The 56,205-nt window shown below is 40.7% G+C and overlaps 2 protein-coding genes across 2 annotated transcripts; one reads left to right on the top strand and one right to left on the bottom strand.

Moving 5' to 3' along the window:
* The first annotated feature begins 15,582 nt into the window (after window positions 1-15,582).
* On the top strand, window positions 15,583-20,891 carry TTR (transthyretin). Its single transcript, XM_060775217.2, has 4 exons — window positions 15,583-15,703; window positions 17,336-17,475; window positions 19,912-20,047; window positions 20,621-20,891. Exons 1-4 carry the CDS (start codon window positions 15,629-15,631, stop codon window positions 20,726-20,728), a joined length of 459 nt encoding a protein of 152 aa, XP_060631200.2. The 5' UTR covers window positions 15,583-15,628; the 3' UTR covers window positions 20,729-20,891.
* A 2,204-nt stretch (window positions 20,892-23,095) lies between these two features.
* On the bottom strand, window positions 23,096-50,589 carry B4GALT6 (beta-1,4-galactosyltransferase 6). The gene is made up of 9 exons (XM_060775218.2): window positions 50,048-50,589; window positions 42,983-43,099; window positions 42,315-42,428; window positions 40,932-41,056; window positions 39,197-39,313; window positions 38,875-39,062; window positions 37,272-37,394; window positions 30,242-30,343; window positions 23,096-28,069 (listed from the first exon to the last, which is right to left on the bottom strand). Exons 1-9 carry the CDS (start codon window positions 50,160-50,162, stop codon window positions 27,922-27,924), a joined length of 1,149 nt encoding a protein of 382 aa, XP_060631201.2. The 5' UTR covers window positions 50,163-50,589; the 3' UTR covers window positions 23,096-27,921.
* Window positions 50,590-56,205: the final 5,616 nt, after the last annotated feature.

Raw genomic sequence — 56,205 nt, 5'->3', positions numbered from 1 at the left:
AAAATTGCAAGACCTGAGTTGATCACACAATATTTTTTCTCAATCTGCACCCACAGTTGTGCTCATAATGGTGCTCATTATAGGGATATTACCTCAGTGTGGAAAGATCTGTGGTGTCTGCTAATTACCACTACAAGATGGAGCCTCGTTATCCTAAGGTGGAATGCTTAGCTGTTCAGGTTAGTGTCTGATTTTTTTTAGGGACTACCCTGCCTTGCTATGAACCTATCTAGATGTTAAGCTATTCAGCAGAGGCCCTCTTGAGCATAACATTACCTGCAAAGGCCCCTTAATGGATGCATGAAAGGGCTTCCTTTCATGTTGCTGCCAGATTGTCGAATGCAGATGGCTCAGGATTAGTAATTTCTTCAAAGTGGCCTCTTGAACTCTTCTGATGTTTATCAGGGTTCTTCCAATAATAAATCAATATAGAAGGAGACATGAGGGCACACTCACATATGAGATACACCCTCTTATTTCTTCTAAACAGCCACATCATCATCTTCTCCCATTCCTCTGCAGAAATAAGGAGCAGGATCCCCTGGGCCCTTCCACACAACTCTATATCACAGAATATCAAGGTAGAAAATCCCACAATATGTGCTTTGAACTGGGTTACCTGAGTCCATACTCAGATAATGTGGGTTTTTCTGCCTCGATAGTCTGGGATATAGGACTATGTGAAAGGGCCACCAGTTAGGGTAGGGCCTTAAAGTTGCTGAAGGAAGGCTTTGAGGGAGTATAAAAGACTCGAGATTAGTGTGTGTGTGTGTGTGTGCACATGTGCCTTCAAGTCATCTGACAGATATAGTGGATATATTGATTTTATGTCAGGTATATATTGGATATCAATATACTTTTTCCAATAGTGATACACTACTGCAGTTAAATATGTACAATGTAATATAGATAATGTGTCCTTGTGTCATGATATGAATGTGATCAGTGGTTACCCTTTTCTGGCTGAATGTATTATGTGAGTATGTGTGTGTATGTGTGTCCCTTCAAGTCACCTATCAACTTATGGTGACCATGAATTTCATAGGGTTTTCTTAGGCAAGGGATACTAAAAAAAGTGGTTTTTCCAGTTCTTTCCTCTGAAATAGAGCCTTCAGTCTCTGAAATAACTTGGTGGTCTCTTCCATCCAAGTATTAACTAGGACTAACCACAATTAGTTTTCAAGATCAAGTAGGGTCCCCATACTTCATTCAAGCAGAGGCATGCGGATGTATAAGCCACACTTAATACACATACATTTGTAACAGAATGCTTCCCAATAAGTACAAACATAAGTTCCTGGATGTTTTCACTTCTGCCTCTAATAAGCAACTATGGTAAGCAGTTAGGAGTGGGGGGGTTACCCTGTGGAATCAGCATAGAAAAGTTTAAAACCTCTCTGTCCACCTTTGGGTAATGCTCTCACCATCATTTCAATTTGGTTTAGTTTAAGTTCCATTGATTTCAGTTCATACACATTACGTGAGACTAATTCTGGATCCAACCCAATAGGAATAAAAAATGCAAGGGTTGCTGAACTACAGGGAGCCTGCATGGTTCTCATTCCTACATTAAGCAAGCAAGACTCTACCTACTTGAGGACTGCATCCCAACTCCACTGTGCAGTGCCCTTCCTTAATTTGACTCCATTCATGTTACACTTACTTATTTTAATTCTACATTACTGGTTGCTCCACCTATACATACTTTGGTCTCAAATGACCAAGAGTCATCAGGAATCACAGGATACCAGCCAGCCCCATTGTACCAGCCAGTGTTGCTTAGCTCTTGTGCTGCGATTAAGAGGAGCAGAACATTTTACCACATTTTCCCATAAAATTGGATGAATGTAAATTAGATAAAGTCATGTAGCAAACCTATGCCATCAATCTCACTTCCTCAACATGCAAACTATCATTCTTATGCTGTGCCACTAGATGGCATAATTATCACATTTGGGGAGATAAATATTGACTGCTTGAGGGAGACTTGCATGCCTGTGATGTTGCAGAGGAGTGGGAATCATAGCAAGCTCCAGATAATGTTGGAATGCAACTCCTAGTATGCTTTGCCATTGCTTTAAGTTTACCAATTGGAAAGGTTTGCTGGGCCACATAAGTTTCAACAGCAGTTTGCTGAATTGAATTAAATGTAGGGAATATAGCTTTTGAAAGGGGAATTGAACAGGATAGATGCAAAGCAGACATGCTAGATTTTGTTACAGCAACCTTTGGCAGCAAGACTAAACTGCTGGCCCATTGTAAAAGCAGATAATCAAAGTAAACACTTCAAGCAAGTGAGAAATTGCCTTCTAACCCTTGGCCAGCAGGGAAAATATCTGCCTAGACTGGATTTGGTGTGGACGAGGTTAAAGGGCATCTGATTAGCACCCACCTCCTCCTATTTCCTGAGATGGACAGACACAAGCCTTATCTAGATGTGGTGTCATTCATTGGCATTCCAACATTTGAAGCAATACAGAGAATGCTGATGTGGACTTGTGTTTGAAGAATCCTGAAAAGGGCCTTTCTGTTAGCTCAGATAACAAATGTACATTTTTTTCCTTCATATATTCACAATTTGTGTGCATCCTCTCTGTATTTTTGAATTCTATATCCATGATTTTCACACACAAACCAAAAATTCCAGAAAAAAAAAACCTTGAGTCTGTCATTTGATATAAGGGATATCATTTTGCTACACGATTGTATGTAATGGAATTTGAGCGTACATGGATTTTTATTTGTTTATTTATTTATTTGCAGTCTTTCTTTCCAACATTTCTCAGCCCGAAGGCAACTCAAGGTGGCTTACAATTTGGCAGCAATTCGATGCCACAACTGTCATGGATAATAGGGCTGGGCGGTTTCGTTTCATTAATTCGTAATTAGTTAAAAATTCGTTAATTTTTTAATAACGAAGCGATAACGAACCATTCTGGAGCAACTTAAAAACGAAACGAATTTTTAAATACGTTTTGTAAATGCTTCGTATTTCGTTATGTATTCGTTTCGTTATTGGTTTGAGGTCGTTTCGTTATTATTTCCGCATGTCTGGGGCAAGTTTTATAGTTGTTTTTTGTTTAATTAGTGAAAAAAAATTATAATATCACACCAACAGTCAACAACAGAGGGAGAGGGAAGCTTCAGAAGTTTTTTTAGCGTATTGCGTGATCGCGGCCGCCATTAACGAATCGATTCGTTATTGTTTCGTTATTGTTTTGTAATTTTTTTACCATTTACGAAATTTCGTAAATATCGAACTTTTTTTAAGGAAAATTTTGTAATTATTTTAAATAATGAAACGCAAAAAAACCCAAAAAACGAATCGATTTTAGAAACAAATTTTTCCGTTGTTACCCAGGTCTAATAGATAACATTAAAACATTTAACATAACATAATAAAAACCCATATAAAATCCATATAAAAAGCATTAAAAACATCTAATCACCAATGTCTTCCAGTTAAACTAATTTTCCATTAGCATCATCTAAGCCATTCCATATTCACTCTTCCATAGTATCATACTTACGCTGTATTAACAAAAAGCTTGTTCGAAGAGCCAGGTCTTTACTTTTTTCCAGAAGGTCAGGAGGAAGGGGGCCGATCTAATATCCCTGGGGATGGAGTTCCACAGCCGAGGGGCCACCACTGAGAAGGTCCTGTCAAAAGCGCCTGTGAAGAAGGCGGGATCGAGAGCAGGGCCTCCCCAGATGATCTTAAGGGATTCTAAACTCAAACCCCAGTACATCTCAAAACTCCCCTGTATCATATGATCACTGGGTGGTAGACAATAAAAACAATAAAATTATTTTAACCCTGTTGAAATTGTTTCATCAGTTAAACAATTTAACTGATGAAAACAAGATCATATAAATGCAATTAAAATAGTCTCATTGCTTTTTTCTACCATATAGCACAAGGATTCCACTTATATGATTCACAGTGTATAGTTTCACTTTAACATTCATGGCAGCATTCTGTAGCATCCCAAGATTTTGTGAATTCTCACACTGGGTTCTAGTGCCCCACTTGGCTACAACTGACAAAATTCTAAAGGATGCAACTACAGTAAAAATGGAATGGCAATGTGTAACTGTGTGGCATCTAAAAAAGCCAATGAGATTTGCACAATGCATAAATAAGAGTATAGTATCTAGATCCAAGGAAGTCATACTACCCCTCTATTCTGCCTTGGTCAGACCACACCTAGAATACTGTGTCCAGTTCTGGGCATCACAATTTAAGGGAGATGTTGACAAACTGGAATGTGTCCAGAGAGGGCGACTAAAATGATCAAGGGTCTGGAGAACAAGCCCTATGAGGAGTGGCCTGAAGAGCTGAGCATGTTTATCCTGCAAAAGAGAAGGCTGAGAGGAGATACAATGGCCATGTATAAATATGTGAGGGGAAATCATAGTGAGGAGGGAGCTAACTTGTTTTCTGGTGCCCTGGAGACTAGGACAGGGAACAATAGCTTCAAACTACAGGAAAGGAGATTCCACCTGAACATTAGGAAGAACTTCCTAACTGTGAGAGCTGTTCAGCAGTGGAACTCTCTGCCCCAGAGTGTGGTGGAGGGGGCTCCTTCTTTGGCGGCTTTTAAGCAGAGGGGTGTTTTGAATGCGATTTTCCTGCTTCTTGGAAGGGGGTTGGACTGGATGGTCTCTTCCAATTCTATGATCATCATCTGTTATTTAACAGTATTTAACATTTAATCTGTTAAGACAAATAACATTTAATTTATTAAGGCAAAATATTCAAGTTCTGGGAGGAATATTGCTTCTCAGGTAACAAAATGGCTTAGGCCAGTCTTGTTCACAAGCAGAATGAAAAGCATCTACTGGATATTGTCATTTGTTATTGTGTGTCTTCAAATAATTTCTGATTGATGTGTATCCTGAGGCAAACCTATCACAGAGTTTTGTTTTGTTTTGTTTTGGGGTTTTTTGGCAAAATTTATTCAGAAGAAGTTTGCCATAAGTTTCCTCTGAGGGCAAGCGCACATAACTTGCCCAAGCTCACCCAATGGATTTCATTGTTGAGAAAGGATTTTGTCAGGGCTCAGGTCCTGAATGAGGATGAGGAAGAAAGGGGCTTTCTTCCAACAGACAAACTCAGAACCATGGCTGAGCAGTTACCAGTCAGGATGTGTGTGCCCCTAGTACTATTCAGAAGGAGCCGGGCCTTTCTGAGTCAGAACAGGATCAGATTGAAGAGCAGGAATTAATTTGCCCTGCTAAGGCTGGATTCCATACAGGTATGGAGGTCAAGTAGACTGGCACAGAGGAAGGCTACACAACTGTAAAGGCTTGCCACTGACAGCATAAATAACGCATGCTGGTGATAGCCTGGTGCTGGAAGCAATCGTTGTTATATGGAGAGCTTCAACCGGTAATCTTGTAAACCTCATATCATGAACCTTGGACTTTGTGGGTTGGACCTTTGGTGAGCATCTCTTCCTATGAACCCACCAGGGACTTGAGATTGTCAGTGGAGGCCCTTCTCTCGATCCCACCTGCTTCACAAGCACGTCTGGCGGGGACGAAAGATAGGGCCTTCTCTGTGGTTACCCCTTCGGGCTGATTGGGTGGGGTAGAAATAGCGTAGATAAATAATAAATAAATTGACTTTTGGAACGAAACATTGGGACTATCCCTTTACATGGAATAAGTACTGTTATGACTTGGAACTACCTATGTCTATGCTTGCTAAAAAAATGGCTGTAACCTTCTGACAGATTTAAACTCTGGTTTCCACAGTCGTAATGCAATGTTCAAACCACTATACTACACTGGGACCTAATAGCAAGAGGCATATTCCAAAGGTTTACTGTGTCTGTTTTTGCAAGAAAAATGAGAGACAAGATAATTTCAAAACTTAACTGGGTTTTGTATCATAAGCTTTTGCGAACTTACCATATTCATGAGATGCACAAAGTACTCTATTCGGCTGACATACATTTGTATATGTACTTGTGTGCATGACACACACACACTGCATTTGTTACCTGTAGCTCCCATCCAATTCTGGTGCAACATTTTAAGAAATATCATCAGCTGATGCTTAAAATCCATATTCAGTTCACAACTGTGTAAGCAGAGTTATGCATTCCTTGATGGTGTGTGACTAGTCATTGGTGTCACTGAGATTGCGGAAACAACAAACACTTTTGAATATACAAAGAGAGTTGTACAATGTTGGTCCTTCATGAAAGGGGTGGTATAATGCAAACACTGCTTAACTACACAAGTGTAAATGTAGAGTACACAAGAGTAATGTGAGATCTCACCTTATATTTATCCAGGTGATGCTAGAATACTTTTGCATAGCACTCCAAAATATTTATAGGGCTCCTACATAGGTGGGAACAGGAACATTTCACTTCTCCACTACACATGGCACTTAACCCAAGGCCAATCCAAAGTAACAATACTTCAGAATAGCAGTGAGGAAAGGATGGAGTCCAGATCATCCAATAGGTTCAAAACTGATTTGGTCCCATTGGACTGTCATCCTACCTTGGCCATCACTGGCATCTTTGCTGACATAAGCAAAGGCATCAATGTGACCAGGAAAAAAGGGGAGAAATCCCCCTTTCTGTCCCCTTTTCTGCCTTGGATTGTGGTGGAAGCTCCTTCCTTGGAAACTCTTAAACAGAGGCTGGATGGCCATCTATCAGAGATAGTTTGATTGTGCTTTTCCTGCATGGCAAGAGGTTGGACTAGATGACCCATGTGGTTTCTTCCAACTCAATGATTCTATGACTTCTCATAACATGGTTTAAAAATTGGATTACCCAGTTTCCCCTGTTTTTACAGATTGGAAAGTCCCAAAGACTTCAAAGGATGATGGGCTTTCCTTCAATGTTCATTTTGAAGCAGAAGTTGAATATCCACTTTCTGCATCAAGCAGGCAGTTGGTTAATATTTAAAAAGGAAAAAATGGAAACATTGAAACAATCCATTGAAATCTGGTGTGAATGCAATATTAGCTCTCAGGATTTTTTTTTCTTTCCAGTTTTATTTTAACTTGAACCACAAATTTCAAGGGAGAAATCTACATCTTTGGGAGAAATCAACCGCCACATATTTTGAAGGCTTCAGAGACAACTTTTTTAAGTTCCCCGTGGCTAATTTGTAGAATACACTCCTTTTAACACACATCCTAGTATCAGTCTTTTCTTTGTGTTAAGTTGGTTTAACTGGCCTCCAAACTCTCTTTTATCACTATGGGAATAGATAGAACAGAAGTTCTTTTATAGAGTTAGGTTAAGAGGCCAAACAATCCAGGAAATATGTGTGTTAAATTACTTATTGGCAGAGGCCAGATTTATTTATTTATTTCATGTCAATAGCATTGCGTACATAAGTATAAAACTGATAAAAATAGAAGGAGCACAAGCGGCTAAATAATTTTTGACCAAAACCAGACAAAAGAAACCACATTGTCTGTAGCTTTAAACAATTCTTCCTCTATACATGATGCAGGGCATTGTGGACACACATACAGGTGTGGGGTTGTTTGTTCTGTTCCACAGTCGCACAAGGTGGAGGATTCTTTTAGGTAGTTCCATTTTGCCACGTTGTCTTTTGATCTGCTCGCTCCACTTCTGAGTCTGTTCAGGGATTTCTAAGTTGCCCATTCTTGGTTTGCCTCTGGAGGAAGACCCTTGTTGAGGAGGGGGGCATCCAATTGGGATTTCCTGGTTTAGCTGCCCAAAGGTATACTCTTGCTGTTGCTGGACAAACATTAAGAGGAGTGATCAGATGTAAACAAGACTTACTCAAAAGAATAAAAAATCAGAATGGATGTGACCTACTCCAAAGTGTTGATGACAAGATAGACAGCACCCATAAATTGTTTAAGAATTAAAATTACTTTGTATTGTCAGGTAGCCAAACTCAACCCCTTCAGTTCAAGCATGATGCACTCTTCAAATCACAGAGTTATAGAACTATGACTAAAATATCCATATATTTGCCTTTTATGGAGGGATATTTAGAATTCCCAGCAATAGAGCTTTAGTGCCACATCAACTACAACAGTCCACAATTTCATAAGATGCTGGCATGGCAGTTATGGCAGAATCATAGTGTTATCATTGGTAGTGTGAAAGACACCTTAGCAAACATGCAGACATGCAAATAAGGTTGATCTCAATACCATCATACATGGGAGTCTCCTTCTGAAGTTGATTTGACTCTGTGTAATATTTCATACGTCCAGCAAAGTGGCCTCTGGATCATTAAATCTTATCAATACATCTTAAAGCCAAAGTATGTATGTATGTTTATTGGTTGGTACCACAAAGACTCTTACATGACTTGATAAATCTGAACCAAACGTAGCACATATACCCTTCAATATCCAACTTAAAATAATTGTGGGGTTGCAGTATATAGATAGAAAGATATTCTCAGAGGGAAAGATGAAAAATGGAAAAAGGCTAGATTATCATCAGGGAGCCACTCTAGAAGGTACTCAAAGGGCCAGAGCATTGCTGTGGGAACATTGTGAGGGATGTCTCTTCCAAAGGTCAGCAAACATGAAAGTGAGGTGAAGAAATAGGCAGCGGTGCCTCTAACATTCAGGCATCATTGGGTATATATTCTAGTACTAATGACTCAAACATATACTTTGGAGGACATTAGAATTTCCACTCTTGGGCAGGGAGCAAGCGTGGCTGAACAGTGGTGGCAACAGGGTGGGATGCTAGGCCTTTCTTCTATTTTTTTTTTCAAAAATGAAAAGTAAAGGCATTTAAGGCAATCATTCAGTAGGCAATGAATAGAAAAATGAAGCTGGCTGCCAAAAATTTAAATCTATCCCAGTGGAAAAGTATGAGCTTTATACAGTATTAGAAAGAGGGAACAGCTAAACAGCAAATGAAATTTATAATTACACAAAGGCACTGACTGCCAAACTAATTCAATTTGTGATCTGTTAATCTTCTTTGGCTGGCACTTAGCAACAGACTTGCACATGGAAGCCAGCAAGCTGCCTACTCTCTGCAAAGGAGCCAATTATTAGCAGACAGGGTTCACCACATTGAGAGCCAGTCCACACATTGTGCCATCCCACCTCAATGCTCATTGCTATAGGCTGTAATAGTGCTGAACATTACACAGGATCACAAGGAACTGCCTTGTACTGAATCAGAGTATTGGTCCATTGAATTTCACACCAGAAATTCTGACTTGAGAGAAGATCTCAAGGGATTCAAGTGTAATTCTTTTGCACGCTGCCTTGGTGGCCTCCATCCAAGAAGTAGTCAGGGTCAAAGTCAGAAAATGGTATGTTCAGAGTAGTATCATATGTGATCAGAACCTGCCCTTTCCTTATAAACAGATGGAGTGAGACAACCATCTCAGGAGACAGAGGCTGAGATAAATAGCAATTACTCTTTCTTGGAAGACATACATACATTGTGAACCATGAGGCCTGTTCTGGAGCCGTGTTGCTCCCTGGTTCAATGAAGCATGTTGTACTGTAATATGTCTTGGTCTAAAACTCAGTTGTCAGTCCTGTTAACTTTTAGATATAGTACATGGGAAGAGTGGAGTGCAAAGGGTTTCAATCTCTGGGCTTTATTGCAAAGAGCAAAATGTCTGGCCCTGATCATGGCAATGGTATATTGGTGAAAACTGAAGTTCTGGCCCTCACTAGAGCAGTCTCGTAGAACCAACCTCATGGAGACTTCAAACGTGCAAAGGGATTGTGTTGGGCAGAAATAAGTCCTAGAGTTTTCATTTTTGCTATGAATGAGTCTTTTATATAATCATATACAAATCATTTGGATAACAAAAGGACAGCTCACAATATTACATTACTGAAAGGGAAATCTAAACTTTGGGAACAGCAGGGTTGAGCTAGTGGTACTAGCAGATGATGCCATCATCCTGGGTTGATGAAACCTGGGTTTGATAGCTCAGTGAGGTTCAAAACTATTCTGGATCCAAATAGCCCACCACACTACAAATCCCAGGAGTTCATGGAATGCAGCCATCAATAGCTGAAGACAGTTTCATTATGAGGATGTGGCAAACCAGTAATGGATATCACACTCCATCAGAAGTAAGTAGGTCCACTTGAGATCCAGGATGCCTCTGTTGTTGGTTGGCCAATGTAGGCATCACCCTTTTGTGAATTTTGTTTCATTTTACTATATGGTCAACAAAGTTACTTCTTAATAGGTTGTCTAAGGAACACATTTCCTATTTTCCTGTTGCTAATAAATCAAGCCAAGAGGAGTTTAAAATGATAGCCACAGATAACAAATACAGCGATGCTAAAATAAGGGTTGCGGCAATTGAAGTGACATACCAAATTGATTTATGTTACAGGTCATTTGTCTAGACAGACTTGGTTGGTAGGCTGCATATTTATTAAAGTAAGCAGAGAAAATGTTTGCTCTAATGGAATTACCGGGACTAGATGGGCAACAGAGAAAAAGCAGTATTAGCTCTAAGGGACCATCAGTGCTCATGTGCCTTCAGTGACATTTCAAATTAAACTATGCCCCTTTTTTTTAATGGTTGGTAGTGCACAAAAAAATCAATACATTTTAGCGTCTTAGAAGCAATATGCATTCTAAAGAGCCCTTCTTCTGAGTTGGAGTTATGCCCAAATCTTCATTTATTTAAGTATATGACACACTCTATCCAAACTCCCAAAAGAACAACAACTGTGTTTCATGAAACATAACTCCTGCATTAAAAGAAATATATATAGATATCGTTCACTGATATCATTTGGAAACTGTGGGCTTAATCCAATTGTTAATCTGAATTAGTCCCACTGGAAGAATATTATTTGTTAAACCAATGTGTATGTAACAGCCAGTGATTTAACAAGCCCAGGTTAGTCCCAGTTGGGTGGGGTGGGACTAACAAACAGATCTCTCAAAGTGCAATTCATTCACTTTTCCTGGGTGCAATACAGCCTCATTTTGAATACAGTCCTAAGTAAGCTAAAGGGTAAGCCCTATTGGACAACAAGAAATGTGAGTTTTGTGTTATTTTTTTCATGCAGAGCAGTGTGCTTTATGCATTGCAGTAATAAGTTCAGTGAATGTTTGTTCAACAGCACTCTCCTATGCATGTCCATTCAGACTTCAATGGGGCTTGCTCCTAAATAAGTGCATAAAAGTTCTGTACTTTTTTTTTGTGCCTTGAAACCAGTGAAAATTCAAAGCATATTTGCATATAACAAAGCACATTATTTGGGAGACAAAAGTTGTGATTACTCAGTTCTAGAAGGGTTCTGGATGAGTACTCAGGTCAGGCCCGTAGCCAGGATTTCATTTCGGGGGGGGGGGGCTGAATTTTTTTCAGGGGTGGTTTCGGGGAGCTGAGTTTTGGGGGGGGGGCTGAGTCTGAGTGAAAGAGGGTCTACCCTAGCAAACCTTTTATATCGTTACCCCAATACCCCCATGCATATGGGATATATTGAATATGGTGATCAGATCATGATATGAATAAACATAGCAGTTTAAAATAATGCACCAGTAAGGCCTTTTCGTGAACCACCATGAGAATTTCGGGGGGGGGGGGGCTGAAGCCCCTCAAGCCCCCCCCCCCCCCCCGGCTACATGCCTGACTCAGGTAAAAAGATGGTCCAAGCTATCTTGCCAGCCACACAACCAGGAGGCGACAATGCAGGCTCCTTGGTGGAGAAAAGCACCTCCCCAGAGCCAGAGATGAAAACCGCCTCCAGAAGTCGGAAATGAAAGAAGCCTTTGCCTTTGTTTGCCTTTGTGTGTCTCATTGTATATGATTGTGAAGGCATTGAATGTTTGCCTTTGTATGAAAATGGTGTAATCTGCTTGGAGTCTCCTAGGGGAGAAGGGTGGAATATAAATAAAGTGTATTATTATTATTATTATTATTATTATTATTATTATTATTATTACTACTACTACTACTACTCCTAAAGTGCAATCATGTCCACAGTAGTTCTAATTAAGATCCGCAGGGCTACTCCCAACAAAGCATAGGTATAGGATTGAATGAATGAAAATATTTTCAAATACATACTTCATATTGAAAACCTACCATGCATAGGAATCTAAATAAATAACCTATCTATAGTACAGACAGTCCCCCAGTTATGAACACCTGACTTACAAACAACTCCTAGTTAAGAACAACTTCCTGTTGTGTGAGACAGCAGGAAGTAAGCAATATATCTACTACTTGGAAAGGAAATTCACTCCTGAAAGTGTTATCATGGGGAAAAGGTGTATGCACTAAAGCTTTCTCACCAGTCCTTGTTTCCACACATTTTTTCAAAATCCAATTATCACAGGGACCAGGCCCGTAGCCAGTATTTTGTTTTTTTTTTGGGGGGGGGGGTGAGTTTGGTTCAGGAGGGGGCTGAGTTTGGTTCAGGGGGGGCTGAGTCTGAGTGAAAGAGGGTCTAGCCTAGCAAACCTTTTGTATCATTGCCCCAATACCCCCATGCATATGGGTTATATTGAGTATAGTGATTAGATCATGATATGAATAAACATAGCAGTTTAAATAATGCACCAGTAAGGCCTTCTCGGGGACCACCATCAGAATTTCGGAAGGGGGGGGCTGAAGCCCTAAAGCCCCCCCCCCCCCGCTACATGCCTGACAGGGACGGAAAGTGAGATAAAATCTGCTGCACAGGGCACAGTCAGCAAAACAAACACCACAGGGGTGTTAACCTTTCCCTATGTTATCCAAAGCTTTTATACACATACATACATACATACATACATGCATGCATGCACACACATATATACACACATATATATTTGGTTGGAACTACACTGAATCTTTTTACCTGTTTTGACATCCAAACAAATGTCAATTAAGAACAAATCTATAGAGCCTATCTTGTTTGTAAGTTGGGGACTGCCTGTATATATTTCTGAACAGACTCATAAGAAAACTATCTTTCAGGTCACATTTCAGCATCTATGTCTAGTAATTAGATATTATTAGAAATGTTGTCCTGGTGTCTTAGATGAGAGACCCAGGCTGCATCTACACTGACCATTAAATGCAGTTTGAAGCTAGTTTCAAACTGAGGTAATTAGACAACAAACTCCCACTAAAGCGAGTGAAAGTAAGCCCCAAATTCTCATCACCAGCACCTTGTGGTTTGTGTAATGACCATCTCAGCCTCAAATTGGTTACAAGATTTCCCATCTGTATAGCAAAATCCCTTTCTTCAATACCGGTTTGAAACTGACTTAAGTGGTCAGTGTAGATGTGCCCCAGAGTGTATCTAGACTGTAGAATTAGTGCAGTTTGATACCATTTTAACTGTCATTGATCAGTGCTAAGGAATCTAGTAGAACCAGAGTTGGAAGAGACCTCTTGGGCCATCCAGTCCAATCTCCTGCCAAGAAGCAGGAAAATTGCATTCAAAGCACCCCCGACAGATGGCCATCCAGCCTCTGTTTAAAAGCCTCCACAGAAGAAGCATCCACCACAGTCCAGGGCAGAGAGTTCCACTGCTGAACAGTTCTCATACTTAGAAAGTTTTTCCTAATGTTCCGGTGGAATCTCCTTTCCTGAAGTTTGTATTTGATTCAGCACCAGCACTCTTTGACAGATAAAGCTTAAGATCTTGTAAAACTATAACTTCCATGATCACATAACATTGAGCCATGGCAATTATAGTGTTGTCCAAAGTGCATTAATTCTATAGTTTCAGTAGTCTATGTATTTTGTTGGAGCCCTACAGTAATGCATGCAGAAATTATTCAAGCAAATATCAGGGCAGGAAACAATTTACAAGAAAATAGGGAATAGAATTACACCTTTTGCTTTTGACGCTGTATGAGGAAAATGCATGGCAACAAGAAAACAACTTTGAGGTAAAGAGGAGATTTTTAAAAAAAATGCAAAAACAATACTGACTCTCAAGGAGGTCTTGTTATTAGAAAATAGCATACTAACTAGCAGCAGGTGGACTTCATATCCTTTGGAATTCAGATAATCCACTAGGCGTTTGAATATTTGTGGATTAATCCATGTTTTCATAAACCATGGTTCTGAAATGGCAGGTGAAGGGGACTTTATAATATACAATCAGTCATTGTTATCCTCAGATTTGGTATCCTGGATTCAACCATCCATGGCTTTGAAGTATTAGCATAAAGGAAACCTTGATTTTTGCCATTTTATATAAGGGGCATCATTTAACTATACATTGTATATAATAGGGCTTGAACATCCATGGATTTTGGTACCCACGACATGTTCTGAATGAAAAAGAAGGAACAGAATTCAAGACGATTTGAACAGATTAGAGAGATGGGCCAAAAACTCACAAAATGAAGTTCAACAGTGACAAATGCAAGATACTCCACTTAGGCAGAAAAATGAAATGCAAAGATACAGAATGGGGAATGCCTGGCTTGACAGCAGTGTGCATGGAAAAGAACAAGTTAAACATGAACCAACAATGTCATGAGGCAGCTTAAAAAGCTGCATAAATAGGGGTCTAAGTGTCTGGATCCAAGGAAGTCATGCTACGTCTCTATTCTGCCTTGGTCAGACCACACCTGTAATACTGTGACCAACTCTGGGCACCACAGTTTAAGGGAGATGCTGACAAGCTGGGATATGTCCAAAAGAGGGCAACTAAAATGATCAAGGGTCTGGAGAACAAGCCCTATGAGGAACAGCTTAAATAACTGGGCATGTTTACCCTGCAGAAGAGAAGGCTGAAGGAGGCATGCATGATAGCCATGTACAAATATGTGAGAAGTCATAAAGAGGAGGGAGCAAACTACTTTTCTGCTGCTCTGGAGACTAGAATGCAGAACAATAGCTTCAAACTACAGGAAAGGAGATTCCACCTGAACGTTAGAAAGAACTTTCTGACTCTGAGAGCTGTTCAGCAATGGAACTCTCTGCCCCAGAGTGTGGTGGAGGCTCCTTCTTTGGAGGCTTTTAAACAGAGGCTGGATTGTTATCTGTTGGGGGTGCTTTGAATGTGATTTTCCTGCTTCTTGGCAGGGGGTTGGACTGGATGGTCCACAACGTCTCTCCTAACTCAATGATTCTATGACTCCAAAGTGCAATGGTACAATTGAAGGGGAAGAGGAATGTAAACTGTATAGGTAAAGTAAAAGATGTTATGACAAACAGATGCCTTTGAACTGATGGGGGAGCAACTTTTCTCAAAATGTGTCATCTAGTTTGACCCTTAAAAGTTCCCACAAAGCAAGAACAGGATGCCCACAGCATACCACAGCATATATATAAAGCCATCATATTTGGGGTGCTCTATGAGTAGTAAACTCTAAGCAAACACACTTTGCTTATCATTTTGTCCCACTTATGATGTCCTAACAACCTAATACTAACAGACAAGGTTCATGTTTATATGGGTTACTGATTCTCTTGCTCTCACCGCCTGCACGGTCTTTCATTCCACATACTATAATCCCATTGATTTCTGCAAGAGGCCAATGGATGGAAGAACTGCACAGCTGGACTGCTTACTAAGTAAATAATCAGAATCAGCAGATTTAGAGTCATATGGGCACCTGATAAGTAGCCTGTTTTGTAGGAGGATGGAGTATAAAAACCCAATCCCCACTGGCTTCTTGCTGCTGGCAGAGGCTTACTAACTACTTACACAATGGCTGCCTCTACTTTCTCTCTGCTTCTCATTTGCTTAGCTGCAACAGTGTATCTCACCAAAGCCGCACCACTGGTAAGTATAGTAGTCGTAGTAGTAGTAGTAGTTGTTGTTGTACACTGGTAAATTGAAGGGAAGAGGTAGAAAATGATTTCCCACAAGTTCATTATCAAATCTGAACTTCAGTCAGATATGCTGATCAATGATGAACTCACAACTCTTTGAATGGCTGTCCTATTCACCAAGGTATGGGTCATGCATTTGTTGGAGTGAGGTTTAATTTGAACACAAATATGCCTTGGGAAACAAAATGGCCTTAAACCTATTGCTACTCTTAACTAGAATAGACACACTGAATCAATAGGATTAATCTCTATTCTTGTTGTCTCAGCATTCAATAGCTGCTTCATCAGGATTCTACTTGGAATTAATCAATAGGACTCCAATAAGTCACATCTTGTAATCTATTGTGATGAAAGAATGAGCAGATAAATTTGGAAACACGGTGTAAGACCGGTTATCTGGTATATACATTATTGGCAAATTCATGAGGTGACAGCTACATAGTAAATTGATGATCTGTTAATTTAATGACTTTCTACAAAAAAATGTGTCATCTTTCAGTGCTTAATTTACAGTTAGAAAATTGGACAGAATGCTTAATATTTTTTTTTCATTTTGAAAAGATTATAACTAAATGCCAGTGTGTCATATATGAACATTAGGCATACATACTCTCATACACAGATGAATACATCTTATAGAGTTCCAGCTGTTTGAGCAACTAAATATGTGTGTGTGTATGTGTGTGTATATGTATAGTAAAGGTTTCCCCTGATATTAAGTATAGTCATAGCCAACTCCGGGGGTGCTGCTCATCTCCATTTCTAAGCTGAAGAGCCAGCATTGTCTGTAGACACCTCCAAAGTTGTGTGGCCAGCATGACTGCATGGAGTGCTTTTATCTTCCTGCAGGATCAGTACCTATTGATCTACTCACATTTGCATGCTTTCAAACTACTAGGTTGGCAGAAGCTGGGCCCAACAGCAGGAGCTCACACCACTCCCTGGATTCAAACCACCAACCTTTCAGTCAGCAAGTTCAGCAGCTCAGTGGTTCAGCAGCTCACACACTAATCCATACTCTTATCATTTTAATTATTTTAAAGAAACTGTATTTGAAAGTATTTCAATTAATAGCATCATTGCAGATTGCCAATATAGGTCAGTACAGCCAATGACAGTAGTAAATGATTTCATTTATCCTTTTACAGTGGAAATTTTCACTTATATTTACAGGAATTGTGATGTTTGGATGTCTACAATATGCATCTTTAACTAGATAATTAAACATTTCTGAGACCAGGCTCAATAATGTTTCCATACTTACAAGACTGATTGTGCTGATTGTACATAATTCAAGCCCAGTTTCTGGACAGCCTTCAAAATAGTATAAAATGGAGGGTATTAATGGTCTTTTTCTACTCAAGAAATTCTTTGTTAAAAAGTAAAGCTCAAATTTTATTATTTTCATGCTTCTTTTTAAATATCTTCTATTAACAGGTCATTTGTCTGGGCTACACATTGTCTCTTATATTAAGGTCACTTCCACTTACCTCTTGGTCAAACAATAGGAAGTGTGTTGGGCCATCAATAAAGAGGTCATGGACCACAGGTACTGATAGTTATTTTCTTCTGTCTCATTAAGGTAACGCATGGCTCCATTGACTCCAAGTGCCCTCTTATGGTGAAAGTGCTTGATGCAGTTCGCGGAAGCCCAGCTACCAACTTGGTAGCAAAAGTGTCCAAAAGGGCTGAAGATGGAACCTGGAAGGAGTTTGCTACTGGGTATGTTGTACATCAAGCAGTGTATCATGTAAAGCAAGGTGGCCTTGTAAATTGAAATTGTACAAATTCTCCATGCAGAGCTATCATCCACACACTTTTATCTCCAAGGCTCATTATTGCAGTTTAGCATGATAGAGAAGCTTCTCCTCTATTGGGTTATCATGACTATATGATGTATCATTTGAACGTGATTGTCCTGCTTCTTGGCAGGGGGTAGGACAGGATGGCCCATGAGGTCTCTTCCAACTCTATGATTCTATGATAGACCAATGTCTGAGCAACATGTCTGGTAGCAAGGTACACCAACTGAATATCAGTTGGTCTGAGGATGAATGGACTCTGTGGCATCCACACAACATATGAGATCCATTGACTTTAGCATGGAAGAAAAGTCCTTGATGATCCAGAGCTCGCCTATGTTTGGAGCCTGTGCAAACAGTTATTATACTTCCTATTTGAGAAGCCGCTGTTCACACCAAGATGCTGCCTTCCCTGGAGCAGGCAGTCTGAGGGCAAGGGGTGGCATTTACTGAGCCCTGTCAATTATCATCACTTGATGGCCATTGTTTGGCACCTGAATTGACAACAGCCAGAGTAACAAAACAATCAGACCATCATCTTGGTCTACTTAACCAGCAGCTGAGTTGGCTCATGGGCTGGCCAGTGTCCACGATGCATTGTCTTGAGCTTGTCTGGTGGCTAGATGTGTCTGCACATCTCAGTAGTGCTGGAAGTAATGTGGAGGCACTAGTATACCCCTCTTACCTTGCCTCTGTTTTTTTTGTTTTGTTTTGTTTTGTTTTGTTTTGTTTTGGCCATTGTGGCAATCACTGGGCATGAGAATGATGATGGTTGTCATTTGGTGGCTGTAGTAATGATACTAAGAGCTACAAAGCGAAATGAGAAAGAAGAAACTGCAAAAAAAATGTTCTGAATACTAATGGCTTATAGAACAGCTTAATACTGGAACTCTCAAAGCAGCTTTAAATATGAAATGCCTCAATTTTTTTCAGTGATAAGCTTTTTTGGAAGAGGGTTAGAACACAGAATTCATATTGAAGGAATAACAATTACTGCCTTGTAGTTAGAGACCTCCAAGCCATTCCACAACCTAGGGGCAGCTGAAGTTTTGGCAGACTTAAGTAGAAGTCTCCCAGAGAACCAAACTAAAGAGCAGTGGTTCTCAACCTATGGATCCCCAGGTGTTTTGACCTATAACTCCCAGAAATCCCAGGCAGTTTACCAGCTGTTAGGGTTTCTGGAAGTTGAAGGCCAAAATATCTGGGGACCCACAGGTTGACAACCACTTTATAGAGGGTACATTATATGGGAGAAGCCAATCCTATAGGTTTGTTTGTTTGGGGGGGGGGGGGTTCATGTCAGGAGTCACTTGAGAGACTGTAAGTTGCTTCTGGTGTGAGAGAATTGGCTGTCTGAAAGGACGTTGCCCAGAGAATGCCCATATGTTTTGATGTTTTATCATCCTTCTGGGAGGCTTCTCTCATGTCCCTGCAATGGGGAGCTGGAAGGATAGAGGGAGCTCATCTGCTCTCTCCCTGGATTCGAACCTGCAACCTATTGGTCTTTCCGTCCTGCCGATGCAATGGTTTAACCCATTGTGCCACCGGGAGTAACCTGTGCCCAAACCATGTGAGAATCTAAAGGTAAAAACCACAAATACTTTGCCCAGAAACTAATTGGCAGCCAGTGGAGTGATTTTACTATCAGTATAATATGGTCACTTCTAGATGTACCAGTAACCAATCTGGCTGCCATATTGTGAAGTAATTGAAGATTTCAAACTTGGTACATACATATATGGGACAACATGACATTCTGTGAGATACCATGTAATAAGTAGAAAAGCACTGAACCCTTTCTTCTGGGATTATCTCCATATGTCATATCCCAGACACTATCCATTTTAACTGCTGTGCCTGTATTCCCATGAAATCCTGGAACTTGTAGTTTTGTGAGTCAGTTGAATTCACTCCTGCCAGAAAGTCTAAATACTGCAAACTAGATGGAGCCATCACAGTTTAAGTGGTGTCAAAATGCTTTAAGTGTGGAGAAAACTGAAGAGGCATTTCTCACCTTGGAAAGTCAACATGCAAATGCCATGGTTTTAATGGGTCAATGCCAGTTGGACTAGCAATGGATTTAGAAGTAAGCCTGCCGTTTCCCATATATTTTGCAGCAGCCAGGAGTTAAGTGCTAGTTTGAATGACTATTGACACAAGGATGCTTAGCACAGACCCACTGAAATCAATTCAACTTAATCATGATGAATTCCAGAAAAGTAATGAATATATGGTACTCTAAACATGATTAACTTTGGATCTTAACCACAATGTTGAATCAGTACATTTTTCTACCATCTGTCACTTATGCTCAGTTAAGATGTGTCCTTATTCTTTTAATACTTTCATGTTATAGGAAAACCAATGAACTGGGGGAAATCCATGAACTTACAACAGATGATCTATTTGTAGAAGGGCTGTACAAGGTGGAATTTGACACCAGCACATACTGGAAGGCACTTGGTGTTTCTCCATTTCATGAATATGCTGATGTAAGTATTTGGCAGTAGCTTTTTATATGTAATGCAATATTAGTACTTAAACTTAAACGTTTGTTCCTTATAATTCTTCAAAAAGAAAATACGATAATGCAACACTAATAACCGTCATCAACTATGCAAAAAGGGATGAGAGAGTGGAATACACAATTAAGCTTTAATTATGTAGAGGCTGCAGGGGCAGGCCATATTTTCAGTGTTTGATCCCTTCAATCAGATTTTGTTTTATGGATTATGAGGCATATCTGTCACTGAATTCCTACAATGTCACATAAACATCCAAGTGGTTGAGAAGTCTTGTTTCTATTTTCATCATTTAGTAAACCATCAATTGGCTGGTTATCTTAATTTTTCAATCTTATGTTCACTTGTGGACAAATGTACATGGAGGTCCTAGTCTAAGAACAGCAGAACTCCATAGACAAAGACTTGGTCATTTAGTAAACTGAGATAGCTGATTAAGAAATCGTCAGTTTGAATTGCAAAGAACACTGCTGACATTTTGTTGTCTTTATAATATAAATAGCACTGTGATCCCAACTTATGGTTGTTTTTCTCCTTTTACAGGTGGTTTTTATGGCTAACGATTCTGGTCATCGTCATTACACCATTGCTGCTCTTCTTAGTCCCTTTTCTTATTCAACCACAGCTGTTGTCAGTGACCCAAAGGAATGAGATCTTAGATTATTCTTACAAAGTTATCTCAGATGTTTTGTAGGATTATTTTTAAAGGCAGCAGTTAATTCATATAATCAATGGCTTTTTGCTACAGTAGTATAGCACTGACTTCCTGGCTAAAACACTTTTGAGATACATCAATAAATATTCCTTCTGTAAACACTTTCAAAATCATTTCTGTGTGTACACTTTCCACCTAAAGCCATTTTGTTTTAAGAAAGATGAGAAACTTGAGCTACTTTGCATTTTTATACTGTTTTTCTAAGACTGATTTCATATTCAGCATTGAGCTGTTAATGACAGCTTTTTTATCCATTCTATCCTTTTAGGATTTTCCTTGATCTTTTACTGGATGTATTACAATCTTACAGAAAAGCATAGCCATTAGATAAAAGGTGGGAAAGGATAGGCCTAAGGCAGCATTTCTCAACCTGGAGGTCGGGACCCTTGGGGGGTCACAATGGGGTGTCAGAGGGGTCACCAAAGATCATCAGAAAACACAGTATTTTCTGTTAATCATGGGGATTCTGTGTGGGAAGTTTGGTTCAATTCTATTGTTGGTGGGGTTCAGAATGTTATTTGATTGTAGGTGAACTATACATCCCAGCAACTACGACTCCCAAATGTCAAATGTATTTTCCCCAAATTCCACCAGTGTTCACATTTGGGCATATTGAATATTTGTGCCAAATTTGGTCCAGATCCATCATTGTTTGAGTCTGCTGTGCTCTCTGGATGTAGATGAACTACAACTCCAAAACTCAAGATCCATGCCCACCAGATACTCCCAATATTTTCTGTTGGTAATGGGAGCTTTGTGTGCCTAGATCAGTTCAATTCCATCATTGGTAGAGCTCAGAATGCTTTTTGATTGTAGGTGAACCATAAATCCCAGCAAATACAACTCCCAAATGACAAAATCAACCCCGCCCCGCCCCGCCAACCCTACCAGTATTCAAATTTGGGCATATCGGACATTTGTGCCAAAATTGGTCCAGTGAAAATACATCCAGCATATCAGATATTTACATTAAGATTCACGACAGTAGCAAAATTAGAGATATGAAGTAGCAACACAAGTAATGTTATTGTTGGCGGTCACCACAACATGAGGAACGATATTAAGGGGTCACGGCATTAGAAAGGTTGAGAACCACTGGCCTAAGGGATGTAGACAATACCCACCCAGAGAGACCCCAAAACATACTGAAGTATGCCCAATGGCTGCTATAGTGAACAATTAACATGATATGGTTTCCCAAGAACCTATGGAAGATCAATAACCACCTTCCTTCTTACTCTCCAGCAGTTCCCCAATCATACAATAAATCATTGTGGGCTTTGCTGAAGATAGATATAAGAGGACAGGAAGAGACTATGCAGTTTATACTATATAGCAAGATGAGATATTACCCTCAAGATGGTGAACTGCAATTTCCAGCATTCTTCACCTTTCTTGTGCTGGGTTAGCACTGCTGAGATTTGTGGTCCAATATGCTGAGAGCTACATAATTTTATATGAATCTTTTAAAATAAAATTTGTGCTACCTGCACTTAAGAAACTATTATGTCCTTAAAATCTTACATAAGATATGTTCAGATGTATTATTTTTACCTGAACCTTGTTAATAGCAAAATGACAAGACAGAAAGAGTGTTACACTAAACCAATATTCTGGATAGTTTGGATCTTAAATTTCCACCAATTAATGGAAGTGTGCTGATAAAAAGAGCCCAACAAGTGCAATGCTCCTTTTGTGAGCTGGGTGAAAACTTGAAAACTCTTGTTTAAAGTCAGTAATAAATAGTTGCAAAAAATCCAGATTAACAATACCAAAAGGCATTTATAAAGTCATCTAGTTGTGTATATATTGCACAAAACATGAGTTACTGTTTAGAATATGTCTTGAATCATTAAGAATAGGGAAGGTTTCTATTATTAGACAAAAGATCTAAAACAATAGAAAATATCTGAAAGTTAAACCTATTTGTAGAATGAAACAGGAAACTCTGCCTAAACCTACTTTTCAAAAAATTAAAGCAATGTACTGTTTATGAATCTCATTAACAGTGTTGCTCTACATGCCTCTTATCACACATTGAGTCTCCTTTGTAGCCACTTTAAGTATCCGTTATGAAGAGAAAAAGTAGGATATAAATAATAATTCAATGGCACCACTATCCAAATCCACTGCAGCAGAAGCAACAGAGCCCCTGAGGTTTGATAAAGCCAGGTGCATGCCATAAAAGCTCATGCCGCAAACATTTTGTGGGACCATAAGGTGAATACGGAACTTAAGTGTTTGTATTTTATCAAAACCACTTGAAAACAAATAATTTTATTCTTAAAAACAACACTTCACAATAGGCTTTAGGACACTGTATTTCAAAAGACAACACATTTTAAAAGTACAAACATTTTAATGAGCCAAATGATAGGTCACAGCATGATTCTATACAATTCTCAGAATTTATTTCAGTGCACTTAATGAACATTTCACCTCACACCTGAAAAACTAAAATAATGTTAAGTACACTTCCTCTGATGTGCAGCAAGTTTTTTTAAAAAACAATTCACATCGTTTGCATGTAAATTACAAGCTACATATGTTACTAAATTAGAGAACTAGGGATCTTAACAAGTTACTATAGATTCACCAAAGGTGTCCCATTTTAGCCTTTAGCTTGCCAATGGTTTTGGAATAAGAGGTCATGGTTAAAGAATGAATGGCCCTAGTTCCACTCATAAGCTACTTTGAAGGCACGTGGCATATTAAGATCTAGTGTGCTCAAGCCGAAAAGACTGCACCTCATATTTGAAGGGTTGTTTGTTTGTTTGTTTTGGGGGGGAGGGGTTAAATGTAATTTTATGCCTATAGGCATATTACACACACATGCACACAATTATATAAAAATAAGCAATAAGTTGACAACATTTATGGAAAGGGGAAGAAGAAATCATGTGAAAATCTAAACTCCAATTTAAATAAATTTTGGCAGCCTGATTTGTCATAACCTCTTAAAACTACAAGTTGGTGGGTGCAGAACTTATGATCTTTAATTTTATAAGGTGCCAAATCTTTCCCAATCAAATACCAGTATAATTTGGCCAAATATTTTGAATTATATATATCCCTTTTGAGTTCTAATAATAAGCTACTTGCAATTACATGTTATGCCAGCACTCTAAAGAAGAAACAAAAATAAACCGCCCCCAAAGTGTTAATGCATTGCTGAGGTGCTAATCCAAGTTATAGTGTTTTTATTTGTATCTGTTTGTTTTTCCTGTTAATGTTTAAGGGAAAAGAAGAAACTCTTTGGTATTTGGGTTGCTGCATCTAGGCAAATTAGCAAAATAATCACATTCAGTACTGAAATGCCTGTGTTTCAACTTGAACAACAGGATATGGCATTCACATAGAATTACCTGAACAAGTATACAATAATATTAAAGAACAATGCGCAATAAAATGATGCTTTGTGGCAATCTTCATTCATTCTATATAAACTGGTGAATGTACACAAACTTAAGTATTGAACACAAGGAAACAACCCATGAAAGAGGAAGAATCTTCACAATGTGTTCAGATGTAGTTTGTGGCAGAAAGTAAAAGATAATTTCTTTCAAAATGAGTAGGAACATTTAGGACTAATTACATTTTTGAGACATTCATAATTTGGTGGATTCCAGTTAATAAAAATAATGTTATGTCAAATGCAAGTACAGTAGAGTCTCGTCTATCCAACCTTCATTCATCCACCATTCTGTGTTATCCAATGCAGTCTGCCTCCCGCCTGGATCTGCAGCTGTTTCAATACATTTTGATGTATTGGTGCTAAATTAGTAAATACAGTAATTACTACATAACGTTACCATGTACTGAACTGCTTTTTCGGTTGATTTCTTGTAAAACATTATGTTTTGGTGCTTAATTTGTAAAATCATCATGTAATTGAAGGCCCCCTGGTGGCTTTGTTGTTAATTCGTTCAGTCGTTTCCGACTATTCGTGACCTCATAGACCAGCCCACGACCAGCCCACGTCGGCCGTCACCACCCCCAGCTCCTTCAAGGTCAGTCCAGTCACTTCAAGGCTGCCATCCATCCATCTTGCCCTTGGTTGGCCCCTCTTCCTTTTTCCTTCCATTTTCCCCAGCATCATTGTCTTCTCTAAGCTTTCCTTTCTTCTCATGATGTGGCCAAAGTACTTCATCTTTGCCTCAAGTATCCTTCCCTCCAATGAGCAGTCGGGCTTTATTTTCTGAATATGGACTGATTGGATCTTCTGACAGTCCAAGGCACTCTCAGAACTTGCCTCCAACACCACAGTTCAAAAGCATCTATGTTCCTTTGCTCCACCTTCCCTATCATCCAGCTCTCACTTCCATAGGTGACTATGGGGAATACCATTGCTTTAACTATGCAGATCTTCATTGACAGTGTGATGTCTCTACTCTTCACTATTTTATCAAGATTTGACACTGCTCTCCTCCCAAGAAGCGTCTCTTGATTTCCTGGCTGCAGTCTGCGTCTGCAGTAATCTTTGCACCTAGAAATACAAAGTCTGTCACTGCCTTCACGTTTTCTCCCTCTATTTCCCAGTTGTCAATCATTCTTGTTGCCATAATCTTGGTTTTTTTATGTTTAGCTGCAACCCAGCTTTTGCACTTTCTTCTTTCACCCTGATTAGAAGGCTCCTCTGCTCCTCCTCGCTTTCGGCCATCAAAGTGGTATCATCTGCATATCTAAGGTTGTTAATGTTTCTTCCAGCAATTTTAACCCCAGCCTTGCATTCGTCAAGCCCCGCACATCGCATGATGTGTTTTGCATACAAGTTGAATAGGTTGGGTGAGAGTATACAACCCTGCCATATGCCTTTCCCAATCTTGAACCAGTCTGTTGTCCCATGGTCTGCTCTTACTGTTGCTACTTGGTCCTTATACAGATTCCTCAGGAGAGAGACAAGGTGACTTGGTATACCCATACCACCAAAAACTTGCCACAATTTATTATGATCCACACAGTCAAAGGCTTTAGAATACTCAATGAAGCAGAAATAGATGGTTTTCTGAAACTCCCTGCCTTCCTCCATTATTCAGCAAATATTGGCAATTTGGTCTCTTGTTCCTCTCCCTTTTCTAAACCCAGCTTGAACATCTGGCAACTCTCGCTCCATGTATTGCTGGAGTCTTCCTTGCAGGATCTTGAGCATTACATTACTGGCTTGAGAAATAAGGGCCACTTGAGCAGTCTTTAGCATTTCCCTTTTTTAGTATGGGGATATAAGTTGATTTTTTCCAGAATGAAGGCCATTCTAGTATTTTCCATATTTGCTGGCATATGGCATGAATCACCTTGACAGCATCCTCTTTCAAGATTTTAAACAGTTCAGCTGGGATCCCATCATCTCCTGCTGCCTTGTTGTTAGCAATGCTTCTTAAGGCCCATTCAACCTCACTCCTCAGGATGTCTGGTTTTAATTCACTCACCACATTGTCAAAACTATCCTCGATATTATTATCCTTCCTATACAGATCTTCTGCATAGTCTCACCACCTTCTCTTGATCTCTTCAGCTTCTGTTAGATCCCTGCCATCGTTTTTTTCTTATCATGCCAATTTTTGCCAGAAATCTACCCCCTGGTGACACAGTGGGTTAAACTGCTGAGCTGCTGAACTTGCTGACCAAAAGGTTGCCGGTTCAAATCTGGGCTGTGGGGTGAGCTCCTGCTGTTAGGCCCAGCTTCTGCCAACCTAGCAGTTTGAAAACATGCAAATGTAAGTACCGTATATTCCGGCATATAAGACGACTGGGCATATAAGACGACCCCCAACTTTTCCAGTTAAAATATAGAGTTAAGATGACTCCCATGCATAAGACTACACCCGCATATAAGACGACCCCTGACTTTTGAGAAGATTTTCTTGGCTTAAAAAGTAGTCTTATATGCCAGAATATACTGTAGATCAATAGGTACCGCTTCAGCGGGAAGGTAATGGTGGCAATATGACCTTGAAGGTGTCAACAGACAACGCTGGCTCTTTGGCCTAGAAATGGAGTTGGTCACAACTAGACTTAATGTAAGGGGAAACCTTTACCCTAATTTAACATTTAATAGTCTTTTCTTTAATCCCTGCTTATTATCCAACATTTTTGCTTATCCAATGTTCTGCCAGCCCGTTTATTTTGGATAAGCAAGACTCTACTGTATTCTGAATTTTCTGTTCATATAAAGTATCTTTTTACTACCATCTGTTCTCTTTACTGCTCATTAATCTTCTCATTAAGAAACTTTTGCTGTTTGATCTTTTGATTTTGAAACGACTTATATGGCTTTTTAAAAACTCTATGAAATGCAATCTAGACACATAATTAACAGTATGCTTAGATATAAATCCGACACCAAGACTACCAGTACATTGTAAATACCATAATGAAATGCAACATCCTTTATGGATTGGATCCTGTAATATACATGCAATATGCATAAACAATATTATTTCAAGAATAATAAGAGAATCATGGCATTGCTCATGGTAATAAATAGAATAAAAATGAAAATATCACTCCAAGAAATGTTGGCGGTGAAATCATATATACAGAAGGTAATATATCTATGTGGGAAGCCCAAAGCTCAAAACTAGCTTAACAATTTACAATCATAGCCAATTAACACTTATAAATTGGTCCTTCATTATTCACCAAACATCTCTGTCTAGAATCCACTGCTTATGCATCATGACAAAATCCTGGAGAAAATGAACAGAACTACTATGAAGCACATGCAGAAGCCATGACTGCTATAGTTTTCAGAAGCACATGGATTTATAATCAATATATTTACATAAAATATAAAACCCTTCAGCTTTCTTGCAGTTCATTGAATGCATATTCTTTAGGAGATAATGTTTTTATTGGCTTCTAAATAAACTAGAGATTTGTTTTCTATTACTAAGCTTCATGGTTTCAGTTGAGGAAACATGATAAAATGAGGTTTGAACATTTTTTGTTTCATGATGTAAACAATTCAAGAAGCATTCACTAGGATTTCTTTGAATCAAATGGCATATGGTCAGAAAATCATTTCACTTTTTAAAAGTTATTAGAGATATCAGAAATGACACTTCAAACTTTAACTTCATATTTCTCAGTAATATACTTTTTTCATCCAGATGTCCATTCTGCAGCCTCATCAATAATCTTCAACAGGAGCTAGTTCTGGTACAAGGTTTACAGTTATATTTGTATACAATCTCATGACAAGAATAGTTGGCGTATATACCAGATTGTTCAACCCATCAATATATTGGCGTTCTCGGGAATATCTTAAGAGTTTATAGCTGTGAAGGGGAAAAGTATGAAGCATTAGCAAAAGCTATAGAACATTCTGTTGAAAATAGACAGGATAACGTAGACTTGAAAACAAGCATGTGATTATTCTGACTGTAAAAATATTTTTTTAAAAAAATGCCTAACACAAGAATTTTAATCAATGTAATCCTTTGTGCATCCACCCATATATGCAAAATAATATGTCCTTACTTTGATCCCAGTGTTTTTGGAACACATGATGCTGCTCTTTTTTCTTTCAGGCTTGAATTAAATTTATTAAATAATGCTATTTTACTTCACATTTTTAAGGGAGGGGGGTCTTTTGCCAGGTGTGTCCTGCACCCAAGTGGACACTGGGGTGGAACCAAGGGATGGGGTATTTGGAGGGAGGGACAGTATGGTATTCTTTTTAAGCAAAGGTCTGAAATTCTCTGTTCATTGGTGTCTCTGTGTAACACTTTATTGAATATTTATTATTTTATTACATATTATTAAATATGGTTCTTCCTCAGGAATGGTAGCCCTCTCTTGAGGGAGCCCAACTTCAGAAATGTTTTAAATATGAAAAAGCCATGTATGAGCTTTTTATCTGTTATGCTTTCCTGGCCTAGAGAAGGTTTGTTTGTTTACCACATTTGTACTCTCACACTTCAGCAACAATTCAATGTCTTAAAAATAACATACAGTTGATAAACATTTATGTTTAAAACCAAAGAATTAAAAACATCTAAAACAATTACATCAATTATTAAAATCACACAATCTAAGGTCACAATACAGAGCCATTCCACTTGTCATTATATAGATTCTACATTCATTTATTGCCCTGCAGTTATTCCCCAAAAGCTTGGACTCATAGCCATGTTTTTACTTTCTTTCTGAAGGTTAGGAGGGAAGGAGCTGATCGAATATTACTGGGGAGGGAGTTCTCCAGGAGCCACCACTGAGAAGGCCCTGTCTCTTGTCTCTACCAACAGCACTTGCAAAGGAGGTGGGACCGAGATTGGGGCTTCCCCAGACCGAGATTGGGGCTTCCCCAGAAGATCTTAATCTCCACAATGGTTCATAGAGGGAGATACATTCGGACAGGTAAGCTAGGCAAGAACCATTTAGGGCTTTATAAACTAAAGCCAGCACTTTGAATTGTGCTCGGTAGCATACTGAGAGCCAGTTAATTTGACATATCAGGGGGGTTGTATGTTCCCTGTACGCCACTTCGGGGAGGAACCTGGCTGCTGCCTGTTGGACCACTTGAAGGTTCTGAACAGTCTTCAAAGGCAACCCCAAATTGAGCACATTGCTGTATTCTATTCAGGAAGTAACAAGAGTGTGGACTACCATGGCCAAGTCTGACTTCCCAAGTTATGAGCACAACTGGCACACAAGTTTTAATTGTGCAAATGCTCCCCTGGTCACCGCCAAAACCTGGAGTTTCAGGCAGAGCAATAAATCCAGGAGAACACCCAAGCTGCGCACTTGTGTCTTCAGGGGGAATGTGACCCAGTCCAGCAAAGGCTGTAATCCTATGCCCAGTTTGACCTTGCAACTGACCAGGAGAACCTCTGTCTTGCTGGGATTCAGTTTCAATTTGTTCACCTTCATTTAGACCAGGGGTCCACAAACTTTTTAAACAGAGGGCCAGGTCACAGTCCCTCAAACTGTTGGCGGGCCAAATTATAATTCGAAAAAAATAATGAATGAATTCCTATGCACACTGCACATATCTTATTTATAAAAAATACAATAATTAAAATTAAGAACAATTTTAACAAATATAAACATATTAGTATGTCTATGGAAAGTGTGGGTCTGATTTTGGCTGATGAGATAGGATTGTTGTTGTTGTTGTGTGCTTTCAAGTAGTTTCATACTTAGGTTGACCCTGAGCGAGGGCCAGGTAAATGACCTTGGAGGGCCGCATCCAGCCCCCGGGCCTTAGTTTGAGGACCCCTGATTTAGACTGTCACAGCTTACAAGCACCAGTTCAGGACCTGAACAGCCTCCTTAGTAGCAGGTGGAAAGGAGTGATAGAGTTGAACATCATATACATACAAATGGCATCAAACTCCAAAACTCTGGATGATTTCACCCAGTGGTTTCATGTAGAAGTTAAACAACATGGGAGACAATACTGACAATGAAATTGTTAAGTTTTGTGATATTCAGACATTTTTTCTTACCGTCCTAGGAACTGAACTTCTCCTCTGTGGTGATGAGGAATAGATTTATACTTCCCTAGTTCTCCTTCTGGTCTTGTTACATTGTACCCTCCATAATGAACCCTATGACCAAACAGTTGGTTTATATTAGAAAACTTACATTTGCAAAGTTTTTTACATAAAAAGTTTATATGCACAAATGAATAAAAATCTTGTGCATGCAAATTATAAGTGGCATTTCTGGTACAATTATTTGTAGGGCAATAGAGATTATTTTCAATAAGACATAGTCTAACTGTTCTGCTATGGAAGACAAAAATCAACCCCCAAATTTCTTGAATGATCAAATGTCTAGAATTGCTATCTGCTGATTTTTGACCACTGAAAATATATATATCTTTTTTTCTTTCTTTTTAAAATATTGTGCAAGGGGCAGAAGAAACCCTGGATCCCTTGCTCAGATGATGATAACACTTGCTCTTAAATTATACTGAAGTTCACATGCCTATTCTATGATATAGTGAAGGAAACACATAGCCAAAAACTTTGGCAAATATTCTTAATTTGCTCAAATTAACACAGCAGCTGAAAGAAGGAAAACAGCTAGCCAGCAGATGAAATCTGAAATCTAAAGATGCTTGTATTGCTTACATCGTGTTTTGGCATTTTTCGTATCAAAAGTAGACAAGGAAATTCTTAATATTTATTTATTTATTTATTTATTTATTTGGTATGCTTGTATACCGCTAATATCTCAGCCTATGCGGCGACTCATTGCGGTTTACAACATGTTAAAATATACAATGTTAAAATATACAATTCACTTAAGCATATAAAATTAAAATTAAGAATACATACAAAAAACATACGCAGCATTGGGCCACCAATACAGATCGGGACATCTCATAGTTAAAATCGTCATCCAATTCGTTGTCTTGATTGCTAATCCATGGTCAGATAAAACATCACGACGAAGGTCAATTGAAGACTTGCTCAAACATCCAGGTTTTTAGTTTTTTCCTAAATGCCATTAGCGAAGTGGCTGACCTTAATTCAGTAGGGAGGGCATTCCAAAGCCGGGGGGCCACCACAGAAAAGGCCCTATCTCTCGTTCCCACGAGCCGCACCTGTGAAGCAGGTGGGATAGAGAGAAGGGCTTCTCCTGAAGATCTAAGGGTCCTGGTGGGCTGATAGGCCGAGATACGTTCAGATAGGTATGTAGGGCCAGAACCGTTTAGGGCTTTAAAGGTCAAAACCAGCACTTTGAATTGGGCTCGGTAGCTAATCGGTAGCCAGTGAAGCTGGTACAGCAGAGGAGTTGTGTGCTCCCTGCGCCCAGCCCCTGTTAATACCATGGCTGCCGCCCGTTGGACTAGTTGGAGCTTCCGGGCCGTCTTCAAAGGCAACCCCACGTAGAGAGCGTTGCAGTAATCAAGACGGGATGTAACCAGAGCGTGGACTACCGTGGCCAAGTCAGACTTCCCAAGGTACGGTCGCAGTTGGCGCACGAGTCTTAACTGTGCGAATGCTCCCCTGGTCACCGCCGAAACCTGGGGCTCCAGGCTCAGCGATGAGTCCAGGATCACACCCAAACTGCGAACCTGTGTCTTCAGGGGGAGTGCGACCCCGTCTAACACAGGCTGTAACCCTATACCCTGTTCGGCCTTGCAACTGACCAGGAGCACCTCTGTCTTGTCTGGATTCAATTTCAATTTGTTCGCCCCCATCCAGACCGTCACAGCGGCTAAGCACCGGTTCAGGACTTCGACAGCCTCCTTAGTAGCAGGTGGAAAGGAGTGACAGAGTTGGACATCATCTGCGTACAGATGACACCGCACCCCGAAACTCCGGATGATCTCACCCAGCGGCTTCATGTAGATGTTAAACAACATGGGGGACAGTATTGAACCCTGAGGAACCCCACAAGACAAAGGTTGTGGGGTAGAGCAGGAGTCCCCCAGTGACACCTTCTGAGACCGACCCTCGAGGAATGACCGGAGCCACTGCAGAGCAGTACCTCCGAGACCCATTCCCGCGAGGCGTCCCAGAAGGATACCGTGGTCGACGGTATCGAAGGCCGCTGAGAGGTCGAGTAGCACCAACAGGGACACACTCCCCCTGTCGAGCTCCCGACGGAGATCATCCACTAAGGCGACCAAGGCTGTCTCGGTACCATGTCCCGGCCTAAAGCCAGACTGTGCCGGATCTAGATAATCCGTGTCTACCAAGAATGCCTGGAGTTGTGAGGCCACCACACGTTCCATGACTTTGCCCAAAAAGGGAAGATTGGAAACAGGCCGATAGTTTACCAATTGAGTGGGGTCCAGTGATGGCTTCTTCAACAGCGGTTTTATCACAGCTTGCTTTAAGCTGGCTGGAAAAATGCCTTCCCGAAGGGAGGCATTAACCACCACCTTAACCCACTCGGCCAATCCCCCTCTGGCCTCCTTTAGAAGCCAGGATGGGCAGGGGTCTAGGATGCATGTGGTAGTTCTCATTCCTCCAAGCACCTTGTCCACATCCTCAGTTTGAACCAATTGAAATGAATCCATCAAAATCGGACAAGCAGATGCTCGTGTTACATCCTCAGAGACTGCCGTTAATGCGGCGTCCAGTCCAGAGCGGATCAAAGCGACTTTGTCTGCGAAGAACCGAGCAAAAGCTTCACAGCGAGCAGCCGAGTCATCAGGGCACCCATCCTGAGTGGTGGGTTTCAAAAGGCCTCTGACAACTCGGAACAGTTCAGCCGGACGGTTCTTTGCAGACGCAATAGTGGCCGCGAAGAAAGTTTTCTTAGCGGCTCTTATTGCCGCGGCATATGACCTTAAAAAGGCCACAAACCGTGTTCGGTTTGACTCGCTCGGATCCGAACGCCACACGCTCTCTAGTTCCCTCTTCTTTCGCTTCAACACCGCCAGCTCCTCAGTAAACCAAGGGGCCGGTTTAGATCGGCTACTTGAGAGGGGACGTTCTGGAGCGATCGTGTCTATTGCCCTGGTCATCTCCCCATTCCAGAGAGCGACCAGGGTATCAACAGGATCACCAACCGCGGTGGCGGGAAAATCCCCAAGAGCCGTCAGGAATCCTTCCGGATCCATAAGCCTCCTGGGGCGGACCAATTTAATAGGTCCTCCACCTCTGCGGAGGTTAGGGGGCGCAGTAAGTCTAAAGCTGACCAGGAAGTGGTCGGTCCATGGCAACGGAGAGATGGATAACTCCTCGACACCGCCACCTTCCTCCCATCCCTGACAGAAAACCAAGTCCAATGTATGTCCAGCACTGTGGGTGGGGCCAGATACTTGTTGGGACAGACCCATGGTCGCCATGGTAGACATGAAGTCCTGAGCCGCTCCCGTTAGGGCAGCCTCAGCATGGACATTGAAGTCCCCCAGCACAAGCAGCCGCTGGGACTCCAATGCCAGGTCCGAGACTACCCCCGCTAGCTCAGGTAGGGAGACTGTAGTGCAGCGAGGTGGACGGTACACTAACAGAATCCCTAATCTGTCCCGGTCACCCACCCCCAGGTGGACGCATTCAAAATTTGTTGACTGCGGGATGGGGGTCCTGGTCAGAGGAATAGAATCTCTATAGACAACTGCAACCCCGCCTCCCCGCCCTCCGGATCTCGGTTGATGCTGCACAGAGAACCCGGGTGGACAAAGCTGGGTCAGATTTACACCTCCAGCTTCGTCCAGCCAGGTCTCCGTGATGCACGCCAGATCTGCCCGCTCATCCAAGATTAAATCCTGGATGACAGTTGTTTTGCCGTTGACAGATCTGGCGTTCAACAGCACCACTTTCAATCCCGAGGGACCGCCATCCTGGTTACACCTACTTACCGTATCAGGAGACCGATTTGGGATTACTAAAGTTGTTCCACGTTCCCTAGGCCGAATTAAAGGTCTCCTTTTCCCGTATCTCCCCTTCCCCACCACGACTTCTATGGGGGCTCCTCGGTTAACGGAAGCCTCTCCCTCCTCCATGACGCTTTTGGTGCTTATATTAATAAACCAGGGATCGTTATGGCTTACATAACATGTTATAATTGCATTTTGCCATAGCTTATCCTTCCAAGTGTTCTTCAGTCCCGTTAAGCTATATTCAAGATCCCTCGCACTATTCCATTTTTCCTTACCCACATATACAATTAGCAGCCAAGTCAACAGCTGCCAAGGAGCAGATGGAAGCATGGGTGGTAGAAGTTACACACAGTTAGAGCAGGGATTACGCTGTTAAAATTACGGATGGTGTTTTAACACAATGCAATAGAACAACAATATAAATGCGATGGCTTAATAACCCAAGGTGTTAACTAAAATGCGTCATGGAGGCCTGCATCAGTACTAGCTATACAATCAAGGTTAAAGTGCTGTGGTTGGCTAAATGCACCAAAAAGTCGTTTAAAGTGCTAATGGCATAAAGTGCAAGATCAACAATTAGTAAAGTGCACAAGGTAACCAACTGGTCATGGAGTTAAATTAATCAACAATTAGCAATAAACAAAGGATGGTCCACTCAATCAAAGATCAATACAGACGGAATTAAAAGCGATGGTCAACACAGTCTATCTAAGATTCTATCTGAAATTGGAAGCAACGAGATGCCCAATTGCCAAAATACTGGGGCCCAAAGATGGTCAACACAGTTCTCCGGAAATTGATGGTTGGCAAGTGAGATGTTGGAGATCACATGCGATGGCGGCAGTTTTCAATAGGTGGTGGAAAGATATGGTAATGATATAAGGTTTAGCAAGACTAAAGTGCTTAGATTAAGGTGACCTGGGCAAAATAGGCTGAGATGGTTCTAACGTGCTCAGTATGCAACGACTGCCTGCTATAAATAGTTCACAACTACTCAGTCAAGACAGACAATTCGTCCCGAAGGGCCTAGGTCCCTTGGGCCCGTGGAACAACAAGCCGGCACCCAGGGCCAGGTCTCCGGGTCTTCTTGGCCGTCTCGGGTAAAGATGATCTTAACAGAGCAGATGGTAATCCGCAATGGAGACAACCCTGAGTCATGAGAGGACAGGCCTGAGACGTAACAATAAAGCACGTTCAGCACAAGATAGCAGCGTCACAACAACGGTCAACACAATCAATCTGAACAGCACAATGATAACAGCACAATGATAACAACACAATGATGACAACACAACCAATCCGCCACAGTAGGGAGCCGCTGGGCCTTGCTTCCTTCTCTCCTTCCTCTGGGTCAGCCGGAAGGAGGCGCAGAGCGATGGGGCTTGGCCAGCCCGATGGTAGTCTCTGGGCCTTGTCCCTTGCTTCCCTCTCTCCCTCTCCCTCTCCCTAATCGGCGAGAAGGAGGAGTGCGGCGCGGTGGGCCCCAACAGGCCCGATGAGACTCCAGATCGATTGGGGGCTGGGCCGCGATGAATGGCTGGCCTTTCCTGCGCCAGAAAACGCCGAGGGAAACAGGAGGAGCCGGCCGACTGTTGCCTATCGGAGGTGGATTACTTCCAGGGCCTGCTGGAGGGCATAAGCCCGAGCATTGGAAGGGCTGGTTGGGACCCTGGAGGGGCAGACCGGGCCTCAAAATGGCGGCAGCGCGTTGAAGCCAGAGCACTAGAAGAGCTGGCCGCGAGTCAAGTCCCAAAATGGCGCCGCGGCGCCGCCCCACAGTGGTCCAGCCAAGACAGCCGGAGCGGAGCCTGGAAGCCCGCCGGTAACGAGCGTCAGCCCAAACAGCAGTCAGCCGGGATGATGGGAGCCCGGCACCCAGAGAGCCAAGCGACCCGGAGCGGCAGCGAAGCAGCCACGGAGCAGCAGAGTCGGAGGAGCCGCGCCGCAGCAGCAGCGCACTGCGGCAGCGTATCGAGGCCGGCGAGATGGAGCCCAAAATGGCGACACGACGCCGCCCCACGGCGGTCCAGCCGAAACCCAGCCGAAACAAGCCGGAGCGGGGCCCGGGGAATAGTCGGCCCCGGCGCCAGCCAGAGCAGCAGTCAGCCAACGCAAAGGGGTCCGCCGCCTAGGAGGCCAAGCAGCCCGGAGCAACCAACAGCGCACCCGCACGATAGCAACGCCGGTAGAGCCGCTCGGCAGCGGTAACCACAGCCCTGGGGGCCAGGTAACCCAGCGCCGGAGCGAGGCAGCGGGGCAGCCAAACCAGGAAGTCCCGAAGGAAGTCCTGAAGGAAGTCCCAAAATCTCTCAGTGTTAGAGTAAAGGGATGGCTTTCCACAGATGATACACCAGGACAATGCAGAATGACATATAGTGTGGGGGAGATACAGCCAGGACGCTGACCCTCTCCTGTTCTTGCAGGCAGGCTGATAGCAGGGTGTAGCTGGGAGACAGAAGTTCTTAAAGCCTCCTTTCCTGGCTTGCTTTCTCACAGTGTGGGGGAGATACAGCCAGGACGCTAACCCTCTCCTGTTCTTGCAGGCAGGCTGATAGCAGGGTGTAGCTGGGAGACAGAAGTTCTTAAAGCCTCCTTTCCTGGCTTGCTTTCTCACCAGTGTGGGGGAGAAAATATGTTATAGATATGCTGCTGCTTAATGAACAGAAACTGCATCAATCATATTATGAGATTATTTCATAGGTCAGTACTGTCTTTTTTAAAAAATCGACAAAAAAGAAAACAGTGAATATCACCAAAGCCAGACTACTTATTTAAAAATGCTGATGATAAAATCTTTACATATATATCACCATGCAATTATATTTTTAAACAATCTGGCTTCTGGACTCATGTGCAATAGATCCTCTCAAAGCTAGGCAAACCATCAGAGTTCTCTCTCATGATTTCATCTTCATCAGGGTGCTACAATACAAAGCTTTGCAGACAACCCCCTTCTAAGTTTCCCCAATTTGTTGTGTTACAACCTGGAACTAAAATGGATTCAACTAGGATTATTACAACTTGAGATTCAAAAAATAGCAAACATTGGAAAGATGGCAAAATAGTTTTACTGTGCCACAAAAGAACAGAATGTGGAAAAGACTATAAGGATTGAATACTTCTGTGAGATCCTGTAGCGTCAAAGCTATTTATATTTAAAAACTCGTTGTACTTTGTCTGTGAATACTCACCTGTTCCAAAGATCATCATCCTCTCCACCCCATCCCCAAAAGGCATTAGGAAATCCATTGATTTTTTTGAATTGCTCAGACGTTAGTCCACTTACACCACCAAAGAATTCATTGTACGGAAGACTGAAAATTAGAGTAGAATTTTTGTTTAGCACATCTCTCTTCTCACAAGAACTTCCAATGACCAGGGTCCTTCCACACAGCTCTAAACCCCAGAATATCAAGGCAGAAAATCCCATGATATCTGCCTTGAACTGGGTTATCTGAGTCCACACTCAGATAATGTGGGATTTTCTGTCTTAATATTCTGGGATATAGGGCTGTATGGAAGGGCCCTGAGATACAGCTAATTCACCTGAATATACAAGCAAAATATTTAAGATAAGTGGTCTCAAATATTTGTTGAAGGGGTGTACAATAAACAGAACTATAGTTATTGCTACAAAAACACATTTCATAGAAATATCATGCATTAAAATACTCTGTATTTTCAAATGGCTGGATTAAGGATTAATCAGTAAATATAAAGCTTTGTGAAATAGACAAGGAATTGCTGATCCATATTCATAAGGAATTGCTGATCCTGTAACTACGGAAACTTTTAAAAACAGTGGGATATGACATTGAAATCTATTGTTCACAAGAGCAAAGGAGATGTGAAAATCAGACTGGTATGTAGGTCTAAATTGCCGCTTTTACATTATTTTGCTTTTCAGTCATACCATTTGAATGTTGTATCACCCCACACATGTCATATAAGATCAATACAATTTACAAATGCTAGGAGAAAGTAAAAGTGAAAGGGAATTGCATTCTGGTAAGAAGCAGGCCTGTAGCGAGGGGGGGGGGGGTTAGGGGTTCAACCCCCCCCCCCATTTTTCAGGTTAAAAAAAATAAACCTGGTTTACTCATGAATTTTAACTGGTTAACCAAATCCCCATGCTAAGTCTATGAGACGCAAAAAATTAAGAGTCCCTCCAGAACTGCAAGCACTAACTCAAGCAAATATTGACAATTTATTCACACTGTCATTACGTGCAGCAATAGCTGATGTAGCGAAGCAACCAAGTTGGGGGGGGAGGTGTTGAATGCTCTCATTAAGGAGGCCAGACTTGGTGGAGGTGGTTGACAGGGGCGGAGCTGCAGGCTATTGAAGGCTGCTCTGCCCCCCTGCTGAGCTAGGAGGCAGGTTTCAACTCCCCCCACCTTGAAATTTTCAATCCCCCCCCGAAATTTTCAACCCTCCCCAAAAAAAATTTCTAGCTACGGCCCTGGTAAGAAGTAGTCCAAAGATAAATCAAAAGCTGGGAGGAAAAATGGGCATCAGAAGACAGTCACAGAAGTAAATCAGAGACTGGGAGAAAACGGAACCCAAAGCTTCAAAGATGGTTAGTACCAAGGATAAAGCCAGGAGACAGGTTCTCAGACAAGGGGAGCAAAGGTACATATGTTCATTGGTCACTTTAGGCATGAGACTTTTAATGTTAGATATCATCTAAGATGTGTTACTATGATGATTTTCTATTTGTCAAAACATGTTAGGCAAAAAAAAATCAAATACATAGGACCTTTCCACACATTACAATGTGAGTTTGTTACTTACATGTACATATATTTGTCCAGTTTTGCAGCAAAATGACGTGGCATTTCTCCACAACCATAATAATTTCTATCATTTTCAGGCAAGTGATCCACATCATGAAAGATTATACAGTCCCAATCATCATCCTTCATGGCTTCTTTGAAGCCAATATTAAAAAGCATTGCTCGGTTAAAAGGTTGGCCTCCAGTCTTACCGAAACAGGAAAACAGAAGAAACACATGTTTAACTCCAATATTTTCTGTGTTGGATTTTAATCCTTCTACATCTATATAATGATGAATTTTCAATAATTCTGAATCGAAAGAAAAAGAAAATATCTTACCTGCTCAACGACATAAAAAGCAAATTCCAGCCTCTGTTTTTGTAACATTGGTATCACATGTCGAAAAAATATTGGAAGATGTTCATGGCGATTGCGGAAAGGTATCAATATTGCAACCTTTAAAAATGGAAAGCCTGGTAAACCCACATATAGTAGTAGTGCTAAGGTTTTGTAATTCAATTCAAATTAAACAAAGAAACTGACACTTGTTTTGCTTTCACTGTATTAAATATTCAATAATTTTAGATATTATGTTTATTTTTGTGGATTTTTACATTTTTTATATCTGAAGAAAAATATTTTATAGTATTTGGATATAAAATGGGGGAAGGGGCAGACTTTCAAAAGCAATGTGATGAGGAAGTAGATTTACAACATACAATGCAGTATTTAATTGTAGGGCAGGCAATTAAGTTGTAGGACAGGCAAACCAAGATAAAACGATGAAGATGGGATTCAATAACCTACTTTGCAATGTTTGAAGGATACAACATGGCCAGAGCTTTAATGGTAACAGGTATTGGAGCCTTAGCACAACACAAAGAACGGATTCTGGTTAATGGCCCATCTCCTTACTTGGAAGCTTTTAAAAAGAAGCTGAATGGCCATCTGTCAGGGGTACTTTGATTGTGCTTTTCCTGCATGGCAGGAGGTTGGACTAGATAACCCGTATGGTCTTTTCCAACTCTATGATTCTATCTACTGGTAAGACTGACCATCTCAATCCACCAGTTTGTTGAGTGGTCAATTAGATTATAGAATTGATCTGACTATGGTGAGGTAGCTCCTTTATCGGTATATCTTTAATCGTTTATATATATTATGCAGCTGCATACATTAAGACACTTGATGCTATGCAATAACACACACACACATACACACACACACACACCCCCGGTTGCCTTCATTTTTAAAACTTTTTCAAAGTTTGTTGGTATCAGTATCTGGAAAAGGCAGTGCTGCCTTTTGATTTTGTTCTCTTTTGAGAGGTGTGTGTGTTAATATGTGTATGCAAAAATGTGCAGGTCAGCATTTTACCTTTCTTTTCTTTAGCTTTACTCTAATGTTTGATACAGGTATTAACAGTTTACAGTGTGTGGCACAATCGGCTCCTGGTCTTGTTTTTCCAGAAAGAATAGAGCTTCTCTTTTTTCTGCTTCCAATTATGTAGCCTAATCTAATTTCTATATTGCTCATCAGATGATATCCATAAACATAGTTGCCTCTTTAGTTACATGAATAGAGTGTTAGCAATGAAAACTGTTGACTCATCCATGCTCTATTTCAGTTCTTGATCCTAGGCCATATTCTCCTACAATGCTTGGTTCTGTTTTCTTTCCTACTTCTGCTATCCAATTGTCTATGATTACTAATATGTTCTATTTTGGTGTGTGGTCAGTTTCCTCCTTCATTAATTTATCTCCTCTTTGGTTTCTGTGGTTAGATTGTAAACTTGGTTATGGTTATATTTGTAGGTTTTCCCTGAGACTTTAGAATTTTTGCATACATTAGATGTGTAACAATTCATAGTATGCTTCATGTTTAGATAGAACAATGATGCAAAGAACGTATACATATATTCAAGAAATGTTTTGTATTATTTTGAAAATATGTTTCAATATTACAAAAGCAAGTTCAATACTAAGGAAATGTTAGTTTTTTATACTAAGAAATACTTAGTTTTTGATACTAAGAAATTGTAAACAAGTCAGCAAAAATTAAAGTAACACTTCACCTTCCAGCGTGGTTCACAATCTTTTGGCTTCCAGTGACCACCTGGTTCAATGTCTAAATCTTTTGCAAACATCTGCTGAATTTCATCCAAACTAATTTCACTCATATTGGCATCAATAAGGCCTCCTAGGTAGGAAAACATAAAGTATTAATTCTGATTCAGAATTCTTCCCATAATTAAAACGAGGACTGTAAGCCCTATTTGAGTTCAGCTCCAATTTGGATAGAGTTTAACCTAATCTAATCTAATTAAATTCTAAATCTGAATCAACATTCAGAAATTCAACCTTCCCAATCTCTGACTTTCTTTTAAAAACAAAATTGTACAGCAATGTTCATGTTTTTATACAAACACATGAAATATGAAGACTTTGTAATCATTTCAGAGCAGGTAATCAGTGTCAAATGTTTAAAAAAGCTTCAGCGGATTTTGTGCTAGACATCTTTAATATTTGCCTTTTTGAACAAAAAAAGTACTTAGTATGTGCTAGTGCACTCTGCTCTACATATGTGTGTTCAATCAGCTGAGTGTCCAATCCAGTCGGTTTAAGGCATTTTCTGCACATCATCATCACCCTGCCTTTTTTCATGCCCTGGCAGTCAAGACAACTTACAGCGAAGGCGGTTTCCTGTGTTCCCATTATTATCTGTGATAGTAGTAAAAGTCAGAGAAGAGACTTCCCAGAAAATCTCAGGTTCATATGAGAAGATATGTCCTACCAAAGATCCCAGACATAAGCCATATAGCACTTTACACGTCAAAACAAATACTTTAAATTGTGATCCAAAACAGAACAGCAGCCAGTGAGCTGTTGTGTTCCCTATAGCCAGCCCCACTTAACATTATGGACCAGATGAAGTTTCCTGTGTAGAATACATTACAAAAATTCAGGATGTATGTGTCTGTGATATATGTGTGCAGAAAGATTTGTAAGAAAAAGTATACAAAACACAAAAGACATATAACAGTGGTATACATTCTGCTAAATACACTTTCTAACCACTATATTGTTCAGGCAATGGCTTTCAGTGCTGACATGTCAGATCTGATGTATACTGTTGCATTAAAACAATGAGATCAGAAAGTTATGTGAACTCAAAGAACTTTTTGAAAAGAAAAAAATACCCTTGCTTTCTTTTTCTTTTTTCAATGTAAAGATGTTTAAGTATCACATTGGGCCCTTCCACACAGCCATATAAGCCAGAATATCAAAGCATAAAATCCCACAATATCTGCTTTGAACTGGGTTATCTGACTGAGTCCACACTGCCATATAACCCAGTTCAAAGCAGAATATATGGGATTTTATTCAGCTGTGTGGAAGGGGCCATTGAAAAAGCCTATTTCAAAACAATTTGAAGTATACAAACCATTTCAACTTACTCATGTAGGGTAGCTTTTCTGGGCAAGGTAGGAAAGGAGAATAAGTGAAATTTTCAGGAAGGTACATCACAGTTTGAGCAAGGCTATCGCTTGTATTGTTGGCTTCAGGATAATCTTAATAGAAAAAAACACAAGAAACAACGTATTCTTATAACATTTTAAATGAAGTCTGCTTCATGAATTTTTAACAAAGACACATGATGTTTATGTATGTTAATTATCTGATTGTGGTACAGCATTATTTTTTGGAGATTTGGAGGTTTCTTAGTTAAATTTAGATTGGTAAAAGTACAACACTCAAAATATTGTTGAACCATAAGTCCCATCTACTCTAGCCAGCATAGCCAATGGTGAGGAATTCTGAGATTTGCAGTCCAACATCTGGAGGGTCACATTCTGCTCACCCCTACTTTAGATTTGATACTAAAAATGTTGTTGTTTATTCATTCAGTTGCTTCTTTGCCTCATGGACCGGCCCACGTCAGTGCTCCCTGTTAGCCATCACCACCCCCAGCTCCTTCAGAGTCAAACCAGTGACTTCGAGGATGCCATCCATCCATCTTGCTCTTGGTTGGTCCCCTCTTCCCTTTTCCTTCCATTTTCCCCAGCATCATTGTCTTCTCTAAGCTTTCCTGTTTTAAAAAAACTTAAACTTATTACAGTCTTACCTGTACCATTAACTGTAGTATTTTTATTAGTGTACAATCTGATCATATGTCCTATTGTCTTCACATTTTCTTTCAGCATTAAACCTCGTGCCTGTACCATAAATAAATATGTGTTTGCTGTTGAGAGAAAGACAGAACCAGAATTAGCTTCAACTTGAATTTAACACTGAAAATGCAAGGTTTTAATGATAATCAGATGAATCATATAATCTTTCTATTTTTAGGAAGAATTAACACAGTGAAATCAAATTCATGTACAAAATGAAGGTACTTGTGAAGTCTAAAGAAAAATGTGGAGATGAAATGTAGAAAATTCCAAACAACATAAATGAGTCATTTCTCTTATTAATATGCATAACACTCTTAGCTGCAAGCTTAAACCTTATTTGATTCCCCAACCCAAAACAAATTAATTACTTATAGCTCCTGCACCTGTCTCTCTCTGAGACCTAAAAGGTGATCAATAACGAAACATTGGCCATCTGTCAAAAAACGATGCAAGTAGAAAGCTCTGCTTTTGCAAAGTATAATCTCATGAAACACCCCCAATATCTGAAAACAGGCTGGGTTTGTTACCTCTACAGATCAAGATCAGTCCCCTTGGAAAAAAAACACATTTTCCTGATGAATGTGGCCACCTACTTGTAGATGACAGTGGCATAACTCAGGATCGTATTTTATTTTTTCAATTCCAAGATGCACTTTTTCCTATATAAACATCCTCAAAATGAGGCACTTCATAGATTCACAGGGAGGTATTTTTGGTGGGAGTACTGAAATAAGGATGTGCCTTACAATCAATAGTGCCTTACCACTGAAAAAATACTGTGATACAAAATACTGTGAAATACATTTTGACTGCAAAAATAGTACAAATAAATATTACTTGAGAATGCTGATAATAAACCTATGAAAGTAACCATGGCCAGAAACAGGAAGGATGCAATCCTCACTTCCATACCATAACATCTTAAAAATCTATTTCAAAAGACTGGAAAACAGGTTCTCAATGCCAGAACAAGCTCCAGATTCAAAGGGAAAAAAAATAACCTTAACATTATACAAAAAATCATCACAGTAAAAATGTTTAATTTCCTAACACAAACCTTCACCATGATTGACATAAGTGAAAGTCTATTACACGCTTTGAATATCTATTCTTCTTTATTAGGTATGTCCAAATACAAAAAAAAAAAAATCTGTCATATAGCTGTAAAGAGAAACCAATCAAGTTAACTGAAGTAGGTAAATGTATGGGACTGGTGGTCAATTTCACCCCAGGGCAGAACATTACATTGTTTTCCTTTCTGTTTCTCTCAAAATGGGAAGGATTGTGACTAAGGACCCTTCCACACAGCCATAAAACCCAGAATTTCAAGGTAGATAATCCACAATATCTGCTTTGAACTGGGTTATCTGAGTCCACGCTGCTGTATAATCAGTTCAATGTCAATTTTATACAGCTGTGTGGAAGGGGCCTAAAATAACTATTTTCATGTTGGGGAAGGGGGTGGGACTCTACAGGTGTCATGGAGGTTCGGTTGTTTTCACATTCATTTTTTTCTTGCTTTTCTGAAATGTTCTACATGGTTTCCAGGCAAAGCTACCCCAACACATCATTTTCTCTTTAAAAGAGAAGTTATTGGGTTATAAAAGATATGCAGGGAGTAAGGGATGTCAAAAGTGGGGTCTGGGGGCTATATGCAGCTCATAGACCACCTGAAAGTAAACATCCAAAAGTTCTTAAATGCCAGGCAGAAGAATAGCTTATAAAGAATAAGCCCCTGCTTCTCAACATCACCTTACTAGTACTATGATGTCATGTCATAGGTAATAATGCAAAATGCCTGTCAGTCTCCATTGACAACACATAGCTAGTTTATGATAGTGGTAGTACAAGCAAATTTAACATAGCAGATTAGCTCCAGCTGATAAAGAGGTCCTATTCAGGTTAGCATCAAGCCCCCTTTGCCTTTCTCAGCTTTTTAAAAATCATCCATTACACTAGAGAAAAAATCCACTTAAAATCTGGTTTCTGCCTCCTGCAGAATTTTGGGGTTTGTATTTTAGGGAGAAGCCTTTCTCTAGTGTGATGAAGTCCAAGAGACCTGTTTCACCTAGTCCTCTCCTTTAAATCAAGTTCTATTTGCTTTTTACTAGTTCTGCGACACATTGCAACCCTTCTGTTGCACATCTATTAACTGTCTAAAGCATGTTTCATATTCCTACACCTATCTTCCACTTTCAGCTATTAGGTTACATAGTTCATGTTCCCTTTTTATGAAAGGACTGTATGGAATAGTATGTCAGTGAGAGAAAAAGGATGTTGATGGTGTGATTTCTGAGTGCTGGAAATAGCTAGTGATCCACGTAACATGACTATAACTATAATTTAAACACAAGCTGTTGGGACTTAGGTATGTGGCACTCAGGGCTTGGGCATCATAGCCAATGTGATACCTCTCCTCTTTCTCTCCAGGAAGCAAGGCTGAGCAGCTCCAACCCTAACTTGCCATTCACCTGAAGTCATTTAGGCCCTAGGCACAGCTGGCACACACTCTTCCCCTTTAGAATGAACTCACAATGGACCCTGAAACATCTGGAGCAACATAGCCCCAGGACAAAGTGCATTATTTTCTGCTCTCAAGCCTGCCCAACCAAGAGACCACTCACATTGCAGAATTATAGCAATCTGACACCACTCTGTCATGGTTTCATCATATGAGGTTTTTAGTTAGTTGTGGCACCAGAATGCTCTGACAAAGAATGGTAAATATCTGACAAAACTATACCTCCCAGAAGTCAATAGCATTGAGCCATGACAGTTAATATAGTGTTAAACAGCTATAATTTTGTAATGTGGATACAGCCCTACAAGGCCATCTACCAGCCTTCTGCCATAGTGAAATACACAATGAAAGCACACCTGAAACATGTTCCTTCACCTGTTACACATGATATGGGTATACTATATTAGGGGTTTTTTTCAAGTTTTGCAAAAGGGAGTACTTTCACAAAGGCTCCAAATTTCAATATTTCTGTATTGATCACCACCTCCTCAGATAAAGTGTGACCTCCACACCTGAGGGGATATGTTCCATGACTTTTCATGGAAATGTAACACTTTGAGGAATAGCGCTACTGAACAAATGACTTCTGCCAAAGCATACTATGGAGCCATTCTGGTTGACCTAGGAAATGCCTCAAGTACACCTTTCTAGGCAGCTCTAGATGCTTCAGCCTGACTCCATGATCAATTTCTGGCCAAAGTATATCATAGATTTACCTGGAGGAGCTAGAAAACATCTAGAGATTACATATTTTTTCAGAAACAGGTAAATGAAACAACGAGTATTGATCCTGTGGATAAGAGGATTGTACTGTATTTCTTTCATGAGCTAATAGAATTTTAAGTTTATGCAGCACCCGCTTCAAGAAATATATGAGCTCAATACAAAACAAGAAGAACATTGTTGCCAAATCTGACTGTTTTCCCCTTTGGTTTCATTTTTGGTTTTTTATATATACCTGGTGCTACTTTTTGACACAAAGAATCTCAACATAGTGTTACTGTGTGACTTTATGAGAGGAAGTCCATTACATTTTTGATAGTGTCTTTTTAGTTGGGTAGGTAATGCATTGTATGTATTTTACATGTCCCAACTATTTGTTGGGCTGGGTGGGAAATGCACTGTCCTGGTCAAATCTGTCAAAGTATATGTAGATGATGATGGTCATATCAACTAGTTACATTTTAATGGTCAAAGTTTAATTCAAATTTGCTTAAAAAACCACAATTAGCATTATAAACAGATTTTTTAAATTTAAATTTGGCTAATTTTACCCTGCTGCGGCTGCGCTCTAGTACTCACTCTTTATGTTGTTTCTTTTCACCCCATTCATTTATCATTTTGGCAGTCCACAGTATCAATGTATATTACACTGTAATGAATCTACTTCAGGATATTGTCGGTTTTCGCAAACAGGGAGACCATACTGCAGGTTATTTCACCATAGAGCTATTCTATAAAATCATACTAAAGAATGACTGAACTCCATTAGCTAGAAAGATGGTAAATAATACCACCATTCTTCCTAATAACTGTGACTGCATATTTATTTGTTTGTTTCACATGTTTGTACCCTATCCTTCCCACCCCCAGAGGGGGAATCAGGGCAGCTTCACAACAGGCAACCATTCGATGCCAACACATAAATTATAAATGAACAATGATAGTTAAAAACAGTTAAAACATCAATTATTAGAACATCCATTTTAAAATTATGCAAATTCAAATTCATAATCCAAGGTCAGTCCATTGTTAGTCATACAAAATCACTCTCATTCTTGCTGCTGCATATACTGCTGGAATGCTTGGTCCCACAACCATGTTTTAAGGTTTTTCCCCCCTAAAGGACAGGATTTCATTGGGGAGGAAGTTCCAAAGATGAGGGGCCACCACTGAGAAGGCCCTATCTCTCATCCCCACCAGTCATGTTTGCAAGGGTGGTGGTACTGAGAGCTGCGCCTTCCCCGATCATCTTAACCTCCAAGGTGGTTCATAGAGGGAAATATGTTTAGACAGGTAAGCTGGGCCAGAATCATTTAGAACTTTGAATTGTGCTCGGCAGCAGACTGGCAGCCAGTGGAGCTGGCATAACAAGGAAGTTGTGTGCTCTCTGTACTCCATTGGACTAGTTGAAGCTTCCGAGTAATCTTCAAAGGCAACCTCATATAGAGCGTGTTGCAGTAATCTATTCAGGATGTAACAAGAGCATGGACTACCTATTCATTCCTATTCCCAATTTATTGTGATTGTCCTGCCTTTAACAGTAATGAGTAGAATGGGAACAGATTAAAAACAATTCATAGTCCTGTTAAAAAGCCTGGGAACTGAAATTAATGCTTGTGACCTTGCTTCCTAGACTCTGATGAACACTTTGCTGTACAGGTGGCAACAAAGATGATGCCTGGTCTCACCCCTTTGTAATTACCTCTCCAAGAAAATACATAAATATAGCCACTGCTGGAAGACCAAGGCTCTTTTTGAGACTCCTAAAGTTTACTTTCCTCCCATTCTCCCAACAATCAGGGGCCATGGAAGAATTTCACCATTTCTACTTCACATTTGTTTTGAGAAGGTGGGGGCTCTGGTGAGGCAAAAGGAAGCCTGTGGTGAAAATAGTGTGCTATAGAATGAAAAAAATATGGTAAGTGTAACATTAAATTCTATTTTAATATGTAGATTTTGAAATTGTGCAGTTTTTAGGGTTGTGAGCTGCATTTGGGTCTCTGTCTGGAGAAAAAAGTGAGATTATAAGGCTAATAATAATAATAATAATCCCACCCTTTATAATAATTTTATAGCACTGAAAAAATAACTGCTCATAAGTTCACAGACAATAAGACCTGAGGATGACTTGCATGTGCCAAAGCAGCCTTAACAGACATTTGCATCACCTTCCATAACCTCATAACCGTGCCTGTTTTTCCCAATGAAGATCACTGACCTGATGGAGAGAGATGCAGGGAGGCATCTCCATTGTACATTGGCACCACTTGAACTGCCATGGATCATTACTATGGAATCATGGGAGTTGTAGTTTCCTTTGCCAAAGCATGTGGATGCCGCACCAAAGAGCAACTCTCAGGATCCCACAGAATGGAGCCATGGTAGTTAAAGGGGTGCTAAGATGCTCACCTGAGGGTCCTCCACACAGCCCTATATCCCAGAATATCAAGGCAGGAAACCCCACATTATCTGCTTTGAACTAGGTTATCTGAGTCCACACTCAGATAATGTGGGATTTTCTGCCTTGATATTCTGGGACTATGTAGAAGGGCTCTCAGTTATCTGAGGCCCCTTCCACACAGTTGTATAAAATCCACATTGAAGTGGATATGTCAGCGTGGACTCTGATAATCCAGTTCAATGTAGATATTGTGGGATTTTCTGCCTTGATATTCTGGGTTATATGGCTGTGTGAAAGGGCCCTGAGTCCACACTGCCATACATTCCAGTTCAAAGCAAATAATGTGGGTTTGTATTCAGCTGTGTGGAAGCGGATTCAGAATATCATGGCAGATAATCCTCAATATCGGCTTTGAACTGGGGGCCTTTTCACACAGCCACATAAACCAGAATATCAAGGCTGAAAATCCCATAATATCTGCTTTGAACAGGTTTGTCTGAGTCCTCGCTGCCATATAGATTACTAACTGGAGCGACATACAGGGAACACACCACCCCCTTGTTATGTCAGCTCCACTGGCTGCCAATCCACTTCTGAACTCAATTCAAATTGCTAGTTTTGACCTATAAAGCTCTATACCATTCTGGCCCAGCTTACTTGTCTGAACGCATCTCCCTCTACATCCCACCTTGCAGTTTAAGATCATGGGGGGGGGGGGGGAGAGAGAGAGACAGGGCCTTCTCAGCTGCAGCCCCCAGCCTGTGGAACTCACTTCCCAACAAGGTAAGATCGGCTTCATCCCTCCTGTCTTTTAGGAAGAAATTGAAGTCGTGGTTCTGGGATCAGACTTTTGGACAGCAGGCATAAATAGCGCTTTGGATATATAATTTGACTGGAATGGTGATACAGCAGTTAATACATTTGTATTGTTTTAATTAATGTCTATTTATTGTTTTAATTGTTGTTATATTGCTTTGTTATATTTAATGGCATCAAATTGTGCCAAATGTAAGCCATCCTGAATCCCCCTTCGGAGGTTGAGAAAGAGGGGCAGAAATACTGGAAATAAATAAATATATATATTCCAGTTCAAAACACATAAATAATGTTCAGCTGTGTGGAAGGCTTCAGAACATCAAGGCAGATAATCCTTGCACTGGGTTACCTGAGTCTACATTGCCATACACTCCAGTTCAATGTGGCTGTGTGGAAAGAGCTTCCGAACCATACATGTGGAAGAAGCAAAAGGATGTGGAGGCTTGTCCTTGTCCTTGAGGCCGATTTACCGACTTGGGTCCCACCCACCGAGGGAGGGGAGGGGAGAGGAGGGAGGGAGGGAGGGTTCCCTTTTCCTCCCCTTCTTCTTCTTACCTATCCCAGGAGCCACATAGATGAAATAGAGGCAAGAGGAGGAGAAGGAGAAGAAGAAGAGGAAGGCGAAAATGGAGCGGTTGGAGACCCGCCGCGCCTTCCTGAAGAGCGGCATCCTCCTTCCTCCGCAGCCTGCCGGGCCTTCCTTTCGCTCCTTCGGTGGCTCAGGGGCAGGAAGGGGGCCCAAGGCGACCCAAGCAGAGCCACCGGGAGATCAGGGCCCCGGGAAGAAGAAGAGGAGCAGCAGCAGGGCCAGCCCAGGGAGGGAGGGGCTCATGGCTGAGGAGGGCAAGGGCTGAGGAGGAGGAGGAGGAGGAGAGCTGGCAATAGGGAGGGGGCCGCGGGAGCCCCAGAAAGCGGCAGGCCCGGCATCCAGAAGGGGCGGGGGGCGGGCTCTAGGGCCGCCGGCGAAGGTGTGGGGTCTCCCTAGCCCGGAGGCCACCATGGCAGACCGGGCCTCCGAGCCAAGGCGGCCGCGGCGGCATCTCCTCCTTGCGCAGCTTCTCTCTCTGGCTGGCGGGAGGGAGGGAGGGAGGGGTTAGGGCAGGCGCGCGCTCCCAAGCCCGGCTTCCCAGCGCGAGGCAGAGGCGGCGAGCAGGGCTCCGCTTCGTCGCTCGGCGCGTGCCCGTCCGCAGCGCACGCTCTCCTGGTCCCTCGGCGCCTCGACTGCAGAAAGAGAGGAAACAGGTGCGCGCGGGAGGCGGGCTCGAGGCGCGGCTTGTTTGCTTGACGCGTGCCCGCGGAAGCAGCTGGAGCTTCCCTTCCTCGACAACGCTCCAAAATGGCCCGCCTGGGTACCTGAGGGAGAGGCACCTGGGCGTTCTCCATGATTTTTTTTTTTGTATCAAAAGCATTGCATAAATTAGTATAAAACTGATAATATAAATAGAAGGAGCATAAGCGGCTAAATATCGGAGTTGCTGTATTTATTTATTTATTTATTTACGATATTTATATGCCACCCTTCTCACCCCGAAGGGGATTCAGAGCGGCTTACTATATATATATATATATATATGTGTGTGTGTGTGTGTGTGTGTGTGTGTGTGTACACGCACACATATATAGTAAGCCGCTCTGAAAATATATACACACACACACACACACACACACACACTATATATATATATATATATATATATATATATATATATATATATATATATATATATATATATATATATATATATATTGTCGAAGGCTTTCATGGCCGGAATCACTGGGTTGTTGTAGGTTTTCCGGGCTATATGGCCATGTTCTAGAGGCATTTTCTCCTGACGTTTTGCCTGCATCTATGGCAAGCATCCTCAGATGTAGTGAGGTCTGTTGGAAGTAGGAAAATGGGTTTATATATCTGTGGAAAGACCAGGGTGGGACAAAGGACTTTTGTCTGCTGGAGCTAGGTATGAGTGTTTCAAATGACCACTTTGATTAGCATTTAATGGCTTGGAAGTGCCTGGGGGAATCTTTCTTTGAGAGGTGATTTGATGTGCCTGATTGTTTACTCTCTGTTGTTTTGCTGTTGTAATTTTTGAGTTTTTTAATACTGGTAGCCAGATTTTGTTCATTTTCATGGTTTCTTCCTTTCTGTTGAAATTGTCCACATGCTTGTGGATTTCAATGGCTTCTCTGTGTAGTCTGACATAGTGGTTGTGAGAGTGGTCCAGCATTTTTGTGTTCTCAAATAATATAATAACTTCTCTGGTTGGAGTAGTCTGCAGTGCCTTTCATGTTCCTTGATGCGTGTCTGGGCAATGCTGTGTTTGGTGGTCCCTATGTATATATTATATTATTAACAATATATTATATTATTAGCATAGTACAATATCAGTATTATATATTACTATATTGTACTAGACCATTATACTGTAATATTATTAGTAATATTACATCTATATAAATAAAAATGTAATGTTCATTTGTGGGATTAACAAAACTCCAAAACCAGTGGACCAATTGACACCACATTTGGACAGCATACATCTAACAACTCAATGTATGTCCTTCACTCAAAATTTTTTGATTTTGTCATTTGGGAGTTGTAGTTGCTGGGATTTATAGTTCACCTACAATCAAAGAGCATTCTGAACCCCACCAATTATGGCATTGAACCAAACGTGGCGTACAGGACACCCCATGACCAACAGAAAACACTAGAAGGGTGTGGTGGGCATTGACCTTGAGTTTAGGAGTTGTAGTTCACCTACATCAGAGAGCACTGTGGACTCAAACTATGATGGCTCTGGACCAAACTTGGCACAAGTATTCCTTATGCCCCAATATGAACACAGATGGAGTTTGGGGGGAAATAGACCTTGGCATTTGGGATTTGTAGCTACTGGGATTTATACTTCACCTACAATCAAAGAGAATTCTGAATCCCACAAACAACACAATTGGGACAAAATTCCCACAGATACTTAAGGCCATCCAGTCGAACTCCCTTCACCAGGGACAAGAAAATGTAATCAGACCCCTCCTGACAAAGAGCCATCCAGCCATACATATAGATAGATAAATATGATTCACACACACACAGATATAGCATCATAGATTTGAAAGGGACCCTTAAAGAAGGACTATGATATGTTCCATATTCCAGAGTAGGCAAACCAGACAATCTCCACATCAACACTGACAAAGAAACAACAAGAAATACTGTTTACCCACAAACAGAAAGACATTACTTATATTAGAAACCAACACTTTCTCATTACTTTATTTTCCAGATCACCACACAGCAACGTGTGGCAGGGGACAGCTAGTCTTATGTAAAAATGTAATGTTCGTTTGTGGGATTAACAGAACTCCAAAACCACTGGACGAATTGACACCACATTTGGACACAATACACCTATCAGGCCAACAAGTGACAATCACTCATAAAAACATAGTGGAAGAGATTTAAATGGCCAAAAAAGCAAAAAGACGCTACAGCGCATGCGCAAAAAACGACTCCCCTGGGAAACAAAAAACACAATAGCATATCCACACTCTTCCGGACTAGAGCTCCCAGCATCTCAGCAAAATTATTTTATAGTATCATGGATAACATTAACTTCACACTACATGTATATTAAGTTGCATATGAAGTATAACTTGCTTTCTGGTGGAGACCTGGGCCAGATTTCGAATATCCTGGCAAATATCCCAAATTCAAAACACTTCTACCCAGAAGATAATCACCATGTACTACAAAGAGGGGTGAAGGGTGGCACTGGGCCAAAAAAGGAAATATTGAAAAACCAGGCTTCCTGCTAACTTGGAGATTTGTTGTTAATTGTGAGCAGGTCAGCTTCAACTTATGGCCACCCCATGACAGGAAGACTCGAGTCATCATGTCATCAATTGCTTGTGGCTTCCTTGAGTGAATCTATCCATCTGGAATATTGCCTTCTTCTCTTTTAAATGCCTTTTATCTTACTTAGCATTGACATTGTGGTTTTCTAGTGAGGCATATCTGAAACATAAATTAATTTCAAGTTTGGATTTTAAGTTTTCTATTCAGTTCTGTCTTGTCATGATATGGCCAAAGTACAACAGTCTTAATTTAGACATCTTCGCTTCTGGGGAAAAGTTCAAGCTTGATTTGCTCTCTAACCCACTACTCCTTGAACTGTGGGCCCTAACCCCAAATAGCTCAATGTTGGTATCACAAAAAATGGCAAGAGTAAACTGTTTCAGGATGCCAGCCATTTATACAAATTTGTTAACAACAGCATACAATACAGAAAATGCTTCAGCTGTACTTCATAAAAAGGAAAGCCAGCCTGGTTAGCAAGCCTTGCAAATACTGATTTATTATCAGTAAATGTTTTATTTTTAGACCTATTTTACATACTTACTAGTGTATCTACCCAGTGTTGCATAGGTGTCAGAGGGACCACTGCCCCCTGCTTTCATAGCTTCTTTCTCTTTTCCTTCCCTCATATCTTTTCCACTTTCTTTTCTCTTCTTCCCTTCCTTCCCCTTTTCTTTCTTCCCACAATCTCCCTTCTTTCCTTCTCTATTCCTTTATTTCCCTTCTTTTTCTCATTCCTTTTTTCCCTCCCCCTCTCCTTTCTCACTTCTCCAGCTCTGAGATAGCCTCTACAGCCAACCCTTCACATAGCAACAGCCAATCCAATGACATCACAAAGGACTACTGAATTGGCACTTAGCAACAGCTTTTGTGGTACAGAAAGATGGACACACACATATCCAGAGGCATATAACATTTTTTAGGTGGAAAGGGGTCACCAGTGAAAAAAGTTTAAGAAGCCCTGCTCTAAATAATGTATTGGTCCTTTTAGAAGTGCACAATATCCTCAGAAATCTTGCCTAGATCAACAATTCAGATGTTAGGTTTCTTTACTATCCAGCTTTCACAGCCATACATAGAAATGAAAGTAAACCAGATTATTTACATGATATGTAAACATGTCACAGCATTGGGGTTGAGCAGATAAATTAATGGTTTAAACAAGTTTGTGTGAAGTTAAATGTGGTTCAACTAGCAGCCCATTCCATCCTTTCTAAAATCTTCATAGTTGCCTGAGCTTGCTTCTATAGAACTGAGATGGGGAGAGTTGTTAATAATGTTTTCTGTGCAGAATATGCTGCTATTCTGAGGAGAGATGAACAAATTTAGTACAGAATAAGTTCCAAAATGGTCATAGCCTTGGTAAACTGCAGTTTTCAAATAATAGGGAGAAAATTGTTAAATCCCTCTATTTTGACAATAGCTGACATCTCCACACCTCCTGTATTTTTGTGGAGTTCTGCCATCTACTATGGTCAAAATGCTGTAACTGCAATATTATGTGCTCAGGATCAACAAGCAAAAGGATCAATAAGACATATAGTGTCAGATTTTGAGAATATTCTCCTAAACAACAAACAAGTTCTGGGTACATTCTGTACTAGCCACACAGACCTCAGATAAGGTTTACCATTTATGCATTATATATTGCTCGTGCACAGGTTATCATTATCTGCATAACTCTGAAGATCTATAAAATGCTGATCCTTGGAATAAACTTTGACGAGTGCTGTGAATAGGTTGGATGGAAAGCAGTGCTGAGACTTGGTAGAACATGTGGCCAAAGTTATTGTCTGCCTTCCTGCTCAGTTTCAGGTCTCATTACAACCACTAAGTGATACAGAAGAGCTGATATTTCAGTCTTACCCAATACTTCCAAGAATAAAAATAAGGAAAAATTGCACCCCTACTCAGAAGTGAAGTCCAGCAACATCTGCATTGATTTCGTCAACTACACACTAGGTCCTATCAGGATCAGATGTAGTTGTATGTTTATGTCTGTGTGGGATCCACCAGCTGCCACCAACTAGAGAAGAAACTGGAGGGAATTCATAATGAGGAAAATATTTGCACAAAATTACTAAATACAGCTGGGAATATGAAAAGGGAGATGGTGCCAGGGGTAAAAACAAAAGAATAAGATGCACAAAAAGAAAGAAGAGGCAGGGAAATTAACAGTGGTGAAATAGTAATAATCTTTATAACACAGTCCAGCAAGTTCTTGGGCACATTCATGCTACAGAATCCTAGTGCTATTATTATTTATTTAATTTATTTATAGTATTTCTATACCGCTTTTCTCACCCCTAGGGGGACTCAAAGCGGTTTACACATGACTGACAAAACTTCAATGCAATTCCACTTTATCTGTCATAGACACATCCAATCAAATCCTGGGGGTTGTAATTTGATAAAGTACTGGAAGAGTTCTCTGGCCATGACTTTGACACATCTCTTCCATAGAATGGAACCATGACAGTTAATGTGGAATACTAGTGCTACAGCTTTGTAGTATAGCTTATTAGAAGCAACTTTTATGGTAAACTGTGGACAAGAAGCAGACCTGTACTAAAGTTCCAACAACCTCCCACAACCTTTTGCTTCTTCCATGTATGATTCTGAGATGAATAACATGGCAAAAATGAGAGGAAGACATTCTTTAAAATGTATGTTAAAGCAGAGGTGATCCAAGTGGGGATCCATGATTCAGAGCTGGGCCTACCAAGCCATTGACTAGTTTCCCAGTTCGTTTTTGGGAAAGAAATAGTTGTAGTCAGTAGGCACAAGTATGGCACCAGTCTCTGGAACATTAGGGATGAAGGAAATAGCTGATTATCCACATCAGAGAGCTTATGAA

Source organism: Anolis sagrei, chromosome 4 (genome assembly GCF_037176765.1).
Source record: "Anolis sagrei isolate rAnoSag1 chromosome 4, rAnoSag1.mat, whole genome shotgun sequence".
Taxonomy (NCBI): domain Eukaryota; kingdom Metazoa; phylum Chordata; class Lepidosauria; order Squamata; family Dactyloidae; genus Anolis; species Anolis sagrei.
This window is presented reverse-complemented; position numbering and strand designations above follow the sequence as displayed.

Excerpts from the sequence above, each read along its gene's own strand:
- TTR (XM_060775217.2), top strand. The coding sequence starts at position 15,629 with ATGGCTGCCTCTACTTTCTCTCTGCTTCTCATTTGCTTAGCTGCAACA. Across the intron at positions 15,704-17,335 it reads TCACCAAAGCCGCACCACTG|GTAACGCATGGCTCCATTGA; the intron begins GTAAGTATAGTA and ends TGTCTCATTAAG. Across the intron at positions 17,476-19,911 it reads TGGAAGGAGTTTGCTACTGG|GAAAACCAATGAACTGGGGG; the intron begins GTATGTTGTACA and ends TTCATGTTATAG.
- B4GALT6 (XM_060775218.2), bottom strand. The coding sequence starts at position 50,162 with ATGCCGCTCTTCAGGAAGGCGCGGCGGGTCTCCAACCGCTCCATTTTC. Across the intron at positions 43,100-50,047 it reads CTATGTGGCTCCTGGGATAG|CAAACACATATTTATTTATG; the intron begins GTAAGAAGAAGA and ends TTCTCTCAACAG. Across the intron at positions 41,057-42,314 it reads AGAAAAGCTACCCTACATGA|GAGGCCTTATTGATGCCAAT; the intron begins GTAAGTTGAAAT and ends TTTCCTACCTAG.